At 45.5% G+C, this 70,414-nt stretch overlaps 3 protein-coding genes across 12 annotated transcripts in view; all 3 read right to left on the bottom strand.

The window, feature by feature from the left end:
- The window catches only part of KPNA6 (karyopherin subunit alpha 6), a 57,684-nt gene extending 56,505 nt beyond the window's left edge, over window positions 1-1,179 (bottom strand). The window contains exons 1-2 of one of the 2 annotated variants that reach the window (XM_027598252.2): window positions 667-1,179; window positions 377-449 (exon numbers count right to left, since the gene is read on the bottom strand). In XM_027598252.2, the coding sequence (XP_027454053.1) occupies window positions 377-380 (4 nt within the window). In that variant the 5' untranslated portion in view covers window positions 381-449; window positions 667-1,179. Of the gene's footprint in view, window positions 1-376; window positions 505-666 lie in introns of those variants that run through there. The other variant, XM_027598208.2, reaches the window with a different exon arrangement.
- Window positions 1,180-3,070: 1,891 nt separating this feature from the next.
- TMEM39B (transmembrane protein 39B) lies at window positions 3,071-22,171 on the bottom strand. Of its 7 annotated transcripts, XR_003520682.2 has the most exons (11): window positions 21,933-22,171; window positions 20,069-20,195; window positions 19,332-19,551; window positions 18,668-18,751; window positions 18,196-18,350; window positions 15,352-15,621; window positions 10,776-11,112; window positions 9,428-9,615; window positions 8,493-8,593; window positions 5,185-5,305; window positions 3,071-3,526 (listed from the first exon to the last, which is right to left on the bottom strand). XR_003520682.2 is itself a non-coding variant. In XM_027598273.2 (10 exons), the coding sequence occupies exons 1-10, from the start codon at window positions 21,934-21,936 to the stop codon at window positions 3,284-3,286; spliced, it is 1,749 nt and encodes a 582-aa protein (XP_027454074.1). In that variant the 5' UTR covers window positions 21,937-22,167; the 3' UTR covers window positions 3,071-3,283. The 7 variants fall into 7 exon arrangements, 6 of the variants coding, with proteins under 6 accessions (XP_027454074.1, XP_027454080.1, XP_035582902.1 ...); XM_027598273.2 differs by lacking the exon at window positions 8,493-8,593 and having other exon boundaries at window positions 21,933-22,167; XM_027598279.2 differs by lacking the exons at window positions 8,493-8,593; window positions 15,352-15,621 and having other exon boundaries at window positions 21,933-22,156.
- Window positions 22,172-30,491: 8,320 nt separating this feature from the next.
- On the bottom strand, window positions 30,492-69,690 carry KHDRBS1 (KH RNA binding domain containing, signal transduction associated 1). 3 transcript variants are annotated; one of them, XR_003522669.2, is made up of 12 exons: window positions 69,019-69,690; window positions 56,635-56,759; window positions 55,694-55,810; window positions 53,619-53,765; window positions 50,815-50,948; window positions 49,664-49,865; window positions 49,064-49,131; window positions 48,213-48,271; window positions 45,508-45,700; window positions 42,846-42,905; window positions 31,898-31,973; window positions 30,492-30,807 (listed from the first exon to the last, which is right to left on the bottom strand). XR_003522669.2 is itself a non-coding variant. In XM_027608811.2 (9 exons), the coding sequence occupies exons 1-9, from the start codon at window positions 69,398-69,400 to the stop codon at window positions 45,603-45,605; spliced, it is 1,332 nt and encodes a 443-aa protein (XP_027464612.1). In that variant the 5' UTR covers window positions 69,401-69,690; the 3' UTR covers window positions 44,358-45,602. The 3 variants fall into 3 exon arrangements, 1 of the variants encoding a protein (XP_027464612.1); XR_003522668.2 differs by lacking the exon at window positions 31,898-31,973; XM_027608811.2 differs by lacking the exons at window positions 30,492-30,807; window positions 31,898-31,973; window positions 42,846-42,905 and having other exon boundaries at window positions 44,358-45,700.
- Between the last annotated feature and the right edge of the window lie 724 nt (window positions 69,691-70,414).

Here is a 70,414-nt window from a genome sequence, read left to right as displayed (position 1 = left end):
ACACACGCCTGGAGAGGGCTCCCTCAACGCCGCCCTGGCCTGCCGCCGGGAGCCCGTCCCCCCAGCCCCGGTCTCGGCGCAGTCCGGAGGAGCGGCCCCTTTCCAGCCCCCGGGAACGCGTGGGCTCCAGCCCTGGGCCACCACGTGGGGGCTCCAGGCGTGGCAAGGTGCTCCCGGAACCAGCCCCCGAAGACTGCTCCCGCAAGGGCCCTAGCCCGGCCCCAAACTGGCCTGAGCGGCTCCCCCGGCCTGGCTTCTCCCCTCAGACCTATTTGGAGGGGCCTCAGACATCTTCTGCAGACCGAAGACAGGCTCCCACTAGACCCCAAGCCCCAGGACTGCCTCAGCTCGAGGCTTGCCTGGCGTCCTTACTCACCCATCGCGGCTCCGCTCGCTCCTACTTGGCGGCGGCAGCTTCAGCGGTAGCTTCAGCAGACAATATGGCGGATCTGCAGGACGGCAGGCCGAAACGGACAAACAACTTAACATTCAACCCGGGGAAGAAACGCGCTCTCCGCCCCGCAGCCTAGTTTACAGGGAGGAGCGCATTTAAAGAGACCGCAGCTACTAAAGGTGGGGAATAGGGGTGGACTAGAAGAGCAGTGAAGAGAGACTGGGGCGGGGGGGGGGGGGGGGGGGGGGGGGGGGCGGCGGGGAAATACTTACTAAAGAAAGTCGAGTGTGCTTAGGAATTCTCAGCTTTTTCTGCTCCTATTTCCTCTTTTATACTGAGGTCTCCTCCCCTAGCAAATTTTTCTCCTTTCGTAGTTAAAGCCAATCATAGACCCTGAGCTGGATATGAATAAGGAATCCTCTGGAGAGGGGGAAGAGAAGGATGTGGAGATAAGGAAATAAAGAAGCTAAGAGTCAACCCGATTACAACCTTATTGGGAGATAAGTGGAAAAATAATGAGACTGGTGCAGGGCTTTATAGTTGACCGACAGATTTCGTCCCCCACCTCCACCCCTAGCAAGCTGAGGGCAGGGGTAGGTTCTGTACGTTTATCACATCTCCAGCACCTTGCACAGGATTTGGCACATGGTGTGTGCTCCATAAATGTTTACTGAATAAGCAACAAATGAATAGGCCTGTGACTTCCACAAAGTGAGGGATGATCTCCCTTTTTTAGGATGAGGAAATTGAGGCTAAGCGTTCATGTGCCTTTTGTAATCATGGAATTTATGATTGGTACACATCAGACCTCCCTTTTTGCATAATGACAGGCCAGTCCTGGTCCCCCGCCTCAACAAACAGGAGAAGGGTATGTCTTCAAGTCACCAGTCAAACAGGGAATTGTCTTTTAGAAGCTGAATGAGGGACCTGGGTTTCCAGGTTCTGTTGCAACAAATTGCCTCCTCTAGTTGTGTGTCTGGCCTGTGCCTGGCCCATTAAGGGAAACAACTCAAAAAGCCACCTCTGGAACTCAGGGTCAGGAAAGGCAGCATTATCTTTCTCTCCCTACTGCCTCTGCTCAAGATCAGACTTATTTTCTCCTGGTCTATTTTGCCTGCTCCTCAGTGGTCTCCCGCCTCCAGGCTCCCCAATTGCACCGTCTCTGTAAAGCAGAGACCTTGTCAGGTTGTTCCTCTGCTTAGCAAATTCTGTCTGCCCTTAGGTAATGCCCAAACATTGCAATCTGACACACAGGCTGGTCCTTATTCACTTCTTGGGCTACCTCCCCACCAGGCAACCCAGGCTCCATCCATATTCGGGGAACCCCCTTTCCCCAAGTATGCTATCTTCTTTTCTGCCTTTGCATATGCCATTTACTCTGCTTGGAATTCAATGCCTTCCCTTCCCCCTTGACCATGGGGTGAACAAATTCACTTTCAAGACCCAATTCAACTTTCCCCTTCCTGAAAAACTCTTCTTTCCAGACTGGGTATCTGTCCTCTCTGCTCCCCAGGGCCCTGGACACACATTTTCCTCAGCTAAAACATAGCATCCTAATTTGCTCACAAGTTCTCTCTCCTGGTTGTCTAAGGGACAGCATCTTCCTCATCTTTGCATCTGTCCCATGCCCAGCATGATGCCTTCCTCACCAGAGACACCAAAAACTTTTGTTGCAGTGTCTCCCATACACCACCACAGACTCATCTGCATATCCTGTGGCCAACAAGGGCTCAGCGAACACAGGCAGAGCAGATGAGTGGCTAGGACTGTCCTTTTCTCCCAGCCTAAGCCCTCCAGCCTGTCTTATAGGAGCCAGGGGGCTCTCCAAGCAGCTTTGTTTCCACTCTAGCACTTGGCCTCGCTTACACTCTCTCCCTCGCCTAGAGCCATTGGTCCTTCCTGATCCATCACCTCCCTGCAGACCCACCCCATCCCCACCCTATGTTCCTTATCCTTCCTGCTCTAGGAACCATTCTGCTTACCCTCCCCAAATATACCAGGATGTTCCAAATCTCTGTGCTATTCTGTATGTCCTTTCCTCTGCTTGAAGTGCCTTTCCCTCATTTTGTCCACCTAGGTAGTGGCTGACAACTCAGACTATCCCCGCCTCCAAGAAGTCCAGAGAGCATTAAACATTCTCTCCTGTGCTACTCTGTATCTTGTAACTGTTATACCCATCCCAGTGTAGTATGACTTTTTTGTTTCTGTGTCTGGACATCCTATACCACAGCACCTGACACAGAGCAGGGTCTCAGTGACTGCATGCTGAGAGAATCAGGACATCACATTCTGCTAGGATAGTGGTGTTGTCTTTTGGGAGGGTTTCTTGACTACTGTGTTGTCTTTGGCAAGTCACTAGAGTTCTCTGAGTTTGTTCTTCATCTATAGAATTGGAATGACAGCACCTACCTCCTAGGGTTGTCATAAAAGTTGGATTGAGACAGGCCTATAATGCACGTAAGATTAATGTCCAGTACACAGCATTCAGCCATCAGTAGCTACCACTGTTACCATGACCTCTGGTGCCTCATCTCTTCTCTACTGGAGAAGGCAGGACCCATAGGGGCCCCAGAAGCCACACATGGGGCTTCCTGGCCCAGAATCCTAACCTCTAACATCTGCTCTCTACCTGATAGGCAAGAAGAAGGGAAAGAAACAAAGGACACACAGGCTTAATGGGAGTATAAAAATAGGACTTTTTTCCCCCCCCCCATAATCACATCAATTATCAAAGAAACAAACAGTATGTAACAAAAATACAAAGCTCTGGTGAATTTTTTTGTCTGTTTTTGTGGGGTTTTTTGCCCCTCACCCAACCCTCCCCAACTGCCCCTTCCCAGAGAGCCCCTGGCTGAAGCCTGGATGCTGTCCCTGGGGTCACCCTGGGGCTTAGGAGAACCGGTGGTCCAGGTCCCTCTGGGGGCTGGCCGAGTAGGAGTAGGCCTTGCCCAATACCAAGCGGTCCCGCAGCAGCTTGAAGAAGGCATAGTAGTTGCTGAAGAGGATGAGCGCCAGGGAGATCGTCTGGTGCCACTTTTCAGAAGACATTAAGGAGTATAGCTGGTAGACAATGACAGCACCCTCCAGCAGCAGAAGGATGTTGAGGATCCGCAGGGGTTTGCTGAAAAAGAACTGCCCAGGAAAGGGTAGGCAGGGACTAGAAAGTATGTTCCAGAAACCTGCCTCCTGGATGGGGGTTCTGGGGGGGCCAGTGAAGGGGACAGGCTCTTGGGGCCCCATGCAGACGTGGGTGGGGACTCTGCCACCCTCTCTGCTTTTGCTTATGGTCTTTCTTCTGTCAAGACTACTGTTTGGGCGCCTGGGTGGCTCAGTCGTTAAGCGACTGCCTTCGGCTCAGGTCATGATCCCAGAGTCCTGGGATTAAGCCCCTGCATCGGGCTCTCTGCTCAGTGGGGAGCCTGCTTCTCCCTCTCCCACTCCCCCTGCTTGTGTTCCCTCTCTCACTGTGTCTCTGTCAAATAAATAAATAAAATCTTAAAAAAAAAAAAAAAAAGACTACTGTTTCCCACAGAAGTTAAGATCTTGTTGAACTTCTACCTTCCTCTAGGAAGCTCTTCTTAAGAGACCTTGCTTGCTCACTCAAACTTTTTCTGGTCTACAATCAACACCTTTTTATATGTGATCCTCCTGGCTACAGCCTGGACCAAACAAATTAGAATCTTATGACATAGATATGGAAAGTTATTATAGACTTTACAGTCTGAGTCACCCACTTCTTCATGGGTAGCATCCCGACCTAGGCCAGAAGCTTTCAGGGCATGTGGTGACACCTCACTCTGACATGGTATTTACAAAGCAGGGTAGAGTGCAGGGACTCAAGAAGAATGTTTTGATCAGTTTCAAAGAGTGATCAAGGTCTAGGGAATCTCGATTCTTCAGGGGCCAAGGCAACTAAACCTCAAAAGCTGCTTACAGGATGGGAAGAGACATGGCAGGAAATAGGAGTCCAAGAAACCAGCACGCTCAGGCTCAGCTCTGCACCTGACAGCCTGCAGGACCCTTGGGCAAGTCCCTTTCCTGTCTGGGCCTCAGGTTTCTCTACTGTGAAGAGATCACCCAGATCAATTTCTCAAACTGTGTTCCTTGGAAGCCCAGGATCTGAGGAGGCCCTTTTGGGGCCTAAGGCAGTGGTGAGTGGGAAGTGAAGGGAGTCCCAACCCTTTCAAATAGAGCGGTGCCATGAGGTCCTATATACCAGACTTTAGTCTATGACTGTGTTGGAAAAAAGAATTTTGATAGCAAGATAAGTAAATAAAATGGAGACCACTAACCTCAGCGATTCTGAGCAGCTCTTTTCATAATGCTGAGTCCATGAGTCCTTACTATCAGACCCCAAGGTTCCCAGCAAGGCACCCTTGAACAAGTCAGACCCTAAGCCAATTTCAGTCTCAGAAAATGGCGACAGCCCTGGCACTTCTCTCACGCGCCGGGTGAAGGCTGAATGGAGGGTGTGTGGCAGGTGCTTACCACTGTGCCCGGCACACCATATGAATGAGGACAGTTATGGTTTTTGCTCCTAAGAACCCCTCCTTTTATGGTGTCATCTTTCCCGCCTCCCTCCGACGTTTTCAAAGATCTGCTATAGCAAGTAAACTGCAGTTATGGAATCACCGTTTGTATGGCTGTCCTGTGCTGCACATGTGGGGTTTCCTTTGGATTGGAGAAATACTGTAAATAGCTTTCTGTCGCTAGGACGTCACCCTCCTGCCTTGGAATCCTCCCTGCTTGAGATCAGGCCCTGCCCCTCCTTCCCAGGGGAGGAAACTCACGTGGAAGCGGAAGTGGGAGACGTCCGAGGGGATGGCCACGTTGTAGTGGCCCACGGCTTTGTAGACGTTCTTGCTGTGCTTCACCAGCACGCCCTGTGGCCACATGCATTCTTCTGTCCACCTGGAGGCACAGCCCAACAGTGCCCCTTACACCCAGCTCACCCACAAAAGGGGCTACCAGCAGACTGGGCCTGGTGTGACCACCAGGGCCCGATTCCCATTTCTATCATTTAGACACAGTGACTTTCCTTTCCTGGGTCTCAGGTGCCTCCTCTATAAAAATGGGGTAAGAATCATGAGAAATTCATGGGAGTCAGAAGGTCTAGGGTTGAGATTCAGGTCTGAGGGGCTGTTAAGAAAACGCTTTTCCCTTTTGGGTGCATTTTCTTTCTTATTTATTTATTTATTTATTTGAGAGAGAGAGAGAGAAAGCAGGAGCAGGGGAGGGGCAAAGGGAGAAGGAGAGGCAGACTTCCCGCTGAGCAGGGAGCCCGACTCGGGCCTCGATCCCAGGACCCTGAGATCATGACCCAAGCTGAAGGCAGACACTCAACCGACCGAGCCACCTGGGAGCCCTGCATTTTCCTCACCTACTCTCACCTCTAGCCTCCAATTGGTCCACTGCACAGCTGCCTGAGTGGTCTTTGTAAAACACCAAGCTGAGCCTATTTTCCACTCAAAACCCTCTGAAGCGTTTTCAGTGCCCTTGGAGTCAAGTCCCCAAGGATTCGTTGTGGCCTCTGAGGCCCTGCGTGGACTTTCAGGACTCTGGCCGCATAGCTTGTGCTCAAGCCATTCCTAGCGGTTTCTAGTTCTCCAGCACAGCCTACGGTTTCATGTCTCTGTGTAAGTCATTCCCTCCAACTGGACTGCCCTTCCTGATGCCGTATCCTTCTGGCAAGCTCTTTTAAAACTCAGGATCCTCCAGAAAGCCTTTCTCAAACTCCCCACAGAGTTCAGCCTCCTTCAACAGCAACCTGAATCTCCTGCTACTGGTCCACTTTCCCCAGTGTTTCGTCACTTATTTCCTTGTATCCCTCACTCCTTGAAGGAAGGGTGGTGTCCATTTTATCTCTATGTCCTCAGAGCACGGCACAAGGCCTGGCACAGAGAGGCCTCAGTGAGCATGTGAGTGGGATGGTGCGTTCTTCCAATTCTGCCACATCTCCCAGGGACTCCAAGGGTCCTGGGCCAGAGGACAGAGAATCACAAAAAACTCTAACTCATGTTCCTACCTTGTTGATTCATTCATTTAAAAACCAGTTATCAGGGTACCTGGGTGGTTCAGTCGGTTAAGCACCTGACTCTTAGTTTTGGCTCGGGTCCTGATCTCATGGCTCATGAGAGAAATGTCAGGTTCCAAGCTCAGTGGGAGTCTGCTTGGATATCCTCCCCCACTTCCCCTCCCCTGCTCATGTGCACTCTCTCTTCATCTCTCTCTCAAATACATATGTAAATCTTTTTTTAAAAAAATTAAAAAACTAGTTATCATGTTATATCTAACAACATGGATGAACTTCACAGGCAATAGGCTGAATGAAAAAGAAACTGAACCCAAGATTTCATTTATGTGAGGTTGTGGTTAGTTTTGAAAGAAAATAGAAAAATGGTTGTCTGGGTGGTGGTGGTAAGTGGGGGGCAGTCTTTGGGAAGAGCCACGAGGAAACTTTCTGAGAGGCTCTAAATGTTCTACATCTTGTTCTATCTATATGTGGGGGTACAGGTCTGCCTACATATGGGGGTACAGGCAGGCCTACCTCTACAAGGGGGTACAGGTCTACCTATACATGGGTGTACAGGACTATCAAAACTCAAAGAATTGTACACTTTAAGATTTATGCATTTCAGACTTTTAACTCTAGGAAACAAACCAAGGGTTGCTGGAGGGGACGTGGGTGGGGAGATGGGGTAACTGGGTGATGGGCATTAAGTAGGGCACTGAGTGTTATATGCTACTGATGAATCACCAAATTCTACCTCTGAAACTAATAATACACTATATGTTAATTAAACTGAATTTAAATTAAATTAAAAAAAAGATTTGTGCATTTCACCATATAAAAATTTTATCTTAAAAAAAGACTAGACACAAACCACAAAAATTTACTGTGGACCTATTTTAAGCCAGGCACTCTGCCAGGAGTGAGATGGCTGAGCGCTTGACAGGCAAGGACCCTGACCTCCAGGAGCTTTAGTCCTGGAATAACAGGCAAGTAAATGAGCAAACAGAGCAGAAAGAGTTGGGTGCAATGATCATGATATTATGGGATTGTGGGAGCACGGGGTAGGGGGCACTGAACCTATCCTGGGTGGAGAGGAAAGTGTTCCTGGAGAAAGCAAACTGCTAAAGGATGCATAGCAATTAATCAGGAAAAGAAAGGTGGAAAGGGTGTTCTAGGCAAAACAAGCATCATGTGCCAAAGCCTGGATACAAACATGCATATAGAATTTGAGGATCCGAAGTGGTCTGGTCTGGCCAGAGCAGAGTATGAACAGGGAAGGCATGGTCAGAGAGGAGGCAGACAAGGCTGGGAGGGCCCAGTTCAGCAGCTGGGAAGCCATGCGAAGGAGCCTGGGTCTTCTCTGTGGACCATCATGGTGAGCTACGGACAGGTTTCTCCTCATGTTCACCTATATTCTACCTTTCTACTCCTCCCTCCCTTCAGAGGCTAAGGCTAAGCCGAGTCCCCTTTAGGCCCATTTGGCAATGTCTATCCCCTTCCTTCGACCATTTGGACAGAGCCTGGGAGGGACCCTGACTAGCATGGAGGGCTATGTGACCCCAAAGGTTATGCTCCTGACCACAGTTCTCCAAGTTATCTTACTTAACCTTACCCCAGGGAAGATGGTAGCATCCCTGTTTTATAGACCAGAAAGCAAAAACCCAAAAGGGCCAACTGCTTACCCAAGGACGCTCATGTATCCCTTCTTGGAACATCAGAAAAAAGTTACTACTGGTAAGAAAATGTAGCATTCTCATTGGCCCTAACTCCTGGGGGCAGCCAAGGGACCTTTCTGGGGCTGTGTCTGAGGACCTGGGGAAATGGATAAGCCCCAAGCTAAAAGAAGGAATGTCTGTAAATAGCACCTACTACAATGTTCCATGGACTGTCCTAGGCATTTAGCTACTTTTCCTCTATCATCTATCTACCTACCTACCTACCTACCTATCTATGTAAAGTAATCTCTATGTCCAACGTGGGGCTCAAACTCACAACCCCCAGATCAAGAGTCACATGCTCTACTGACTGAGCCAGCCAGGCGTCTCTGTGGCCTCCCTTTGCATCTCTGCTTCTTGATGGACCTACCTCTACAAACCTGTCCTAGGGGCCTCTTCTCTGCCACACCTTGTGCTGGGCCCGAGGCTCAGATGTGATTCAGGAGGGCCCAGACTTGAAGAGCTTCCAGTCTAATGGGGGGATAAAGGCAGGAAAAAATGAGGGTAACCTGGGTGAAAAGTACTGTGAGGATGGCACCATGAAGGATGAGCCAGGCTGAGGGGACGCTGGGCTCCTGAGCAGGTGCTTCTGTCTCTGCAGTGCTGTCCTGCAGCCGGGCTTCCTTCTTCCCATCATCCTATAACCATTTGTGTTCGCGGCTGTCACCCGCACCAGACTGACCTCCTCTAGGACCTTGTCTTGGTCATTCTCTCTTTGTGACTCTGCTTCCCTGGCCAGGGTTCTCCATCGGCTAACGTGGCACCCTATCCTCTGCCCAGATTGATGGTTCTAAGGCACCTTGGAATGGGTTCCTCTACTGTTCCAAAGCCTCCCATAGCCCCCCTCTGCCTGTAGGTCAAAGTCCAAGCTCCTCTGTCCAAGGCATAGCACCAGGCCGGGTATGGCTTCAGAAGAAGTTAAACGTCTGCCGGAAAGGAGGTGACCTAATAACTGAACGGATAAGTGAGCAGGTAACAGAAGGAGAGAAGCAATGAATGAAGGCAAGAGCAAATCGGTCCGTGAGCTGCGTAAGTAACAGTCAGTGAATGAGAAAGTCAACGAGTCTATGAATTTACTGCCTGGCCTTCTCCCATCTCCAGCATACTGCAAGTTACCTAAGCACAGGGGACACGTCTGCCTGGGGCCCAGCCATACTCCACTCTGGCCGCAAGGCCTAGCTTACAAGATGTGCTCAATAACCATCTGCCAACTAAATGCATGAGCTGGTGAGGGAGAAGGCCTGTGGCTCTGCAGACATGGACCACGGGAACTGGGGTTGGGCAGGGACGTGGAGGGCAACTCACGGGTGCTGCAGCACGTTGGAGCACAGTGCTGGGTCCACCTTCTGCCAGCAGCCCAGGTGGGCAGCGGCCTTGTGCAGGAGGTCGCAGTAGCTGGCGGGCAGCAGGTGCTGCATGAGGATCACTGAGGTGCTGACGGACACCAGCAGGAAGAGCTCACAGGACCAGCGCTTGTCATAGTAATGTGTGTTCTGGGGGCAGCAGGAGATGGGTAAGGCCTGGGATGCCCAGAATGGCCTCACCCCCTCCCCTTTCCACGATTCGATCTGCTTTAGAAACCAGGGCAGCCTTCCAGGGGGCCTGAGACCAAGGATCAAACACCTAACAAAGAGGGCTTAATCATGGACCTAGACCCTGTGCCCACTACTCAGTTCTCTATAAGCTCCTCTTACAGCAAAACTGCTCCCACCGCCTACCACTCCGAGCCAGAGTACAGGCTCTGGGGTCCAAAAGACATGAGTTCAAATCTTGGCTCTGTTCCTTATTAACTACGTGACGCTGGGCAAGTCATCTCACTTCTCTGTGCTCTAGCTTTCTTTTCTGTTACGTTGTAAGAACAGCTACCAAGCACCTCTGAGAGGTGGTAGGAGGATTATTACACTCCTGAAAGCTCTAGCACATTGTAGGTGCTCAAGAAACATGAAGTCCTCTCAGCCTTGAATCATTCAGTGCAGTCCACCCCTGGAGAAATGTTTCAAGCCTACTGGCTGCCGGGGAGGTACCTTCCCAGAAGGCCATACAAGCTGGAGAGAAAGCACAGGCTTTTGGAGTCGCTCGGGTCTGGATGAGTCCTGGCTTTCCTACTTCATGATACAGCTGCACATCGTGACAGGCCTGGGCCAAAACAGCCCTAGTGAAATATACCACTGCTTTCTGTTATCAAGTATTATGAACAATGTCCTGTCCCCCTCACTGGCTAGGTGACCTCATGCAGGCCACGTCCTCTCAGTGAGCCTTGTTCTCTCCACTCTAAAATCGAGGCAGTCATGGGCGCCTGGGTGGCTCACTCGTTAAGCGTCTGCCTTCGGCTCAGGTCATGGTCCCAGGGTTCTGGGATCGAGCCCCACATTGGGCTCCCTGCTCGGTGGGAAGCCTGCTTCTCCCTCTCCCACTCCCCCCTGCTTGTGTTCCCTCTCTCACTGTGAATCTCTCTGTCAAATAAATAAATAAAATCTTAAAAATAAAATAAAATAAAATCGAGGTAGTCGTTACTTTAGCCCTCAAGAGAACAGATGGGAATCTTATCAACAACGGCCCAGTTATTCATGCAAGAAGGAGGGCTCCTGTGGGGCAGGCAGCAGGGCAAGGCCCCAGGCAGTCCCTTTCCCCCACCCTGGGTTGAGCTACGCACCTTCACGAACCAGACAGGCACAAAGGCCACATAATAGGCGCTCAGCATGGAGCTGACCAGCACTTCCTTCATGCGCCAGTTGAAGTCCATCTTGAGGAACTCCACCTCGCTGCGGATGAGACTAGGGGACAGGCAGCAAGCGTGTGTGGGCATGGCGTCTGGCCCATACAGCTGCCGTGTGTGCTGCTTCCACGTCTCCCTCAGTGTCAGCAGGTAGTCCCGGCTCCGCGCCAGGCCACTCACCGCCTCCCGGGGACCCATGGAGGCCATGTGGCTGAAGAGGTTCGTCTTGCGGAGGTCACAGTTCAGCTGCAGGAACGGAATGTACATCCCAAACCTGCTGGGGAAGACAATGGTGAGGGGGAGGCCTGCCCGTGGGCCACGATCCCCACCCTTACCCACGGAAGGATTCTTCTTTCCTCCCTGAGCTTTAGCTCTCCTGGCTACTCAGAGGGGAGAATGTACCCATCCTTCTATCCAGCCATCCTTTGATCAGTCAACATAGGTATCAGCATCGAGTGCAGGCCAAGCACTGTGCTGAGCATCAGGGACAAAGTAGGAAGCAGGAGCTGAGGGCCCTGCCTCATGGTCTACTGCTGACTAACAGTGATCCTAACAGCCCACGTTCACTGGGCACACACAATGCTCTAGACACCGTACTAAGCGCTTTACACGTGTTCTCTTCTTTTGCTTCTCCTAAGAACACTATGCATTCCGTACTATTATTTTGTACCCCCTTTGAAGAAGCTGTGGCTCAGAGAGGTGAAGCGGATTTCCCAAAGGTTACCCAACCAGTAAGAAAGCAAAAGAGCCTGGATTCAAACCCAGAACCATCTGGTACCAAAGACCAAGAGGCAGCTCTTCAGCTTGTGGAGAAAGGAGGTTCAGGAATAGTATTTATTGTGTGCCTATTATGTGCCTGGCACTGAAATGGGCACCTCCCCCTTTTTTAAAAGATTTTATTTATTTATTTGACAGAGAGAGAAAGGAAAGCACAAGTAGGGGGAGTGGCAGGCAGAAGGAGAAGCAGGCTTCCCGCCGAGCAGGGAGCCCGATGCGGGGCTCAATCCCAGGACCCTGGGATCATGACCTCAGCCGAAGGCAGACGCTTAACAGAGCCACCCAGGCGCCCCTGAAATGGGCCCTTGAATAATACAGGTCCCTTTCCCTGAGCAGTACCCCTAGGGCTGGAGCTAATTAGTCAAGGGGTGTTTTGAGTGCATGACTAGCATCTTTTGAGGAGAAAACTAGGTGGACCCAAAGCCCAGGAAAGTAGGTAATTATAAAAAAGTAGTTAAGAGCCAGGGTGCCTGGCTGGCTCAGTTGGTGGAGCACGGGACTCTCGATCTGGGGCTTGTGAGTTCGAGCCCCACATTGGGCACAGAGATGACTTTAAATAAAAACAAACACATAAATAAATAAATAAGTAAGTAAGGGGGGGAAGTAGCTAAATGCCTAGCACGGTCCATGGAACATTGTAGTAGGTGCTATTTATAGACATTCCTTCTTTTAGCTTGGGGCTTATCCATTTCCCCGGGTCCTCAGACACAGCCCCAAAAGGGTCCCTTGGCTGCCCCCAGGAGTTAGGGCCAATGAGAATGCTACATTTTCTTATCAGTAGTAACTTTTTTCTTCCTTTTTTTCTGATGTTCCAAGAAGGGATACATGAGCGTCCTTGGGTAAGCAGTTGGCCTTTTTGGGGTTTTGCTTTCTGGTCTATAAAACAGGGATGTTACCATCTTCCCTGGGGTAAGGTTAAGTAAGATAACTTGGAGAACTGTGGTCAGGAGCATAACCTTTGGTCAAATAGGCCAGGATTAAAATCCCAGCTCTGGGGGCGCCTGGGTGGCTCAGTTGGTTAAGCGACTGCCTTCGGCTCAGGTCATGATCCTGGAGTCCCGGGATCGAGTCCCACATCGGGCTCCCTGATCAGCAGGGAGTCTGCTTCTCCCTCTGACCCTCTTCCCTCTCATGCTCTCTATCTCTCGTTCTCTCTCTCTCAAATAGATAAATAAAATCTTTAAAAAAAAAAAAAAATCCCAGCTCTGCTACTTACTAGTACTGTAATTTAGGGTAACTTATTTAACCTCTATGAGCCTCAGTTTCCTTAATTTGCCCTAAGTTACATAGCTCGTATTGATTCTCTCCACTCAGACAGGCATTATACGTAGTGTTTTCATAAATACTTTCTTTAAACCTTGCAACAACACTCATCACGGTGCTTGATTCAAAGTACAAGACTCATAAAATTTCGTTTAGAAAAGAGAGACCAGTGATTCTGTGGGACAGAAAAGATGACTGAAATGGGATTCCCACAACACTCTTCAGGACACCTTCTGGGAATGAAGGAGTGGGGCACCTACAGGAACATACAAGGGATTCAGACCCAAACTTATGGCCAAGTACATAAGAATCTCCCTGGTTTTGCCTCTAAGAAGGACTGCAGATATAATTAAATTATTTGGTGACAGCAAGTAACTGCTCCACAAATCACAAGTTAGAAGCTATTTCACATGCAAGACAGCAGATTCCCTCTCATCTTCTCCACTCAAGACGTGACGGTATAAAAGTAGAAAATAAATTCTTATCAGCAAAAAGAATGGGAGTGGGGTTATCAGCTCACAAGTGATTTTGACAAATTTAGAAAGCAGATGGAAACATGTTAACAGATGAGGAAGGAAGCCATCATCTAGAGCAGTGCTGTCCAACAGAAATATAATGAGTATCACATATGTACTTTGAAATTTTCTGGTAGCCACATGGAAAAAAAATATGAAGTTAATTTTAATACTCTAGTTTACTCAACCCAATATATACAAAACATTATCACTTCAACACCTAATCATTATTTACAAATGAGATTTTTACTTTTTTTTTTTTTTTGAAGATTTTATTTATTTTAGAGAGAGAGAGAAAAACGAGCATGCACGGGAGTACATTTGAGGAGGGGGAGGGGCAGAGGGAAAGGCAGAGAATCTCAAGCAGACTCCACGCTGAACGCGGAGCCCCACGCAGGGCTCAATCTTACAACCCTGAGATCATGACCTGAACCAAAGCCAAGAGTCAGGTGTTTAACCGACTGAGCCACCCAGGCGCCCCTACTTTCTTTTTTTGTACTAAGTCTTCAGAATCTGATGTTTATTTCACACTTACAACACACTGAAGTGAAAGAGGCAAACTAGCCTCTTTCGAATGTTCAATAACAACAGGTGGCTAGAAGCTACTAAACTGGATGGTGTGGATCTAGAATATGCTATGAGAGGACTGCACTGGGGGTAGGAGCTTATTTGCCTAGTGACCCAAGAGAGACTCTGACTTGAAGTAGGCACAGCTGATAAAGGGTAGAAGCAAGCAGCAGCACTGAACAAATGGGATTAAACAAAGATCTGTATTTATTTGTAAAAGTCAGTCCCTTTATTCTCTTACCTCATACAACCTACCCTGAAGAATTCTTAGATAAAAAAATTGAATAAACTGTCTACAGAGAACTGTGGTCTCTAATGGGAGCACCTTAGAGTAACCCCCTCACTCTGGCTTCTGGCCTATGGAGGCCCACAACCTGACAACTAGCACTGCACTTCCTCATCCTAAAGCAAAGTCTGCCAGTCAGTGTGTCCTGCTCATGTACTTAGAATTCCTAGTCAAACCTCCCACTCACATATATATATAATGGCAGAGGGAGAGGAAGTGCACTGCAACTATTCAGTCCTTCATTTGTCAGTGTAAAGAGACAACCAAAGAAACAAACTATGCTTAGAAAACTAGCAGCATGAAACAAAAAACTGACCCCAGTGGAAATACAAAATTGAGGGAACAGAAGAGATTTTTAAAACAAGAACAGAATGCTATGAGAAAAGAACAATCAGGAAATAAGAGGCCTTGGAGATGAAAAATATGATTGCTGAAAAACTCAATAAAAAAGCTGAAAGATAAAGTTGAGGAAATCTTCCTAAAGGCAAAGTAAAAAGAGAGAGCAAAGAAAGACAGAGGGGGGAGAGAGAGAGAGAGACAGAAAGATGGGGGGAGGGTGAGGGAGAAAGGGAGAGAGAGATGAAAAATATGAGAGAAAATATAAGAGAAACAGATAATCAATCTATGAGGTCTACTACCTGATAAACAGAAGCCCCACAGAGAATAGAAAAAATAGAAAGGAAGATATTATCGAAGAAATAATAGGAGAACATTTTCCTGATCTGAAGATATACCCAAATCTCCAGGTTAAAAGAGTCCTAGAGTACTGATAAGATGAATGACAAAAGTCCCACACCAGACACCTCCTTGTGAAATTTCAATAATCAAAAGATAAACAGGATATCTCTAAAAATTTTCAGAAAGGAAAACGAGTCATCCACAAAGTAACTGGAATCAAACTGGCATCAGACTTCTCATTAGAAACATGGGATGCTAGAGACAATGGAGTAATATCTTCAAACTTCTGAGAGAATATGAATTTGAACTTAGAAATCTACATTAGCTGAACCATCAATCAAGTATGAGGGCAGAATAAGGGCATTTTTAGACATGCAAGGCCTCAGAATGTATATACCTCCCACATACCCATTGTTAAGGAAATTACCTGATAATGCACTCCAGCAAAATAAGAGGAAGAGGAAGAAAGAGGAAGACATGGGATCCAGGAAACAGTGGATCCAACCCAGGAGGGCAGCGAAGGGAAGTCCCAGGCTGAGAGCTGTACAGCAGGCCTAAAGAACAACCACTCCAGACTGGAGCAGGAGGATGGAGGGCTCCAGGAGGGATGTCTTTAGGGGGAAAAATGGACTCCAGGCAACAGGTAGCATGATTGAGAGGCTGGATAAACTGGAGGATATGTTGAAGGCCCATCATTCTTTTGTCAACAAGAAAAAAGAAAGGCAATTAGAACTCCAAGGAAAAAAAAAGGCTGTATAAGAAAGTTACAATCTAAATATGAAGCAAACTAAAATGTGACATGATATTAAGCAACTGATGGAATGTAAGAAAAGAGAAACCATTTGACCTTGACATGAGGAACTTTCTTTTTTTAAGAGGCCCAAGATTAAAACTCAGTAACTATAGAGAAGGAATATCATCTATGCACACTACTTGGCCCTGAGGTGAACAATATTTTCATTACTCATAATAACATCAAGACTACTTACTGCTTTTTAGTTTTTAGAATTAACCATAGACAAAGAATGGAAGACTTAAATGTGGTTATATAGGAGAATATGAATGTCAAGTTTAATATATAAGACTATAGCTGCCAGGAAGTGAGAGGAGGAAGAGGGGAGGAAAAGTGGATGTGTAGCGTTCCTAATATTACCGTCTACATAAAAGGGATTAAGATACTATTGTTGATGAAATAAAAAATACAGGCATACTGACATTACTGGAATAGAGAATAATAATAAGTTATAAAATACTGGGAACGGTATGGATGGAAGGGTGAACTAAGTAAATCTTCATCTGTCATCGAAAGGAATCAATGAATGTGTGCATGTATGTGTGCATGATAGGCTTGTATATGCATAAAACACTTATTTCCAGGATATATGAGAAACCAGAAATATCAGTAGTTGCCTCTTGGAAGGGAAACTGGGCAGCTAACAGACAGGAGCCGAGGAGAGACTTTTTCATTCTATGTTCTTTACACATTTTGAATGTATATATTCTACACATATTTATACATGTTGAATTTTAATTCTGTAAACCTATTATCCAACTATCAAATCAATCATATGTTTTTAAAAGGAATAAAGGCACAAGGATACTAGAATTATGGGGGTAACTCAAAAAACAGTGAAAGCCAGAAACACTGAAGGAGATCGCTTTGGAGGAGTGGGACTAAAAAGCTGAAAAGTGGGGTTGGAGGCTGCTTTTCATCATAAGCTTTCTAGCACTCCTGGATTGATTTGTTAGGATATGCCTGCCTTACGTTAATAAAAAGTTATAAATGAAATAAAAAAGTAAAGCAAAATATGACTACTGGGTGATACCTGTATCCGAGGAGAATGGATTCACTGGATAGTAACCACAAGGTGAAAAAATTAAGGCAACTGTTGACGGCTCTAACCAGTACAACCCCTGAAGGGTCACTTGTTAGTATCTATGGACTACACCTTTCGGTACAGTAATTCTACTTCTGGGAATCTGTTCTACAGAACTATTGGACAAGTGGTCAAAGGTGTATGCAAAAGAAGGTTCCCTACCTCATTGTCTCCAATAGGGAAAAGCCAGGAACACCTCGAAAGGTCACCAATAGAAGGCAAATACAACAACTGTGAAAAATCTATATAATGGAATACTATGAGGCCGTTAAAAAAATGAGGCAGACCTGTATGTATTGCCATAGAAAAATACCCAAGTTATAGGATTATGCGAAAAATGTAGTAAATTGTACAGCATCATGCATAGATTAATCCCTTTTTGTTAAAAAAAAAGTGTATGTGAGTATGCTTGAACAGAAAAAATTTGTGAGGATATGCTGCAAATAATGGTTTTCTGGAGGACTGATATTAAAGAGGACTTTCATTTTCTACGTTAGAAGCTTCTGTAAAGTTCAATGTTTTTATAAGACACATGTGTCACTCTTACAATTAAAAACTAGTAATAACTGAAACAAGTGTGATGGGTCTCCTCCCATGACAGAACCCTTTTGGTCATGCAGGGTAGAGAGGGATGAGTATCTGGCTCTGAAGCTTCCCAGGACAGAGAACTGGCCCAGCCTGAGGAAATTCATGAACCAGAAAGCTCCGGGGTTGGGAAATGACTGTAAATGCCCAGGGAGCCAGGAGCCTGCACCAGGAACAGCCAGAATGGACGTCTTGCCAAAGTTCTCCCCAGTTCTAGGCCAGAAGGGGGCAGTCCTGGGTTCCTCCCAGACAGGATCTTCCCATCCTCAACAACCTGAGCTCTGGTGAGATGGAGTGAGTGAGCAAACAGACATGAAGACTGACATACACACGTGGCACGTGCAGGTACACCCCCCCCGACATTCCATGCACAGACACCCACACAGAAACATTTCCACACGCAGGTGCTTGCATGCACACAGACCTGGGGGAGGCACCGAGAGATTACATAAACACTAAGATACAAAAAAAGAAAGAACCAGAGAGAAAAGGAAAGGAGAGGGAGACGAAGCCCATGCATCCCCATCAGGAACGTTCCTTTGGCATATACGTTCAGATCTGAGTCCCATTCTGACCTCCCCATTGGTGGCACCTAGGGTAAATTATGCCTGCTCTCTCAGTTTCTGCTCTTGCAAAAGAAAGCTAATCCTCTTGTTCTCAGGGGGATGCTGTCAGACAGTGTGGGAGGACATTGTTGCTGCCCTTCCCTGAGTCTGCCAGGTACGGGGGTCTGCTGACCCAGCCACACTCAGGGCAGAGGTCAGGAGCTGGGTGCTAGGCAGTGAGGGGGTGAAGTGAGGGGTACTCACGGATAGCAGAGGAACAGGAGGTTCAGGAAGGAGTAGGTCCTGAAGAGGTGGATGAGGGAGCGGCACAGACTCCAGCCTGTTGCCGTGAGAACGGTGAAGCGGGTGAGGAACAGCAGGACGGAGCGAAAGAGGGAGACCTTCCCCCTCTGAGAAGCCTGGGTCGGGACGAAACAGGACGGGATGGGGCCTTGGATGGAGGCCACTGGGGCTGTGCCCACATCCCACCCGGCATGGCCTGTGATCCCACCCAGGGGAACGTGGGGCAGCAGGCCGGGCTGGTGAACCTGGCAAGGCGAATCCTTTTCCTCGATGCCCCGTAAGCTCCGAGTGGTGGGATGTAATGTTCTCCAACCAAGTTCAAAGGGAGCCCCAAGGAATTGCCTGAGGCTTGAAGGGCTTGGAATGCTTTCTTGGTACCCCCAGGGGAAAGGGGAGTCCCAGCGTCCCCGGCCAGCCTCTGGGACCCAATCACCTCCTTCACGATGGACCCAATGAAGCGGCGGCCCAGAACGATGGTGGTCACCATCAGCAAGTTGAAGTCGATCAGGTGGAAATTCTGTCAGGGGTGGGCAGAGGCTGGGGGTCACGTGGGCCCCCTGCCCATGTACGGGCTTTTTTCATCCCTACCTCCCCCTGCCAAGTCCTTTCCACAGGGACTGTCCCCACTCTGACCTTCACAGGCCTCCAGCTGAATCAGGCCAGGAAATTACCTAGAGGAGCAGAACAGGACCGAGAGGAGGGAAGTGGGACAGTCCCTGGAGATGAGAGAGTGGTGTGTGAGCCCTCTTGCTCTGATCACCCGTGCCCCCGTCCCTGCACCTCTTTCTGGGCATGGAGATCTTTCCACTCCTGAAACTCATGTATGCCCGTGGCTCTTCTCCCCGACAGGACTTAAGATTCTGTGCTCTTTTAGGCAACATCTGCCAGATTTATCTCTGCTACCTTTCAAATGCCTAACACAGTACTGAGCAATCAGGGGTGAGCATCCAGGAATCATTCGCTTCCTGTTCCTTCCACACTCTCCATTTCCAGCGTGAGGCCAAGTGTACAGTGCACTTGGTAAGCTGGGTTAAACTGAAACCAAATGTCACACACACATACACACACACACAAGGTGGTCCTAGCTGGGAACCTACCAGGGAGGTGTGGGAGGGTGGGTGGGAGGGTGGATACCACCACACTGTCTTGTAGATGTTGATGTAGTGAACGAAGAGGGCTATGAGCTGGCAGAAGAAGAGCTGCAACTCAAACAGAATGCTGGCCTGGACTGGCAGTTCGGGGATCTTGCAGTGCTGGAGGGGCACAACCGTCTGGGCGGCCAGTGGCGGGCTGGAGAGGCCTGTCCCAGAACTGCTCCTGGGAGGTGGGCAGGGAAAAACAACAAGAGCTGACCTGAGAACCCCACCAAAGAAGGCCTTCCAGGACACAGGGTGGTGGGGTTGGATCAGCAAAGCAGCTCCTGGCAAGGATGGGAGTCCTCCTAATCCTGCCTGTCAGACAAAGGAGCCAACAGAGCCTTTTCCTAACCCTAATCTTATCCGGGCTTTCCAACATTCCCCAGGAAGGAAAGAATTATTAGATCCGTTTGACAGATGAGGAAAAGGAGGCCCAGAGAGGGGAAACAACTTGTTCAAGCCACCGGCAAACCAGGAGCAGGATTGTAACTGGAATCCAGGTCTTTGGGCTTATTACCCTATATCACACTGCATCTGCCCAAGTGACCACCACTTCTGAGTCTTCTTTTTTGCTGCTCGCTGTACTCAAACCCCCATCTGACATCTCCAATCCTAGAGCCCGAGCCCAGTGAAGGAGAGCTTTGTTCGTATTGCCCCCGGGAGCCCATAGTGAGGGGAAAGAGACAGAGGTGGTTTACCTGGTGCGCGAACGGACACTGGTGACCGATGCACTGGAAGTATGGCCCCCACCAGAGCCCCCTGAAGATCCTGGCTCACACAGAGGATTTCGACAGTAGGATGTCCTGTTGGGACCTCTTCGTCCTCCTGTGGGACTCAACATAAGGTAGAGCCTCAAGCCCGAGGGCAGAGATCAAGGATAATAGCAATACTGGCTACTGGGTACCTGGTGCCTCCTTCCATCATTAATCACGGAGACCTCTGACCTGGCCCCTGCCTACCTCGTCAGCCTCATCTCCTACCATTCTCTGACTGGCCTCCATGCTTCAGCCATCCTGTCTTTTCTCTCCTTAAGCAAACCAAACCTGTTGCTACCTGTTGTACTTGCTGTATCCTATCCACAAAGCCCTTCCCTGACTGCCATTTTTAAAGTACCTGCCCCCATAACTCTCTCATTTCTATTTTTTTTCCCACAACAATTCACTCTTGGAGTTATCTCATTCATTTGTTAACACATTTATTGTCTGTCTTTCTCACAAGACCAGAAGGTCAGTGAGGTCATTACCCTTTTCTGTCTTTTTTACTGCTGTACCCCCTCCTTCCATCACAGTGTCCAGCATAAAGTAAGTGCCCTGTAAGTGTATGCTGACGAGTGAATGAACCCAGCAAAGTAGGTCTTCCACAGATTAGGAAACTGAGTTTATACTGTGTCACAGGTAGTTTGGGGTCTGGGGCTTGAGCTCTTAGCTCTGGTGTACACTGCTTTGTTCAGATACTACAAGTCTCTCTAGGCTTAGGATCTGGGGCACCCTTGAAGCCTTTTCCTCCAGAGTCCAAGATCCAGCTCAATAGGTGTCTCATGGTTGGTCAGGACCAGAGGCTGAGAGCCTGGCGTCTCATGGTCAGGACCACAGCCTGAGCATAGGGTCAAGGATGTGGGCTCTGGGAGAATGCTGTGGTTGTGGACCCAAAACCTATTTCTCTAGGCTTAGCAGTCTAGTCCAAGCTCCCAGGCACCATCCTGCACAAAGGTCCTACACAAAGCTCCGAAGCACCACCCAAGGCCTAATCAAAGTTACAGCTTTGTTCAAACCTCCTCATAGCAACACAGCCTACACACATACACCCACCCCTTGCCCTAGCTTCCCAGCTCAGAAGCTTTTCCCACATGTCTCCAAAAAGTACTTGTCCAGGAGTTCTGCACCCAACCAGCCCCCAACCCAGAAGCCCTCTTCATATACTATTACACCCTATTATACCTGGTTTAAACATCTCACACATGCACCCTCAGTCCAAAAGCTCTGCCCACACCTACTCTCCTCTCTTTAGAAGCTCTACACCCACATAAAGCCCCTGGGCCCAGAAGCCCCGCCTACACACTGTTGTCAGCCTAGAAAACCCGCCCACAAGCCAATAAAAGCTCTCTCTGCCCAGAAGCTCCGCTCCAGAATGGACTCCCGTGGTCTGGAAGGTCTCCTTCCCGCCCAATCTCCCCCAGTGCCAAGCCGCTACAGCCCAGAAAGTTCGCCCCCGCACAAGCGCCAACTGCCCACGAGCCCACGAGCTCCGCCCTAGCACCAAGGCCCCGCCCACCGCTAAGCTCCGTCCCCACTTCTAGCCCAGGTGAGCGGGTCCCCCCTAAAGCCCATGCCCCCACAGGACCTCTCCATTTTAGAAGTCCCGCCCCCCGCGCCAATGCCCCGCCCCCACAAGCGAGGCCCCACCCCGCAAAGCGACAGGAGGGGGCGGGGTCCCTCTGTGCCCCGCATCCCCTCCCCCTTCCCTCGCCGGGATCCTGTCCGCGTGGGGGAGCAGTCAGCATCTTGGCCATCCCGACCCCCACGCCCGCCGGTTCCCCGGCCGAGCCGGAACCGCTCCGCTCACCCATCTCCTCCCCCCGGCGCTCTCCGCTCCGCCGCCGCAGCTCCTGCGGGCAATATGTCGGAGGCGACGGCGGCCGGGAGAGGACTAACCGCCGCAGCCCCGTCCCCGGGTATCAGCCGCGCGCTCCCGCTGGCCGCCAAATTTGCATACAAGGCGGGCTGGAAGCTGGGGGCGCGCTTCTTAAAGGGGCCGCGCGGACAAAGGCCGTGGCTGCGCGCTCTTTGTCTCACGGTCCCCTACGCCCTTCCTGCAGCTGCTGCTCCGAGACCCCAGAGGGAGGGAAGTCACCGCCTGCTCTTCCCGTGCGTGCCTTCTCCCAGCATTTCTTCAGGCCCGAGGGAAAGGGCCGGAACCGCCTCTCGGCTCCTGCCCGAGATGGACCGTAGCCAGGAGTGGCCCGCAGGCGCCTCAAACTCAACGCGTCCCAAACTGGGCTTTCGTCTTTGTCTTCGGCCTTATTTTTCTTTGGTCCACCCTGGTCAAAACCTGGGAGTCATTTCCTTCCTTCCCTCGATCCCCCCACAACCAATCTTTCACCTAGTTTGGTGGACCCTAGGTCCTAAATCTTTCTCCTGCCATCACCTTAGTTCAAATCCAGATTCTGCTCCTTCTGAGCCTTGAAATCTTGTTTCTTGCTCTTTACAATGAGGCTGGTAATATTCACCTTAAAGGTCTTGGTGAGGATTGAATGAGATACCGCATGTAGAACAGGGTCTGTTTTAATAAATGTTAGCCATCATTATTATTAGGATGCATGGCAAGTACTTAACACAGAGGAAGCACTCAATAAATGAGCTACTACCACCAACCATTAGGATTTCTTCCCTCACAAGACCTATAAACTGTCTTAATCACCTGGTAACTCCATGGCTTAGGACAGTGCTTGGCACATGATAGACATCAATATTCAATTAATTGAATGAATTAGCAGATATTTAATTAATAGATACAGAGCTTACAGTTAAGTGGGAGGAGATGGACATAAAATTAGTAAATTCTGTAGTATGTTAGAAGGGAATGATTGTTGTGGAGGTAAACAGGAAGGGGGGATGGGAGTTTGCAATTTTAAACAGGACAGTCAGAGTAGGCTTCACTGAGAAAGTGACTTTTGTCCAAACACTTGAAGGAAATGAGTGAGTCAGTCATACAGCTATCCAGAGAAAAGGGGTATTCCAGGCAGAGGGAAAAATCAGTGGAAGGGCCATCGGGTATGAACATGGCTAGTGTGTTTAAGAAACAGCAAGGAGGTCAGTGTAGCTTGGCTGGAATAGACATGAGAGTGGGATGTGAGAAGGGGTGGACCATATGGGGCTCGTCATTACTCTGAATGAGATGGGGAACTATTGGCGGGTTTGAACTTTTTTTTTTTTAAGATTTTATTTATTTATTTGAGAGAGAGTGAGAGAACAAGAAAGATTGAGAGAACCAGTGGAGGGAGGGGCAGTGGGAAAAGCAGACTCCCTGCGGAGCTGGGAGCCTGCCATGGGACTCGATCCCAGGACCCTGGGATCATGACCTAGCCGAAGACAGACACCTAACTGAGGCACCCAGGAGCCCTGAACTTTCATTTTTAAAGAATCACTCTGGCTGCTGTGTAAGAATAGACTGTAAAGGAACAAGGGTAGAAGCAAGGAGACCAGACAGAGGATATGGCAATGATTTTAGGAAAAGATGTTGATGGATTGTACCAGATTGAGTGAGGGAGATGTGTTGGATTCTGGATTTGAAGGTAAAGTCAATAGGATTTGTGGACAGATTGAATAGGTGTGTGGAAGAAAGACAAGATTGAGTATTACTGGGCGCCTGGGTGGCTGAGTTGGTTAAGCAACTGCCTTCGGCTCAGGTCGTGATCCTGGACTCGCAGGATCGAGTCCCGTATCAGCCTCTCTGCTCAGCAGGGAGTCTGCTTCTCCTTCTGACCCTCCCCCCTCTCATGTGCTCTCTCTCTCTCTCATTCTCTCTCAAATAAATAAATAAATAAATCTTAAAAAAAAAAGATTGAGTATTACTCCAAGGTTTATAGCCTAGGCAAATGGAAATGTGAAGTTTAATTCAACACGTATACATCTATTAAATTACAGATTTTACACCAAGTCAGGCCTTCCCTTCTGGAGGAATAGAGGCCCAGAGAGGGAGAATGACTAGTTCACAATGTAATGTAGAAACCAGGGCTGAGATTTCTTTTTCCAGCCAAAGAAATTCTGGTAGAAGAGCTGGCTCTGACCTCTTTAGACTGCCGAATTTGAAAGATATCTTGTTAATTTCTGAATTACCAAAGCCCAACACTATCTGGCATGTGATAGACATTCAAATGTGTATTAGTTCAGTTGAATTCAGGTAGTGGCAAACTAGCTCTTAAAAGGAAAGTCAATTGGGAAGGAAAGCTAAATAGTTTCGGGAATACTCCATAGAAGACTGAAGCTGGGCCATTCCTGGAAACTCATTTTAGCTCAGGTTAACAAACATTTTTGAGCATCTATTATATAGCGGGCACTGCGGATACCGAGGTGCCACTCATCATTGGGAGAGACAGAGAGGAGAACCAATAAATTATGACACAGTGTGGTAATAGTAGCAGTATGTACCAAGTCCAGAGGTGGACGGAGGGTGACTAACTCCGACAGGGGAGGTAGTCAAGAGAAGGCTTCATGGAAGATGACATCAGAGCTGGTTTCTGAGAGAGGAAGAAGAGTTGGCCTGTCACGCTCCTATGGGAGGAAGCGATAGCTCAGGGCTGGTAATTGCCTTATGGGGACTGGTGGCAGGGGCATGTCTTGCTCTCCATCTATTATGTGGAAGGGTGCTGGACCTTGTACGTGGCAGATACTCAGGAAATGTTTGCTTAATTGATTTAAGGGCATTCATACAACCCAGTGACCCAGTGTAAGAGGGTAAAGCCACCCAGATGGGCTGCTGTGCATGTAACCCATTATCTGGGGCCCCTGCCCACCTTGAACAGGTTGATTTTGCCTGCCCAACATCCATTCTTCCTTCTGGTTAGAACACTTTTGATTTTCCCTTGGGGAACTACCCTTCCTCCCACTCTCTCCGTCCATGTGGTCTGGTGGGGCTGCCTTACTCTGCAGTTCCAGTGTGGGCAGATAACCCTGGCCTGGCGAATCAAAGCATTCCATCCCTGCCTCTCCAGGCTGCAGTGACTGGTTTTAGGGAGGGGGAGGGATTAGTGACACTAGTCAGGCCAAATGAGATGCAGTGCAATCCTAGGACCTTTGCTGGAACAATTGGGAAATAATTTCCTCCCCTCTGGGGTGGCTAAGCAAGGGAGATATAAACTTGGAGCTTGTGGTGCCTGTGTTGCCACCTTTTAAGGAGGTAGAATTTAAACAATGAAGGAAATACAGAAAAGTAAAAAAATCAGTAGACACAGTCTTGATAGCATCATTTGAACCCCTGGATCCAGTGATACCTGAATCCTTATGGACTTGAAAAAAAATTTATTTACTTATTTTTGCAGGGGAGGGGAGGAGCAGAGGGAGAGGGAGAGAGAATCCTAAGCAGCCTCACAGCTGAGCATGGAGCCAACGCTGGGCTCAATCCCATGACCCCGAGACCGTGACCTGAACTGAAATCAAGAGTGGGACCTTTTACTGACTGAGCCACCCAGGTACTCCTGGACTTTTTCTATTACAAAAAACCAGTTCGTGTTTGCTGTCTGACAACTGCAACTGAAATAATCCAGAACGATGTACACTTCTATCCCAGTATCCAGCAGAGGTATCTAGGTTCTAGTCTTTTCACATCTGCCTTCTACAGGATCCCTGGGGAAGAGAATCAGAAGATGGCAGGATGTTGGTTAGGTTCTTGTTTTCCAGATCTGTGGCCACATGTTTTGCGACCCTGAAGCCCTCACTTCCTTTCTTTGCATCTTCATTTCCTGATTAACTTGCTCTCTATTGGTTCTTCCAGGAGTCTGGATTTTTGAGGAAATGCCACTGGCTCTGGGCCAGCCCTGTGTCATTGGGTGTCAAGAGTTGGGATCTCTTCCTTGGTCACGTTATTCTGGGGCCGTGGCTGGCACTTCTGTCCTCTAGATCAGTAGTTTTCTACCTGGATTCTGCGGACCTCTAGTGGCACCCAGTGGGGGTGCTGAAACCACAGGATAAAACACATACTGCTTTCTGGAATGTCAGTTTTATTCATGAAAACGTGAGGCAATATTTTCAATATTTACGTGTCGTTATTTAGAGCACCTTCTCTGCGCCAGTCTTAGAATCAAATCCTGGCTCCACCACTTATAAGCTTCATGACCTTAAGGGGTTCCTTAACTTCCCTGTGCCTGAGTTTTCTCAGTGTCAAGCCAGGGTAGTATTAGTACCTGTCTTAGGAAATTATGGTGAAGATTAGTCTGTGGAAAGTACTTAGAACAGTACCTGGTGAAGGGGCGCCTTGGTGGCTCAGTCGGTTGAGTGGCTGCCTTCGGCTCAGGTCATGCTCACGGAGTCCTGGGATCGAGCCCCGCATCGGGCTCCCTGCTCGGCGGAGAGCCTGCTTCTCCCTCTCCCTCTGCCTGCCTCTCTGCCTACTTGTGCTCTCTCTCTCTCTCTGTCAAATAAATAAATAAAATCTTTAAAAAAAAAAGAACAGTGCCTGGTGCACAGTAAGTGCTATTTAAGTTTTAGTTACTATCATTATGACACAGATCTCTCATGAAGTACAAAGAAAACTAATGTGAATTTAAGATTGAAGACTTTGAAGAAATGTCATCCGTAGCTCTGTTCCAGTTCTGCAGGGGTTGGCTCTTTCTTCTGACAGCAAGAATACTTACACCTGATTTTTATTACAAGTGCCAAAAGAGAATCCACGTGTCTTCATGTTTTTCTAATTTCCTGAGCCATTCTTACTTCCACGTATATGTTCGTCTCCCCGTCTCACTTTCTCCATCTCATGGCCACCCACCCACCTGTACTTACCCGGACATTTGTCTTCCCATGTCTTATAGTATTTGATGATTACAAAGATAATAAATGCAAGCTTTAGAAAATGCTGTATTTCTTGTTTAGGTGTTCAAAAATGAACAGGACTTGGGTAGGTAATGTACTTGGGTGAGGCTGGAGCGGGCAATGAAGATACAGAGGATAGTGTGAGCAAAGGCCCAGAAGCAAGCTATGTTTTAGAAGAGCAAGTCCATTTCAGCTTGAGAGTAATTGAAGATGGGGTTGAAAAAAGAGGTTAAGTTCTTGAATGCTACATACAGTGAAGAGTTTGGGCTTGATCATACTTTTCTAAGTCTGTTTCCTTGGTAAAATTAGGATTCCTGTCATTGAATTGTTGTGATTAATGACAAAAGCAGACAGGTGGGAGAGATAGCTTATGTAAGAAATAGAATGAGGGGCACCTGGGTGGCTCAGTTGGTTAAGCATCTGACTCTTGATTTTGGCTCAGGGTCTGACCTGACCCCAGGGTCATGAGATCAAGTACCGAGTTGGGCTCTGCTTTGGGCGTCGAGCCTGTTTGGGACTCTCTCTTTCCCTCTCCCTCTGCCCCCACCCCCGACTCTCTCTCTCTCTGAAAACAAAACAAAACAAAAAGAAATGGAATGATTGTCCTTAGGAGTTGGGGACAAGGATTTTTCTCTCCTTGGTATAAAGCAAACCATCCCACCTCTAAGTGGCCTGCAATTTAGTCTCACTTTTGAGATCTTATTTTCCTTCAATGCACATCTCAACCACCAGAGGGAGCTTGGTACAAAGGAATCAGAGCTCCCTGCTCAACAGGAAAATTGTGGTGGGCTCGGTTGGACCGGGGATATGGAATCCTGGACCCAATTCAGAGTCTTAATGGTATGAATGGGGCATGGACCCAGGTGCCCCCCTCTCTGGGTCTCTTTTATTAGACCCATCCCAAGGAGGGGTGAGGCATGCTGCCACAACCTAGCGTTTAGCTCTGAGATGTAAGATCTATGGGACAGGGGTAGATGAGGGCCAGATCTAATCTGGGGATGAGGAGTGGGGGGGTCTGAAGTTTCTGTATCTCAAGCAAAAAAGGCCTTCATCAACTCTGCTCATAAGTCACTGGGCCCAACTCCTTGCTAGAACACCCTGTGCCAGGCAGTCCAGCTAGACCTGGGAACTGTAGAAAAGTAGCCAGGGCTGCAGCCTGAGGAGGGGGACGGGAGAGGCAGGGCCCTATCTGACAATCCATCTTTGGAGTGGCATCCACATTGCCCTGGGACTCCAGCCGTTAGGTCTATCAGAAAGGGTTATGCGGCCTAGCTTCTCCAGTCACAACTAACCTAGTATTTCATAGGATTTTTGTAAAACCTCCTTTGTTTTGTCTTCTGGCGCTGGGTTAAACAGGGACTTTTCTGGTACGGATGTTCAAATGAAGGCCCAGAGACACTTAGCAATTTACCCAAGATCACGTAGCCCTCCAAGGCAGAGCTGGGCCTAGAAGCAGCAGGAGTCACTCTGAGGGGGCCAGGAAAGGGAAGGCAGGCAGACAGAGCAACAGCCTTCAGAACCTGCTGCAACAAGCACCGGCTCTTGGCCAGACTTCATAACCGCCCCTCCAGAGCCTGCTCTGTTGCTAGGCCCCAGGCGGCCAGCCCTGCCCCACACTCCCACCCCAGTCCCCTGAGAGCCCATCACCCTGGCAACAGCCAGAGGAAGGCCCAGCTCAAATATTTATGGCTCAAAACAGTTCAGAGGCTTCAGCTGGGGGGGAGGGCAGAGGGTTGATGTCATCCCTTCTCTGCTTGCAGGGGAGGTGACTGACAGGCAGGGCAACTGGGGGGGGGGCCCGAGGTCAGGGCTGCTGCAAGCAGTAACGGGAGGAGGGAGGAGGCTGTATGTGACAGACGTGACAGGTGGGCAGGACTTGGGGAAGAAACACAAGCCGGAAGAATGGAGGAAGGAAACCTAAGTGTTGAGCAGTATTATATGTAGACCTCGTGTTAGTTGTTTCATACCCATTTCATTTGTTTCTCAAATCCTGCTGAGTGGACAAGGATTATTACCCTACTTTTAGGAGTAAACAGGCCCAGAAAAATACACACCAAGTGATGAGCTAGGATTTGAATGTAGGATTTGGCTTTAGCTCCATGAGCTTTACTGTAATTCTGTGGCTCCCAAGTAGATACCCCTGCATCTGGGGGTGGAGGGTGTGGCTGCCCAGGAAAGGACTGCTGGCTTTTCAGATAGTGACCCAGGCTCTGTGGCTCCATTTATCATTCAGATGCCATCTGAATCCCGAACTCCCTGCGCCAAACTACGCCCCTGCCTGCTGACCTGCAGCAAGTCCTCAAATAAAGGATAAGATAAAGGAACTCTAGCCACAAGGTGAGGCCTAAGCGACCAAGAAGCCAAGGAAGATGCAGCCTCAGTGGTCAGCTCTGGACAGAGTATCAATGCAAATAATTTGACAAATGCATCTTGGTTTCCCTGGGACTCTCCTGGTTTGGGCACAGGAAACTTCTCTACCTTGAGTAAACCTGGATAAGGTTTGTCACCATACATAAATCTCTCACACAAACACAAATGCTTTCCTGTTTCAAAGTACTTGTGGTGGTGAGACGTATGGGTGAAAAGTGGGACTATGAAGTCTGATATCTTCTTCTTTTAGCTTTATACAAGTTATTTATCCTCCTTGAGCTTCCGTTTCCTCATCTGTAAAATGAGTATCATGGATTGGAAGATTAAGTGAAATTGTGCATATAAACGCTTGACATAGTGCCTGCTATATATTAAGCACTTAATACATTATTAGCTATTATTTATAATAATCAATAATGAAGATAAAAATGGGCTCAGATGTTTACTAACTTGCCCAGAGTAAATCAACTGATTTCAACATCCTTTTCCTGCTAAGAATGAATCCAAGCTCATTAGAATGCCCCAGGCACAGTTAAAATGCAGTCTCTCTTCCCAAACTCAGCTCTTCTCCTGGTTCCCTTGTTAGGATAAATGACCAGAAGTTATTTTATTAAAGGAAGAGTATAATATTAGACAACCCTAACCTCTCAGGAAGCTCAGTATGAAATCAGCCTAGACATAGGCCACAGGAAACTGGAAGTCTATCAAAGGCTGACTTTCCAATCCTTCGAGAGAACGTGTTAGGTAGGACAAACAGCTAGCTCAATATAGTTAGAAAAGTAGGAGCTAGGCAAGGGGCCTTTGGCTCTTTCCCAAAACTGACAGAAGCTACCAGAGTGGGATCATTCTTCACTTGACCAAATCTTTTATTGAGCTCCTCAGTGCCAGGTATTTGCTGGGGAAGGGATAGAGTACAGAGGTGAAATGGAAAAGCCCTACTCTTCAAGAGCCTTTTAGACAAGGTTAGTAATCAACAATGAAGAGCAAAACAGGCTCAGAGGTTAAATAACTTGTTCAAAGTAAATAAACCTTCTCACTTGGCTTTCCTCTGCCTGTAACAGAGGTGACAACCAGCCTTGTCCCGGGAACCCTCCGGAGGTGCCCAAGGGCTCCTGGGCTGGCACTTACAGGCAGACCAGGTGTGGTAAGGTGGGAAGGAAGAGATGGAGGTAGTGTGTTCCAGCCAGTTCTGCTGGAGGCTAAGGGGAAGCAGGCAAAATAGGAGTGACACAGTGGCAGATGCCAGTTTATTCAGATCTAGGAGGCTGTCCTTGGGATACCATTAGTCCCCTTCAACTCTTTAAAGTCCTGAGCAGGTTTAATTGTTAGCATCACAGCCCCCTGCAGCCCTGAGGACTCCATTCTGGGCCTAGAGACTCTTTTAGGGGATCCTGGCTGGCTTTCTGTATGCAAATCAGACAGATCAAGAGGTAGAGTGGGAAAAGACTGTTGATCTCTCCTGGGTTTCTCTGTGCTCAGCAAATGCCCTCAGGCCAGCCTTGACACAGCGGGCAGCTCTCCTGGTTTCCAGAGTCCTCTGATCACTGCAAAGACACAGGTAGAAAATTAGACACGAAGCTACCCTATCAAGGGGCTTCCTGGCCTCCCATTTGGCCAGGGTGCCCCCCCCTTACAATCTCCTCATCCCATGGCACAACTTTATTTTTTATTTTATTTATTTATGTTTTTAAAGATTTTATTTATTTATTTGACAGAGAGAGACACAGGGAGAGAAGGAATACAAGCAGGGGGAGTGGGAGAGGGAGAAGCAGGCTTCCCGCGGAGCAGGGAGCCTGATGCGGGGCTCGATCCCAGGACCCCGGGATCATGACCTGAGCCGAAGGCAGACGCTTAACGACTGAGCCACCCAGGCACCCCTTATTTTATTTTTTAAGATTTTTATTTATTTATCAGAGAGAGAGAGACAGAGGCAGGCAGAGGGAGAAGCAGGCTCCTTGCTCAGCAAGGAGCCCGATGTGGGACTCGATCCCAGGACCCCAGGATCATGACCTGAGCCGAAGGCAGAGGCTTAACTGACTGAGCCACCCAGGCGTCCCCCATGGCACAACTTTAGTTATTTCATTCTGTACAGGTTTCTAGGTGCACAGATGGGTAGGCAATAGAAGTCCACGGCCTAAGAGCTGCTTTTGTGCTGTTGGTCGGGCAATGAGAATGGATTCTCACTTCATATACATACCTCCCATCCTTAGCGGTGCCTAAGCTGAGTGATCCAGGGCAGAATCAACTAAGCCACTGGAGCCTTTAGCTATTCAAACTTTGGGGCCTCCAGCTGTACAAAAGGGAAAATGATTTCTGCTCTCCCAGAGATGTGAAAAAGATAAAGATTAACAAAGAGCTTTAAAGCCTTTGGAGGAGGGGCGCCTGGGTGGCTCAGTCAGTTAAGCATCTATCTTCGATTCAGGTCATGGTCCAGGGGTCCTGGGATCCAGCCCCATGTCGGGCTCCCTGCTCAGCAGGGAGTCTGCTTTTGCCTCTCCCTCTGCCTGCCCCACCCCCCACTTGTGCTCTCTCTAAAGTAAATAAATAAAATCTTAAAAAAAAAAAAACACCCATAAAGCCTTTAGAGGAAAGAGAATGAGGAAACAGTCATCTTCTTACAGCTATTATTAGTACCTCAGTCCTAGGCTCAGTGGGGCATCTCCTCTGGCCTTTTGAGGGGTTCATCCCAGCTCCAAATACTCAGGGTTATCTGCAGGAGACACACATCTGAAGCCTGGGGCACGTGCCAAAGCCTGTAGCAGTGCTCCCATTCTGTTAACATATGGTGCCCCCATTCTGCCAGCTGTTCCAGCCAGTAAGTGGAGGAGCCCCCTCTTGGTCAAGCCCTTCTCTCCCACATTAATCAGCCACCAAACGATGTTTAGGGTAGCTCTGAAAAGTCCTTGGATCCAGTCACTTCTCCACATTTTCACTGGTATCACCCTACTTACTAGAGGTCTTTCTCATTTCTCGTCTGGACTAACACAAAGTTTCTTAATAGGTCCTCATAAGGGCGCCTGGGTGGCTCAGTTGGTTAAGCGACTGCCTTCGGCTCAGGTCATGATCCTGGAGTCCCGGGATCGAGTCCCGCATCGGGCTCCCTGCTCAGCAGGGAGTCTGCTTCTCCCTCTGACCCTCTTCCCTCTCGTGCTCTCTATCTCTCATTCTCTCTCTCTCAAATAAATAAATAAAATCTTTAAAAAAAATAGGTCCTCATAATCCATAATCCATTTTCCACTCAGGAGCAAGTGAAGTTTAACTTTAATCATGTTGTTCCCCACACCTCACTCCCGGATTCAGTGGTCTTCAGGGTTGACCTTGGAGTAAGGGCCAGGTTCCTCCCTCACCTTGAACCTGCCTCAGTCCCACCCTCTGCCTAGAATGTGCTTTGTGTCCTTGCCCCAAACCATTTCATAAACCCTCTGTCTAGCTAACTCTTCCTTTAGATGTCAGCTTAAACAGCATTTCCTCAAAGAGAACCCCTGGGCTAGGCTGGTCTGCCTGGTGTCTGTCCTCATACAACTCTGTTCCTTTCTTTCATAGCTCTTATCACAACTGAAATGATGTATGCTATTTATGAGACTAACATCTCTTTAGCATCTGTCTCCTCAAATATAAGCTCATGAAGTCAGGAACCAATTTTACCTTATTTGCCACTGAATCTCCAGTGTCTAGCACACAGTAGGTGTTCCAATTTCTATTAGCCAATGTGTTTAATAAAATTGGGGCACCTGGATGGCTCAGTTGGTTGAGCAGCTGAATCTTGATTTTGTCTCAGGTCATGATCTCAGGGTTATGGGATCGAGCCCTGTGTCAGGCTCTGTGCTCAATGGGGAGTCTGCTTGAGGATTCTCTCTCTCTCCCTCTAGCCATCCCCCTGCTCACACTTTCTCGCAAATAAATAAAAAAATAAAATGAATGAATAAAAATGAAAAAATAAAATTTTAAAAAAATAAAATGAATGAAAGGGGGCATTTATATTGACCTCTGGAGAGAAGCTTATGATGAATCCTATCAGAACACAAGGTATTTCTTTCTCAAAGGCAAATGTAGAGCTTGTTTCTGAATTCCAACCTCAGAGAGCCTGAGAAATGGGGAGCACCCGTTCTATACCTAAAGCTGGGCCATGAATGGGAAGCATGAAGGCTGCAGGAGCCAAAAGCCCCTGGGAGGAATTAGCTCTATCTGAACCCAAACTCTTCTGTCTCAAGTTCTCACACCACAGTGTCTGGGAAGAAGAGACGGAGGTAGACTAAGTGGGCTCCAGAGGTTGACAAGGCAACAGTTAATTCAGGCATCTTAATGTAGTTTTAAGAACAGGAGTAGTTTCCCAATTTCTGGCATTGTGTTCTACTTAAGTGACTGATCCGGGCTGGCAGCCTGGCTGTGCGTCATACTCTGCCTGGAAACCTCTCAAATGAGTTGTCTTTTTTCAGGAGTCCCCATATCCTCCCCAAGTTTGCCCTGGAACTGACAAGGCCTCCTGGAAGAGACAAGCTCCCTAGGTCTAGGTGGGGAGAAGCACTGAGAGAGCTTGTGTTCCTACCCGAAAACTCCTACCTGCCCATCTGCTGCCTGAGACACCAGCCTAAGACACTCACCACAGCAGTCCACCTCCTGCCAAGAGGATGCTGCGTTTGTAGTCAAGGAATGTCGAAAAGCTAAACTCCAGCAGCATGGTTATGAAATTCAAGTCCCTTCCAGATACAGGTCTCCTTCCTCTTAGAATAGAGACCTACGGTTGGCAGAACACTGGCTGAGAACATGTCCTCGGCCCCAGTGCGAGAACAGGTTACAGAGTAGAATATTTTCAGCCCAGGGGTTAGAAAATTTACTTATTTTTTTTTTAAAGATTTTATTTATTTGGGTGGGGGGAGAAGGAGAGGAAGAGAATCTCAAGCAGACTCCCTGCCGAGTTTGGAGCCCAACATGGGGCTCAATCTCATGATCCCAAGATCATGACCCAAGCCGAAACCAACAGTTGGATGCCCAAACCAACTGAGCCACACAGGCACCCCAGAAAACTGACTTTAGAGGTCAGTGAACTTATCTGCTCCTTATTACCCCCTAAAAAGGTTTGGTCTGCTCCCTGAAGGCAGCCTCCTTGGAAGCCCAGGGAGCAATCAGGCCACGACGGAACTAGCGTGCAGTGGCCACCATAGGCCTTTGCTCCTAAGGGGCCTAGAAGGGCGAGCTCAGGGAACAAGAGAACAAGTAGTTAGGCTGGGCGGTGCACTTCCTCCCCTCCCCCCCCAACAGCTGCTGTCTCAGACAGCTGTATCCAGCCTGTCTGCTCAGGCTATTAGTCATCCAATGCTTGCTAGCTTTAAACATGTAAAGACTATTAATCCAGAGAGCAAGAGGTACATGAAGGTTCTGGAGAGAGAAAGGGAAGGCTCAGAAGGATATGTTTCTCTTAATTTCAGGAATCTGGAAACCAGAAAGGGGTACCCATCCTGTACACCACAGCTGGGAACTACTTTGAGTGTAAGCTGATCTTCTGGTGGCCACTGTAGGCATACAGAAGAGACCAGGAGGCAGTTAAGTCAGAGCAGGGACTTGGGTCTAAACTCCAGCTCTTAGGGCCTGCGGTCATCCTAATCCGGACTTGTCAGTTTCTCAGGATAATCCCTGCTTCACAGGGTTGTCTGTGAAATTAAGTAGGTCACTGTATCTGCATATGATAATTCCAGTAGAATTAGCACAGAATTAAGAGCTTAAAATGGAGGCAGAATCTTCATGCATTCAGGGGAAGCAAAGCCATGTTTAACAATTCCTTAAGAGCAAAGTTTCCACCAGAGGAGACTCCAGGTTCCGGTCTCCAATTCACAGGGTGGGTTAAAGGGACAGGAGGTGGGAGCTCGCCCTTAACACACGACAAAGGCCTAACGTCCCACCCTCAAATAGCCCAAATCTCTGAGAGGACAGAGGATTATTCTTTCTCAAAAAGATTAGAACCAAAAGGCCTTCAGGCAAGAGGAGAGCAGAAGGCAGGCAAGGTGAGGGGAGAATATCCCCTTCACTCTCCCACAAGGAGTGGTGCCACTTTACAGAAAGCTCTGCTCCTCTGCTCCTTCCCTCCTTCCCTACCTTGCCGGCATAATGGCAAACACAGGTGTGTCCAAGTCACTCTCATGCTCAGGGCCTTCGACAGCTCCCTAAACTTCAGAATCAAGTCCAAATACTTTGCCTAACATTTAGCTTTTCAAAATGGGCACTCACCTCTCTTCCAGCCTAACATTTATTGGGTGCTTACTATACAGGTCATGTTGAATGTTTTCCATGAATTCACTCAATCTTTACAACAATGTGGTGACATAAATGATAATCTCCCATTTTACAGATGATGAAACTGAGTCTTGGGGAGGATAGCTCGCCTAAGGCTCCAAAGCTAGTGGAATTAACCCTGGAGGCGGCAGAGTTGACATTAGTCTTTTTAAAGCCATATTAAGGTGCTGTGTTAATCTGTCTGCCTGGTGTTTTCTAAACCTTCTCAGACAGTTCCCCCAGGGTCCTTCGTATTGGGCTCAGCAACAGAGCACAACCACACACTACTGTAACTGTTGAAGACTTACTCTCTCCCATTAGACTGAGATTTTGGAAGGTAGACACTATGAACTGATGGAGACCCATGACCCAGAACAGCCAGAATAAAGACCTAAGTGGCCTCAGCAAATATTCACTGCCCTAGCAATAATATTCCTGCAGAAGCAGCCTCCTTCCAGGATAGAGAACAGCTGTACAGGCTCCCTGAGATGGTTCTGGCTGACAGGTAAAGCTCCTTCTACATTCCAGCATAATCCTAAAGTTGAGGTTGATCACAGACTCTGAAATCAGACTGTCTGAGCTTAAATCCCAGCTCCGCTAGTTAACAGCTGCATGACCTTGGATAAGTTATTTAATTTTCTGGGCTTCAGTTTCATCATTGTGTAAAAACGGGACAATAATAGCTACTTTACAGGTGGAGAAGACAGTGCATGGCACATAGTAAAGAATCAATGTGAGAACTGACAAAATGCAATAGTAGTTAAAATACGTATTTTTCAGATTTTAACATCCCCGAAATCAGGATGCATTTTATACTTGATACGAAAACAAACTATCGTGTCAGTTTAATTGGCAATATTTTTTCTTTCTTTGCAGTACTTGCTACATCTTATAATAAATGGCCTCAGTGTCAATGAAATATGGCGTTATCTTACAGAAGGAGCACACTTTCAGCATAGAGAATGGACTTCAGTATACAAAAATGTTGACAGGCACACCCCACAACTTGCTATGAGACTGTGGTAAATTACTCCACCCCTCCTAGTATCAGCTGCCTCCTTTCCAAAAATAGGGACAGATAGTAGGCCTGCAAATTCAGTTCTCTCCTCCCTTAGCCAGGCAGAGCTGCCTATTTTCCCTACGTCACTTCCTCCTCCTTTTACAAAGTGGGGTCAAGATCAATGAATGGGAGTAGATGGAGGAACAATTTAAATGACTACTTAACAGTAACACTACCAGCAAACAGCAGCTTGCATAGGTCCACACGAAGCACAAGAACATATCAAGAAAGAGGGAGTCCATGTTCTGCCTTGTACATTCCAATTCCGATATGATCTTTTTTTTTTTTTTAAAGATTTTATTTATTTATTTGAGAGAGAGAATGAGAGAGATAGAAAGCACGAGAGGGAAGAGGGTCAGAGGGAGAAGCAGACTCCCTATTGAGCAGGAAGCCTGATGTGGGACTCGATCCCGGGACTCCAGGATCATGACCTGAGCCGAAGGCAGTCGCCTAACCAACTGAGCCACCCAGGCGCCCCCCGATATGATCTTTGGGCAAAGCCTTGAGGGACACAGAACTTCGGGGTTTGAGACCAGGCAGGGAGTATGTAAGTTTCAAAAACCTGAGGAAAACATCCACTACTGTAACACCTCTATACCGCTATGCACATGGTACAGGGGAACTCTGCATATGCGTGAGCAAGAAGGTTTTTCGGTCCCAACTCTCAGGCTACTGTTCCTGAAACAAAACACAGTCTGAATCTGTTTCATCCTTAGTGGCCAGAAAGCTCTAGCAGCTGCTGATGCATCTTTAGCTTCATTCTTAGCTTGCGGCAGGGGGTGGGAAGTGGTAGGGAGAAAACAAGAGGGGACAAACCCTGAGCCTTCTTGAATAACTACCATATCCCTAGGTAAGAGAGGGTGAGGCTGTTCCCTTAGCAGCCACAGTCATTGCCAGGAGCACCCCGGAGATTCCACAGAAATCGTGGAGGGAGATGGAGAGAGGAGCAAAGGACGTTGATGGTGGGGAAATGGCATGTGGAGCTCAGCCTCGAAGCTCCTGAAGAACTACATATGGCCAGGCGTGGCAGCTAGAACAGCAAGCCTCATTCCCACTTTAGCAGCCTGCACTATAAGCACAGGGTAAAGATGTGGTTTGGAGATACCCATACATGGGATCAAATCCTAGCCCCATCACTTACCAGTAGCCTTTAGTGGTGCCAAAATAATCCAGTTAGCTACTCCTTATCATTGAGTAGCTATTACATGCCAGAAATTGTATGAATCACTTTTAAGTAATACCTACTTCAAAAGGTAGTATACCTCTGTGGTCAATTAGTGTGTCAATATGGACAAAGGCACCAAGATCATTCAATGGGGAAAAAACAGTCTTTTTAAAGATTTTTTTTTAGGGCGCCTGGGTGGCTCAGTTGGTTAAGCGACTGCCTTCGGCTCAGGTCATGATCCTGGAGTCCCTGGATCGAGTCCCGCATCGGGCTCCCTGCTCAGCAGGGAGTCTGCTTCTCCCTCTGACCCTCCCCCCATCTCATGTGCTTTCTCTCTCATTCTCTCTGTCTCTCAAATAAATAAATAAAATCTTTAAAAAAAAAAAAAAGATTTTTTTTTTAAAGATTTATTTATTTGACAGAGAGAGAGGGAGAGAGAGAAAGACAGAGCGTACACACGCGCATGTGTGCATGCATGAGAGCAGGGGGAGGGGCAGAGGGAGAGAAACTCAAGCAGACTCCCTGCCGAGCATGGAGCCTGATGTGGGGCTCGATCCCATGATCCCCAGGATCGTGACCCAAGCTGAAATCCACAGTCAGATGTCCAACTGGCTGAGCCACCCAGGCACCCCCAAAACAGTCTTTTTAATAAATGATGCTGGGACAACTGGATATCCATATGCAAAAGAATGAGTATGAAACTCCGATCGCACACCATATGCAAGAGTTAATGCAAAATGGGCCACAGACCTAAATGTAAGAATTTAAACAATAAAAGTCTTAGATGGAGATAGGTATAAATTTTCAGGACGCTGATGAGACAATGGCTTCTTATCTAAGACAACAAAAGCACAAGCAACGAAAGAAAATAAACTGGACTTCAACAAAATGGAACTTTTGTGTTTCAAAAAATAAAAAGATAACCCATGGAATGGGAGCAAAATACTTGCAAATCATCCATCTGACAAGGGTCTCACACCAGACCATATAAAGAACTTACAATTTAATAATAAAAAGACAAATAATTCAATTAAAAAATTGACAGGAGATTTAAATAAACATTTCTCCACAGAAGATACACAAACAGTGGATCAGCGCACGAAAAGCAGCTCAACATTAGTCATTAGGGAAGTGCAAATCAAAACCACCATGAGACACCACTTCACACCCAGTAGGATGACTACAGTAAACAAAGCAGAACATAGTTAAGTGTTGGTGGGGATATGGAGAAATTAGAAACTTCATACATTGCTGGTGGGAATGGTGCAGCCTCTACATAAGAGTCTGACAGTCCCTCCAACAGGTAAGCATTGAGCTGTTGTCTGACACAGCAATTCCTCTCCTAGGTGCATGTTCAAGAAATTGAAAACATATGTCTACACAAAAACTTGTACATGAATGCTCATAACAGTATTTTTCATCATAGCCAAAAAGCAGAAACAACCCAGACGTCCACCAGTGGGTGAGTGGACAAATAATGCTGAAAAACATATATGATCAAACAGTATTTGACAATAAAAGGAATGAGGTACTGACACAAGTTACAACATGGATGGAACTTGGAGACACGATGCTAAGTGACAGAAGCCAGTCAAAAAATATTCCATATATTGTATGATTCCATTTATATGAAATGTCCAGAATAGGCAAGTCAACAGAGGTAGGAAGTAGATGAGTGGCTGATCAGGGCTGGAGAAGTTCAGTAGACTGGGGGAGATGACTAAAAAGCATGGGAATTCTTTTCTGAGGTTGATAAACATATTCTCAAATTGACGGTGGTGATGACTACACAATTTCGTTATCTATTAAAAACCACTGAATTGGGGCGCCTGGGTGGCTCAGTTGGTTAAGCGACTGCCTTCGGCTCGGGTCATGATCCCGGGGTCCTGGGATTGAGTCCCGCATCGGGCTCCCTGCTCGGCGAGGAGCCTGCTTCTCCCTCTGACCTTCTCCCCTCTCATGTACCCTCTCTCTCTCATTCTCGCTCTCTCAAATAAATAAATCTTAAAAAAACAAAAAACAAAAAACACTGAATTGTATATATTTTTTTATTTTTATTTATTTATTTATTTATTTATTTTTTAAAAGATTTTATTTATTTATTTGAGAGAGAGAGAATGAGAGATAGAGAGCACGAGAGGGAAGAGGGTCAGAGGGAGAAGCAGACTCCCCGCCGAGCAGGGAGCCCGATGCGGGACTCGATCCCGGGACTCCAGGATCATGACCCGAGCCGAAGGCAGTCGCTTAACCAACTGAGCCACCCAGGCACCCTGTATATATTTTTTTAAAGATTTTATTTATTTGAGAGAGAGCAAGCAAGCACAAGCTAGGGTGAGGGAGGAGGGCAGAGGGAGAGGGAAAAACAGGCTCCCTGCTCAGCAGCGTCCCCAAGAACATGGGGCTCGATCCCAGGACCCCAGGATCATGACCTGAGCAGAAGGCAGACACTTAAGCGACTGAGCCACCCAGGCGCCCCTGAATTGTACACTATAAATGGGTGAATCCTATGGATATGATTGTATCCCAATAATCCTAACGTGTCTTTTAATTTGTATATAATAGAAGTTAACCAGAAGGTGCAAGCTGGTAGGCTGCCTAATGGCAGCATTGGCTTGCCACAGAGGTTTTACAGGGACTAATACTAATCTGAGCGGACATTAAACAATTGCTGTATGTAAAATCCAAATTTCTAGTTTTTCTGGAAAATCAGATCCAGCAAGTCTAACAAAAAAATTTCTGGAGCTGGAAAAGAAACATGAATGAAAATGAACTTCAAATGTTTGATAGGATATTCCTTCAGGGGTCCAAGGTAGAACCCATGACTCATTCAAAATGATGGATAACTTCTAATACTTGGGGTTGTCTTAAATGAAATGGGTTGCTTTTGGAAGTAATATGCTTCCTATCACTAGTACAAAGTACTGATACATGTTACAACAGGGATGATCCTTGAAAACTTTATGCAAAGTGAAAGAAGCCTATCACAAAAGGCACATATTATACAATTTCACAGAAACAGAAAGTAGGTGAGTGGTTGCCAGGGGCTGGGGAAAGAGGGGAATTGGGAGTGATTGCTAACAGGTATGGGATTTCTTTTGGGGGTAATGGGAATTTTCTGGAATTAAATAGTGATGATGGTTGCACAGCACTGTGAATATTCTAAAAGCCACCAAACTGTACACTTTAAAATGGTTAAATGGTAAATTTTAAGTTACACGAATTTTGTATTAATTAAGAGAGAAAGGTAGAGAAGACCAAATGAGATCGTCCTTATTAACTGCTTAGGATATTATCACAGTAATGTTAGCTACTATTATCAACTTCATTTGATGATAAAGAAATGAAGCCCAGAGAGGGATTAAAGGTTTGGTTTTGTCAAAACAGAGACCAAGGCTATGATGAGGCAGAGTCAGGACAGGTCCCCAATCTTGCTTGGCTCTAAAGATTACAGGACTGTAATAAACATTCACAGGTAGTGACAGAAAGCTATGGAAAACATTGGGACCAACTGACTAAGCTCCACATCCAGAAAAGGCAGACCACCGACAGACCTGGGTCTGCAAACAATAAAACCTGTTTTTCCAGGTGCAAGTTACAGGCCGAATGAGGAAAGAAGCATCCCCAAAATTCTGCTCTTAAGACTACCCCAGGAAGAGTTGGAACTAATTCTCTGCATTCAGGGACTTTCCTCTAAAATTGTTTTGCCATGCATGTAATCAATATCAAACTTAGGACTTCCTTGGTGCCCAGAACCATGCTCAATATACACAGTCCTCTTTAAAGTCTCTAGATCTCAGAGGCTCCTGGGAGAGGCAGGTTGGGAAGACATGAACTCCAAGAAGGCAAATTTCACTGACAAAGGCTCTATGTGCCTTTGGCCTCTCCCGAGTTTGTTCTTTTCCCTTCGGTGCCCTCCTAACCCTAACAACCCACTCAGGGGCAGAGGGAAAAATCATCCAGCTAGTTCCTGGATGGCTTCCATCAGCAGGTAGGCTTGCTCAGTTGTCAGAGCCCCCCACCCCCCAATCAGGGGGCTAACCTTTCTTAGAGAACGAACACTAATATTTACTATGTATAGGACACTGGATTGATTGGCCTTATATATAATAAAAGTCATTCAGTTTGCTGACCACTATAAGGTGTCTATTATCACTACCTTCCTTCCTAGATGTGGAAATAAGTGGTTACAAAAATAGTTTGTCGATTCAACTGTTAGGTCTCATGCCCTCTCTACTATGCCACACTATCCTCTTCCGAGGGTCTCCTCATGGTGAGAAATACTCCTTCCTTAGATTAAAAGCAATATAATATGGAAAGTAAAGATGTTAGGTTCTGGCAACAAACTTGGGCTTGATTACTAACCAACATACTAATTATATGACCGCGGGAAGTCACTTAACCTTATTAAGTCTCAGTCACTTCTGTAATACACAAATAATACTGGACAACTGTTGTTTGCCTGCCCAGTATCCATTCCCTTTTCCTAATAACACCCGACTTCCTTTTGAGGAATTACTTTTTTCTTACCACAACCTTGTAAAGTATGAACATGTGACTTAAGCTAATACAGTCTTGACATTCCCTCCCTAGAATTTGCATCTCCAGGGAAAAAGAAAGCAAACAGGGCTAGAACTCACTCATTCTAGCAACAGCACCTAAACAGCTAGTCCTGGCTTCAAGAACATTCCTGTGGTCTATCACTGCTGTCCCAGTTCTCTGCAGCCAATCTGGTTCCCATGCCAGATTTTCTAGCCTTCATACTAAATCTGTGAGCCCCTAACATCCTTCTAATAAATTCCCTTTTATTTACATTAGCTGGTCACTTTGTTGCTTACAACCAGTGAACTCCAAATGAAACATTGTCCCATTAGGTTACTAACAGGATAGGGTGGGATTCAACAGATGTAAGCTGACACTACAATCATCACAAGTAAATTTAATATGGACTGACGGTCGTGTTGTAAATATGGTACAAATGACATGCGAGAAAGATTTGCCCATGGACCATGTCCCAGGCCACTTCCTGGCAAAACTATTTTATAATTAGGATAAAAGTCCCACATCCTTAATAGAAAGCTACCTTAACATACCTGACATGGGTCTTCACTACCCATTCTACTCCAAGAAATGCCTCAGGAGTTTTCAATCACCTGAAAATGGAGAAGTAAGAGATCAGCCTTTTGAAGAGGAAGTTTTAAAGACATACAAAATAAAAGATAGAGATCCTGCATGCAGTTTACACATTACAGGAGAGAAACATGCAACTTTAAAGAAATTTTAAATAACATTTCATTGTGAATATCAATACGGGGACCTATGGGGCTCACATCCTTATACATTTTTAAATAGCTGAGCAGAAAGCTTGACTTTGGGGAGCAGCAGGTCTAATCTACAGTCATTGAAATTTTACAATGTGTCATTTAAGATGTCAGACTTTGTGCCCAGGTTACATTACAGTTCACTTGTGATGGGCAGGATTATTAAGAGTTATGGCTAATTTATGCGGCAGCATATGGTTTTTCTTTTTACAGCTATTTTTTATTAAACAAGTTTTGCAAAGTTTTAACATTAAAATTAACAGCTAAAGAATTGTTTATGCAAGTTGCTGTCACAGTTTATGTAAAAGAGAAATATGTGCTATTAAAATCAGACATTTAGGTTACCTTTGGTTTTTTGCGATGCATGTTAGCTTTACACATCCTGATTCTCTTGCGATAATTTTCCTTTAAAAAGGGGGGTATAGAGTGATCTCTTTTCATCAAAACAAGACATAATGCCCTGAAAGCTGACTTCAAACCATGGTTGAAAATTCAGTTATTTACACTTTATCACAATCTACAAATACATTTTTTTGTTGGTGTGTTTTAAAAAGAAAAAAAATGTCCATCATGCACTGCTGCAGGAAGCTTGGCACTTCATACAAGAGGATTTTTCACCCCCGAGCAGTTTAGGTGGCTCCCTTAGGGAAGGCATGAGAACCCTGAGAATGAACAGAGGAGTGGAAACAGGGCCAACCAATTCCATCATTTCCTCTCTTGGTGTCTCAGGAGGGAGTTCAGAGCCAGCCTATCATGCCAGATCCTGCCCCAGCCCAGCTGATTTGTTAACAGCGTTTCTGGGATTGGAAGGGAAACCCTTAAGGGCGCCCAGGGTTTGCTGAATTGTCATATCTGAAGGCAGGTGCTATCCCTTTCCAAGCTCACGGAGATTATTTGGTGTCACACTTAGGGCCACCTAGGGGCTCTAGAGAGGTGCAGACGAGGGTGGCTGGCACTTTAAACACTGAGGCCTATGTACGGAAACCAATCCAAGTTTCGGCTCAGTTGGGTTTTTCTCTCCAGAAATTAGAGCTTGTGATAGGATGGGATAAAAATGCTGTCAACAACTTCCAGGGGGTGAAAAAGCTTTGGTTATTTTTAAACTAAAACTTAACAACTCGATAAACTTTTTTTTGGTAAACTTAAAATAAAATCCCCCCCACCACTTTTAAGAATGTCTCCAACTTTTAACAAGCCCATTAACTTTAGAGTTAATTTAAGTTTATTTGAAAGAGAAAACTATTTTATTGTCCACCCAAAAAAATGACAATTCATCACATTTACTTTGATTAAAAAAGGACTAAACTTTATTGACAAACTGCTGCAGACATTTTGACATAAGTTTAAGCTACCTATTTAGGCAGACTTACACATGTAGCATTTAATCTTCCAAGAACAAAATGGGAGGACGGTACAAATCCAATTAGGACTTTAACTTATGTACAAAGTGGATTTTGATTCCTTTTTTCATTCAGCTGCAGTGTCCCTTTTTATATCATGCTAGTGTTGAGACATACTTGACTAACTACCTTGGGAACAGTTCAATATTGACAACTGTCAACTTAAAAAAATCATCAGCTTTTGGTTCCAGTGTCCAAGTGAGCTTTTCATGGAATGCAGAACCTCAGAGGGACAAAACACTTTGTCTTTTTAAATACTGAAATTTTAATTATTAGTACAATTACTGAAGGATTTTTCATGGCTGAAAAGCTCTGCATCGAATTCAATCCAGGTGGCCAGCCCCTTTCCCCGAATCCACCTCTTCAAAACCTACTCCCCACTAAGTATCTCTCAACACTGTATGTCTGGGGCTAGATTTCAAAACCCACATAATGAAAAAGTCAGTTTTACAAACCTAATTTTGTTGTTGTTTTAAATCAATTAACGTTAAAAATTGCATCAACTATTTAATTCATGAGGATCTTTCATATTAAAATTTAACCTTAAGATTCAACCGCCATGTGCTTTTAAAGGAAACATTTTTAGAGACGTCTGAGCTCACTTTTACATGGTGGCACCTACTGCCGTTAACGTTTGTGATTTTAAATCTTAAACAGCCCTGAATTTTGAAATGTAGCCTAGTTTGGGATTCTGCAACTACAACTTTACGGGATGCCTCAAATCAAAACTAAGAGAAAGTTAACAAGCCTTAAACTTCAGAACCTTTAAGCAAGCAATGTCACTTTTGAAACTAACAGGTTTGTGGTTTTTTTTTTTTACTCAACTTCTTCTTTTTATTATAAAAGGTACATTTCTGTTTATATTTAAACAACAAAGAAAAAAGCATCTACACACTTAAAAAATTAATTCGATATTCCTAAATCTATTTTAACTCATTTTAAAATACTACATACAGAAGCCAGAATGCAGAGTTAAGAATGGAGTAAGGTGGGGAGAAGAAGGGGACCACGAAGAAAAACACTTAGACAATTACTTGTCTGTTGTGGGTAAAGCAACAGGAATCCTGGGAGATACAAGAAATCAGTAACAACTTTGCTCATAACTGATATTTTCCCCTCATGTTTGTTTTTAATAACGTCCATATGGGTGCTCTCTGTATGCTCCCTTCACTGGCCTAGCTGGAGGGGCCTTCAGCGACGGCCTGGTCCCATTCCAGTCGTCTTGGCCTGTGAGGAAAGCAAGAACAGTTTATAAACCATGTGCTATTGGCATTTTGGGATGAGCAGGAATAGGTCAAAGGGTAAAGATCACCAAAAACACTGCTTTGCTTCCAGGGTCTTGCATGTCCCAGTGGTCCCTGCTTTTCGCTCTGCTTGGCCCTCCTGAACAGCTTAATTTCCCAGCCGTAGGGCAATTTTGAGTGGACAGACAGAAGGAAACAGCTCAAAGGCCTGGAGTCATCTTTAGCAAAGAGGTTCTCCACAGGCAACATGATCTCTACTCCAGCCCCCAAACCTGACGAACCCAACACTTTGCTTGAGACAGTGGAAATGAATCTTAGTAGGTCTGCAATGCCCTTTTTCCTGTTCCCAAAGGAACTGGGGAGAAAGCCTCAGGTAATGTGGCAACTTTGGGAAGTCTTTCAGACTGGAAGCAGGTAGCTCCTTTCCAACAGCAAGTCAGGTTTCCCTGTTGAAAAGTATCCTCTGGCTCTCTGGGAGAAGCAAGCAAGGGCCACATTTCATGAGGCTTCCCGACCAGAAGAGCTGGTCCACTGCTCTGGCAGAGGGAAGTACAGTTCAATGTGCTTATAGCAATGATACGGAGAATTCACGGTTTCCTTTCTCATGCAATAGTCCAGAGAAGCCAGACAACATGGCTGAAATCCTCAAATGGCTTTCCTTTGTTACAGGGAAAAGCCTGAGGGAAATGATCACTTACTTCTATAGCTGACCTCTCATGAAAAGGAGTTGCATTTATGAGCTTAATCTTCCCACTCACCCCCATACTTTACCCATGCCAGTTCATCCCCGATGTATTTCTCCAGCTGCCTGCATTCACTAAAGGTTTAAAGCCTCTATATGGACCTGAAGTTCCACAGAGCCCTACCTAAGTTTGTTTATACTCTTAGTATAATAGGTACATCCATCACTTTCCAAGTGGCTTCTGGTCCTAACAAGACAGTTTATTTTTGTAATCCTGTTTATAAAGGCAGAAATCATAACTGATTAACTGTGGCAACAGCACACCAGGAGCAAGAGAGGCAGTCGGCCTCTTTCAGTTCAGTCTCTTCTCTGGCAAAACAGAAATGTAATTCAGTCAAACACATACAGAAGCCCCATTGTGCTGCCTCACGGATGGGAGGGAAATACCCTGGGGCAATCCCACTGCCCTTCTAAATAGTGGCCTACCAGCAGAGCAGTGCAGTGTTACTGATGGCAACTGTCCAGTACCCTTTAGCTAGAACTGGTAAAAAGTGTTTCCCTAGCCAAGCAGCTGACTGGCTACTACAAACTGTGCTGAAGAGTTAAGCTCAGCTTGTCTGTCTTTGGGAGCTCCAAGAGGCTCCCTATTCCCTCTTTTCAGCTAGGCTAAGGTTGGGGGCGGGGGGACCACAGGACACTGTTAACTAGTGTCTTAAGATGAACTGTCAATTGCTGAGCTCCTGGCCAAGGACTCTGGAATTCCCTCAGGTATGTTGAAAATACCTTGCATTTAAAAGGCTGCTCTCCCTGCACCCCACTGCCACATGGCACTCCCTCTGGGGCCCATTAACATGGGGTCATAATTGGCTCTTGAGGACACTCTTGAGCAATGTGTTTTCAACTAAACCTCAGGGAAGACAACTTGGTCCTGCTGTCATTTCAGCCTCTATAACTCTCCTGGGATCAAGAACTGAGTTGAGATTTCTCCAAGCCAGTAAGGAACTTGGTGCCAGTACTGCCCTGAATTGGCCCCAGCCCCTACCACCTCAGATCTGAGACTGACAGGCACGATTCTTGCACCCAACCTGCTTTTGGCTAGCTACTTGCCATCTAGTTCCCTTTCAGCTAACACTTCCTCTACACTGAGATTGTTTTCAATGAGATCCAAAATTGTTCTTAAAAATGAAGTGGGGCCAGGTGCCTGGGTGGCTCAGTCAGTTAAGCGTCTGTCTTCAGCTCAGGTCATGATCCCAGGGTCCTGGGATTGAGCCCTGCGTTGGGCTCCCTGCTCAGTGAGGAGTCTGGTTCTCCCTCTCCTTCTGCCCCTCCCACCTGCTTAAGCACACTCGCTCTCTCTCTCAAAATAAATAAAATCTTAAGAAAAAAATGTGGTGGGGCTGGAGAATAAAATTGGATATGATGAAGTTTTTAGTATGCACCAATGTGGCCTAGGTACCAAGCGCAAAGGCCCTGCAACATGACCTAGGCCTGGCAAACTCTCCTGGTCTAAAGTAGAAAAAGATCAACATCAGCTTAAAAGTTTGCAGCTCCAACCAGGCCAAACAGACATCTAGTTTAAGACATGTGCTTAACTTTCCAAGAGTAACTCCATCTCACCTTAAGAGCCCCTCCTTCTATGGCACACCACACAAATTCAATAAGAACGGGACGGCTACTGTCACATCTACCAACATCTCAGCTTTCTAAAGGCTCCTTTTTGGGTGTGTGCCTGGTAGCCCCCAATAAACCAGCCACTAGCACTCCTGCAGGCACTTACTTGCACACTCTGCCCACCATGGAAATAAAGACATACCATAAGCTTCATAAGAATCTTGAACCTCCCCATGTCCATAGTCATAATATTCTGAGTCCCTGAAAGCCAAAGACGGAGTGTTAGAGAGCTACAGAGTGACTCTATTTCCATTTCCCCTTCCTCCCACATTTCAGGCATTTTACTACATGTGTAAGACAGGAAAATGCTCATTTTGCCCCATCTCCAAACGAGAAAATATTTCCAAAACACGTATGTGCTATGTATTTAAACAAACAAAAAAACTTACAACCATAGCAAAGAAAAATGGATACCACATAATTTAAAGTGAAAAAGCACAATCCAAAACTGACCATCTTAATCATAGTGCATACACACACACACACACACACACACACACACACACATACACATTCATAGGGCTCACTGGAAGAGAATAAACAAACATGCTGTTCTGTCCCCACTGTACAATTCTGAAACACTTTTTCAATCAATCACAGATAAAACACATATACACAAAAACGTTATTTAAGACGAGTGCAGAAAATAAGGTAAGTTATGGTAGTAGGATTCTAGCTTCCTTTTAAACTTTTATGTACCTTTAATGTGGCAATAATACAACAAAACAATTTAAAGGCATTTTCCCTTCATTTCCATGTGGTCACAGCTCAGGAATTTTTCATCTGCTATTCCCAGATTCTATACTATAAATTAAGACTCAGTTATCTAAGCTTACAGATCTGTGTGACTTGCAGACGTGGAAAGCAAAGGAGATACCCTCTAGAGGGGAACCACACTGCTCCTTAGATGTGTGCTACCTAAAACTCTCGGTTGCTCCAACTCCTTCCATCCACCCCTAGGACACGCAATAGCACTTCTATTGCCTGACTTACCCTTGGCTCTGGCTGTAATAGCCTTCGTAGCCTTCGTAACTTTGTTCTGCATATGTGTCATCATATCCCTAGAAAAAATAAAATAAAATAGAAAGTCAGACTCACACAGAGTAGGGAAGGTAATTACATCCCATGGGAGGAAGGTAGGCTTCTAGATTAACAGAATGCAGAATTTTCCTCCAAAATTGACACCCACTGGGGAATAGTTGACAGAGAAAGGGTTTAAAAAAAAAAAAAAGAAACAAACAAACAAAACTGAACCACCAACCAAACCAAACCACCCTTCAAATTGTGGGCAGGAAGCAAGGTAAAATGTTGAACTTGAGCATTATCAGCAGTACTAGTGAAAAGATCCCTTACTAAAACACTGTGTATTTATCAAGGCACAGCCTGTTTGCTGTTTAATCTATTCACACATAGTAAACTATGCTTAAAATGGAAAAATCTTCTGAGTTTAACATTCACTGCAAAAGAAGAGACCAGACTCCAGATCTGATAGGTGGTCCCTGCCACCTACATCAAGGGCCAATGCCCTATCACTCAACTTCCTCTGGCCACCTTCTAGGTCTTGGGAAATGGCGCACTGTTCGAACTTCTTACATAGTCCTCGTATGTTTCTGGTGCGGGGGGTGGAGGCAAGGGTATCCTCTGGATGCCTGCTGTCCGTGCTCTCGGTGCTGGGGCACCCCTCACTGTAGGCGGGGGTGGCACTCCTCGAGTTACGGTGGCACCTCTGGTGATGGCTCCTCTCACTGGCGTACCACGCACCAAAGCCCCCCGAGGTGGTCCAACACCACGGCCCCTGCAAGAAGAAAATTTAATTTTATTTTTTTTAAAGATTTTATTTATTTATTTGAGAGAGAGAATGAGAGCGAGAGCACATGAGAAGGGGGAGGGTCAGAGGGAGCAGCAGACTCCCTGCCAATGTGGGGACTCGATCCAGGGACTCCAGGATCATGACCTGAGCCGAAGGCAGTCGCTTAACCAACTGAGCCACCCAGGCGCCCGAAGAAAATTTATTTTAAATGGAGCTTTTAATACACAGATGGTACTTTCATGTTCAGACCTGTTTGCAAATCCTGGAGCTAGACAGATTTCACAATGCCTTAAGTAAACTACTATTAAAATACAGGGGAAAAAACAAACAAAATCCCCCAAAAAACCCCCAGTGGACTACATGGGTGGGTAAAGGACCCATCCTGGAGACTCCCCAGGTTCCACAACAGACCTATGAATGTTTCATCAGTGGACTATGGAAAATCTGAACACTCCATAAAGGTCAGTCACAAAAGGCAAAATTCTAAAGCCAGAGACCATTTTAAAATGCTAGGACTGTCCAAAATTAAAAGACCAAAAGTTTCAACAGGACTGCTGCACTTGACTATGGCCAAAGTACCTAAGACCTACTTATTCCACTCTTTTTTTTTTTAAAGATTTTTTTTATTATTTGAGACAGAGAGAATGAGAGAGAGAGAGAGAGAGCACATGAGACGGGGGAGGGTCAGAGGGAGAAGCAGACTCCCTGCCCAGCAGGGAGCCCAATGCGGGATTCGATCCCGGGACTCCAGGATCATGACCTGAGCCGAAGGCAGTCGCTCAACCGACTGAGCCACCCAGGCGCCCTACTTATTCCACTCTTGATGGTATAAATCCTGAGGCCCCCTTCTAAGCTGCAGGTAAGAGCACCACTAAGAGAGAAATGGTACTGGCCAAATTTACAGCCCGTTTCTAGTTGTCTCCATTATTTTTACCTGGGAACAGGTGGAGGAGGAGGTGCAGCGCCTCGGCCTCTCACTGGCACCCCACGTCCGCGAGAGGGCTCCGGTACTCCATTCAAATAGGAGAGCTCTAGAAACTGCTCCTGGCAGATATCATCCATCATATCCTGCAAATGAAAGAGAATAAGGATTACTGGGCCACATCTCCACCTTCTGCTGAGAAGCTGTCCAGCCCACATAAGCCTTGGATACTAAGACCAGCTCTGAATGCCTGGATGAAGTCTCAGGTCATGCATTCTCTGAAGTCAAATGGCACCCTACCTGTCACCTCTTCGAGGAAAGTCCTGATGGCAGACCCCTCATTATTCAGCTGAAGATCTTCATAATCAGTCCCTACCTAGCTCTCCAGATCACTTCCAGTCACTCTCCATGGATAACCTCCTTTCAAGCCATGTGGAACAACTTGTAGTTCAGAACCTGGCATACGTATACACCCATTCTTGCAAATAGCTTCCTCTTCCTAGGATAGTAAAAGCCACTACCGTTAATTAAGCTCTACATACTGGACACTTTACAATAACCTCTCTATAGATTTTGCAGTTTAATCTTCAAGATAACCCTGAAGTAAGTAGGCAGGTCTTCCCATTTTACAGTTGGGAAAAAAGAATCAGGGCATATAAAGCCACCAGCCTAGGGACATACAGCTAGTAAGTAGCAGACTTGATATGAATTCAGAATTATCTGTGTCCAAAATTTAGGCTTTGAATCACTGGACTACACTGCCTTTTTTGTCTACCTGAGAGACTAACTCATTCTTACAAGACTTAATCTAAAATATTACCTCTTTTGAAAAAACTTTCCTTGATGCCACCCCCACTCCCTCCTCTTTTTCCACAGCACCGTGTAATTTTCTCTACCCAAGCACTTACCACGTCATTCTAGAATTGTCTTTCTCACTAGATTGTGAGAAAGGAGCCATTTTTGTTACTTCAGACCCAAGCAGAGTATTAGGCACCTACCAGATACTTAACAAATGTTTGGGATGAACAAGGAACCTGAGGCTCAGAAAAGTGAAATAATAACTTGTCCAAGATGACGCGGATAAAGGTCCCAGTCCAGTGCTCTTCCTACTGTACCAGGAAGCCTCTCTGGTACAGTTAATGGTTCTAAGGGGAAAACGGAGGCTCTGGTCATGGATGCAAAAATAGGCTCACTTTTTTTTTTCTTCACAAGAGGGAAGAATTGAGTCAAATGCCATTTGCAAATCTTTTCACATATTTCCTGATGAGAGCCATTCAGTTTTAATACTCCATGCTTTTTTATATATCCCAGGTGGATAGAGCTTCAAGAATAGAAGATTCTAGTCACCAGAGAGATGCCCCCCTACCCCAACTCTTCACTTCCTCCTACCTTACACATTACTGCTGCTTGAGACCCACCCTGGAGAATCAAGTGACCAATGACAGCCCATTTGCCTAGATTCTTCCAAATGCTACACCAACACTGAGGAAACCCAGATATGCCTGGCAGGCATCTTTTTAGAAGACCACTTACATGAAAGCCTTGTAAAGCTATCCCTTTTGAGAAATATGCTGAGAGTTAAGGATAAAGAAGAGATGGGCATTCCCCTACAGTCCTTCAGAAACTGGGTGGCTCAGGATGCTTCAATAGAACACCTCAAAAAGAGTAAAAAGAACTCTCTCAAGGGAAAATTTACCAGCTCTGAGGTCTTCTCTAAGATATTTTAAATCGGCTGTTTCATGTTTGAACATTCTAAAGAAGACGAGGTACTTGGAAGCAAAACAGCTGCTGAGACATCTGAGACAGTGTTGGAATTTTTAGAGCTCAGCATTATAGGTACACACTGCCTATATATTTTTGCTCTATCAATTCTCACATCCTCTGACACCACATTTAGTTCCAACTCCTCATTTTGCGTACACAAGAAAGCCAAGAACTGCATCTCACTCTCTTAGTTTTAGTGATGAAAACAGGATGCTTACTCAATTCTAGTTAAGAGTATTTCTCATGCTTCCTAACGTTCCAGATTCATCCTTGGTTATTAAATATTCAACTGTAGTATGTTAATTCTGACAACTAGTAGGTCTTGCTGAGCAAAAATCACACCATTTTCTACTTATTCAAAGAATGGATCCTCTGACCAGGTGGTAATAAGCAAGAAGGGTAACCTGGGCTGTCCCAACTCTTCAAGGGCCTCAGTTACACTCTGCACACCTATTTGTTTAGTATCATCAACAGTCAAGCCTATAACAATTATGCCTCTTTCAAATCAAACTCTATGTAAGAAATTCCTCCAGGAGAGAAAGCCCTGAATGCACCCTGGTCAAAATTTAGTCTATTAACATTGGATGCTAGAAGGCTCTTGCCTCTAGCACTCTCTAGAGTTTTACACTCTCTAGAGTCTACAACATAAACCCTTGAGTACAGGGGGTTTATGACCATCTTAGCCATTGTCTTATCATAACCTCCTGGTTCCACACTAATACCAACACACTTAGCTCAGTGAAGACTCTGTTAAATCTTTGTTAACCAAATGTTAACATGCCAGACACACTGTGGACCTAAGATACTAACAACAGATCCTGGTATATAACTAAAACCACATTAGACAAGGACGGGTAGAGTGGCTTTGGGGCACAGTGTTTTGAGAACTAGGTACAAGTAACACACTACCTCAAAAAATGAACATAAATACAGAATTTGGTATGCAATTTCAGGTTATGCAGAGGTCGTGATTAAGAACCCCTGCCTTATTAGCAACAGCACAAGATCCCAGTTCTCTCTTGCTCAAAGATATAGAATGTGGATTTCCTTACTGGTACTAGGAACTTCTTGACTTCCTCCATAGCATGGGCCATAAGAGCATAAGCCTCACATGGGGGTCCAAACACTTCAATGAAGACATGCAGATCCATATTCAAGTGGGCATATTTCGGGTCTCCACCTTTGCGCAGTTCTTCCTCCTATGGAAAAATGCAAAAAAAACATCACATCACATGGAATGGGAGAAAATGACACTGTTACTTCCAGCCCAAAGAGATAGCAAGAAATAACCTAAAAATCTAAGAAAAACAGCAAAGTGTAAGAAGAAAGCAAAACAAGGTCCGGAGAATAGTAATTCACACAACTTGCTAAACCTGTAATCAGTCTGCTACTAAAAGTTAACCACTGTCTTGAATTCCTGGTGTATTCACTGCAGCTCTTATTAGAAGGTGTAGAAGAAACTTTTTTTTTTTAAAGATTTTATTTATTTGACAAAGAAAGACACAGTGACAGAAGGAACACAAGCAGGGGGAGAGGGAGAGGGAGAAGCAGGCTTTCCGCTGAGCAGGGAGCCCGACATGGGGCTCGATCCCAGGACTCTGGGATCATGACCAGAGCCGAAGGCAGACGCTTAACATCTGAGCCACCCAGGCACCCCGAAGAGAGAAACTTAATTCCAGTCTTCATTCAGATATCAGCTGTTTGCCAAGCATGCATGCACTCATTCACTGCGAAGCATTTGCTTTTAAGTCCCAGGTAGTGCTGTTAAGTACCAGCTTTTTTATTTATTTATTTTAAATAAATAAATAAGTAAGTTTATTTACTTATGGGGGGAGCCAAGGGAGGGGAAGAGAGAATCTTAAACAAGCTCCATGCCTAGCGCGGAGCCCAAAGCAGGGCTTGACCTCACAAACCCTGAGATCATGACCTGAGCCTAAACCAAGAGTCTGAAGCTTAACTGACTGAGCCACCCAGGTGCCCCTAAACTTTTTAAATTTATTAAGTAATCTCTACCCCCACTGTGGGGCTCAAACTCATGACCCCGAGATCAAGAGTCGCATGCTCTACTAAGCCAGCCAGGTGTCCCAGCACCAGCTCTTCCTATTTGCTTATATGGTCTGGGGAGTTCTAGGGGAGGAAAAAAGTCAGGATAGAGTGAAGAAAATCTCAAGTAAATCTCATTAGGTAGAATAACATACTTCAGCCCTAAGTGTATTCATCTAATGAGAAATGTGAGTGGACAAAAGAAGAGGCTCTGAGAAAACAATGTTTGTCAACTTAGGTTGCAAAAAAGAGCCCTGAATGACAAATTTTTAGGCTGTACCTGGTATGTCTCATCTAAAAAGCTGACTCTAGAAGGCTAAGACTATTCTGTTTTGATAGGAATTTTTTTGAAACTTATAAAGAATACAAAGCCCATGCGGCTATGACATGAAAAAAAAATCAGCATTAGGTTCTGTTGTCAGGATTACTCATGGTTCCTTTTGAAATACTTTCTTTTAGGGGTGTCTGGGTGACTCAGTCATTAAGCGTCTGCCTTCGGCTCAGGTCATGATCCCGGGGTCCTGGGATCAAGCCCCGCATCGGGCTCCCTGCTCAGCGGGAAGCCTGCTTCTCCCTCTCCCACTCCCCCTGCTTGTGTTCTCTCTCTCTCTGGCTGTGTCTCTGTCAAATAACTAAATAAAATCTTAAAAAAAAAATACTTTCTTTTAGTGTTCTTTACATTCCAGCAGGCTATTAAAAAACCCAGACAACTAATTCTCAGACTCACCTGCACTCAAAACATTATTGCTCTCACTTTTATGTGTTACTGGAGAGGGAATATGCTGTTCACATTTTAGTGTCTTTCGTCTGGACCAGTTTTAGTATATCCAGCTCCCCTTCCAAGTTTTCACAGACGAGTTTACAAATGCGAAAGTTTGCTACTGCTGCTTCCATTACTATGCGGTCAAAAGTCACAAAAGAAACAATCACCAGGGCACACCTAGGCTCTTCCAGGGTTGCCGAACAAGTAAGTTAACCTGGTCTATAATCTCTTACAGCCAACACAAATTTAAGGGATTCACATTCTGTACAAGTGCTGGCTTCTTGAAGGCATTGTCTTCTTGCCTCACTGACAGGAGCTTACCTTGGCTTTGTCTCTCATTGAGCCCTTGCCCAGCACAGAGATCTTTGCACCTGTCTCTTCTTGCAGTCTTTTGATTGTATTCCCTTGTGGCCCGAGGATCTTCCCCACAAAATTGAACTGACAGAAAATAAAAATAGATTTCTCAATACACGTGTTCCTATAAAACATTTCCATATGTATTATCTCATTTGATCTTCAACAACCCTGTAAAATAGGGGCCGTATTACCATTCCCATTTTACTGTAGGATATGCTGAGGATAGACTGAAAAAAGTGAATAGTCTAACATTACACTAGAAAGCAGCAGCTCCTAGACTTGAACTTGGGTTTCCTGATGTAATCAGGTGCTCTTTCCAGACTATCACACTGCAACCCTTAGTACTTCAACACACATAAGTATTTTTAAGGCAGTGACCTCAGAACAGAATAGACATATGGCATTCTTTTGTAGTACTTGTTTCGTCAACTAAATAGAACTAATTTCTTTGCTTTAAAAAACAGAAAAGAGGAGGAGGAGGAGAAAAACAAGAAAGCATTTATTTAAAAGTAAAACACTGAGTAAGAAATAAAATTAACTTCATCTAGTCAAGGATTTGTGTTACATTTCCTGTATTTAGATTGTGCGGCAATCTTTCTCCCCCCACGTCAATCTTTCAACAGAGGGCAACTCTTCAACTTTTTTCTTTGAACTTGGAGCCTGAACAAACACTTGAGAAAGAAACTTTTTGGTAATAAAAAGTTGGTTATATTTCCTTCCTAGCTATAGGTATGCTGTTACAGACTTAGATGTTTCAACTGCCAGAAACAAGTACTGCAAGTACGGTAGAGAAGCTTCACAGGCTCAAGGTCCTGATGCATCACAACTTCCAGAAGTCTTTATTTCAGCCCATGGCTCTCACACCTACAAAAACGACGAAGTGAGTGAGGCACTTTATGCCTTACCTTGGGATACTGCTTGACAGGTATCAGTACCCGCTCCTTCAGCTTCATGTTCTTATGAGAAAATAAATCCAAGTAATTCTCCTCATCGTCTTTTTTTGAATCTCCTTTCTGAATCTTCTCAATTTCTGGATAAGACAAACACAGTTTAGTTTGTTCTGGTATCTAGACGCAAAGTTCCAAGTCTGCATAAAGCAATAACATAGTAGAAGACCAAAGAGTTCAGACGTACGGAGTTGACTAGGAAACCCAAAGGCTGCTTCTCATGAAAGCAGTTTGCTCTTCCATCCCCACCTGAAGCCTCTACACCAGAGCCATTCAAATGTTTCTCAAGAATAAGTGAATTTAACAAAACCAATGCAGAGAGATGGGGAAAAGGGGATAAATGAACTAAAAATAAAGTCTACATCAAACAAAAAAAAAAGCACAAAGTCGTATCTTTATGAAGAAACAAAGGTCAGTAATTTAAATATACAATGAACAGGGGTGCCTGGGTGGCTCAGTTGTTAAGCATCTGCCTTTGGCTCAGGTCATGATCCCAGGGTCCTGGGATTGAGCCCCACATCGGGCTCCCTGCTCGGCAGGAGGCCTGCTACTCCCTCTCACTGCCCCCGCTTGTGTTCTCTCTTTCGCTGTGTCTCTGTCAAATAAATAAATAAAATCCTAAATAAATAAATAAATATACAATGAACAGTCCTACTAAAATTCCATTGTGACGTAGTGCTTTGGATGACAGTCCTTAAGAGTTTTGAAAAGTTATTTAATTGCTCTAATTTTTGGTTTCCTCATCTGTAAAATGGAAGCAACATCTACCTCATGAGGTTGCTATAAAGACTGAATAAAATAACATGTACACATACTAATTACAGCCCATTTCCTAGGAAGTGCTTAAGCATCAACATTATCTAGCCCAAATTCAGTCAATGTCCTAAAGGAAAACATGCACTGAGGTACTTTCAATTCACAGGTTAAGATAGTTTCATCAGATATAACCTTAGTATCCAAAAAGATTTCCTTCATTGGAAGCATTTGAGTGCTTTCTATGGAGAGGCAGATGAAGGGAGAGATACAGGTATGATCATTAACCACTAGGCGAGACTTACTAAGGTCAGGCATCCATCCTATAAAGTACAGGAGATATGGCAGAACAAGTCCGATATAATCCCCATCTTCACTATGTTTATACACTGACACTCCCAGTCTACGAAGATGGCAATGAAGTACACTTCCAAGTGCTACGACAGGAGTACTAACAGAGATGGGGCAGAGTGTGTGCAGGCAATGAACAGCAACTAAAATGTTACATGGTCCACTGAAAACAGTCAAAAAAAGAAATGTATACTCCCTTAAGTCAGTGGAACATTCTAATGAATGCAGAATGTTCTTATATATTATCCCCATACTATGTTTCTATCTTCTACAATTTTTTCTTCTATAATTTTTTAATAGATTTTATTTGAGAGAGAGAGAGAGAGTGTGTGCCCTAGCATGGGAAGGAAGGGTGCAGAGGGAAAAGGAAAGAATCTCAAGCAGACTCCCGGCTAATCAGGGAACACAAGGCAGGGCTCGATCTCACAACCACGAGATCATGACCTGAACTGTAAGCAAGAGTTGGACGCCCAACCGACTGAGCCAACCAGGCACCCCTCTATCTTCTATAATTTTAAGGTAAGGGTTCTCAAACTTCAGTATGCATCAGAATCACCTGAAGGGCTTGTTCAACTAGATTGCTGGGCCCCAACCCCAGTCTGGGATTTGTGTTAGGAATCTGCATTTCTAGCAAGTTACCAGGCGATGCTGATATTGCTGATCTAGGAACCACACTTTGAAAGCCACTGGTTTAAGGTATAAAGATGTATTACTCCAGGGGCACCTGGCTGGCTCAGTGGAGCATGAGACTCTTGATTTCGGGGATGTGAGGTCAAGCCCCACGTTCGGTGTGGAGATTACTTAAAAATAAAATATTTAAAAAAAAAAGATATACTACTTCAAACACATTGTGCAAACCCATGCCTTTAACAGTTTTTAAAAATAACTGGTTAGATTAAGTCCAGCTGTGAAGTATACAGATGAAGGAAGGTCACTCTGATTCTGACAGACTTCATAAGAGTTCAGAATTTCAAACTGAAGGCTTCTGCTTATTAAAAAGCCTAATTTCAGATGTTATAGAATATGGTGAGCTAACTGACCTGTTTATGCCCAAAAGCACATACTCCCTTGCTTTCTGACAATTAGAACTGTTGACAGAGAGACAGAGAGCAGCAGAGGGAGGGAGAAGCAGACTCCCTGCTGAGTAGGGAGCGGGGCTCGATCCCAGGACCCCAGGATCATGACCTGAGCCAAAGGCAGACAGCTAACGACTGAGCCACCCAGTATCCCACCCCATATTGTAAATATTCTTTTTTTTTTAAATATTTTTTATTTATTTGAGAGAGAGAGAGAGGCAGAGAGAGAACAGGAGTGGGGGCAGGGAGAGAAGGACAAGCAGACCCCTCTGGGGGAGCCTGCCGTGGGGCCCGATCCCAGGACCCCAAGACCATGACCCAAGCCGAAGGCAGACTTCCAACTGACCAAGCCACCCAGGCGCCCCCCCATATTGTAAATATTAACTAAACCTTTACTCCTATGAGAAGAACTGTAGATGACAGTGCTCTTACACTCCTATGTTTCATTGCTTGAAAGAGAGAACAAATTTGACCTTAAAATTAACAGACTAAATGCTTCATTCAACACCCTATTTGTTTGCTTGTTTTACTGGTGGTATATCCTGACCTCTATTCTGCCCTCCCACTTAACTGCTTATATTAGCTTTTTCTAGTCACTAGTTTTGAGCCTCCCATCTCTGAATACATCTCTTCTTCTTTTTTTAAAGATTTTATTTATTTATTTGACAGAGAGAGAGAGAGAAACAGCAAGAGAGGGAACACAAGCAGGGGGAGTGGCAGAGGGAGAAGCAGGCCTCCCGCCGAGCAGGGAGCCCGATGTGGGGCTCAATCCCAGGACCCTGGGATCATGACCTGAGCTGAAGGCAGACACTTAACGACTGAGCCACCCAGGTGCCCATGAAAACATCTCGAGTTTCCAGGCTGAAAAAATGGGTACTCAATCCTCACAAATCCTAGGAACAAAGATGCCACATTTGTGATCTGAAAACATCACCAAACAGCTTCTAAAAATGTGGAACAAATTACATGCTTCATTTTAAATGTCTCTCTGTGTGTCCTAATTGCTACCATCTAGTTAGGCCCTTCAGCTATATTTTATAGCACTTTCCAGAAACTTTACTTGGCCAGCGCAAGAAGGTAAGACTCAAAGCCTGTTAATCTGTTGTCCTCCTACAGAAGGAGAGCTGCAAAAACCGAAGCCAGGAGAAAGGTGTTTTATGCAGTGTAATGCACCCTGTACATTTAAGGCCTTTCTATAACATGGATCTTTCTGTTATATTTTGCACTAATCATATCTTAATTAGAATCCCTTTGTCCAGTTTATCTCACAATTTTTAAAAGAATATTAAAGCATTTTTAGAGAAGTTCCAGAAGGATGATTTAAATAAAACTGAGCTTTAAAAAGATAAAAGAATCAGGGGAGTTTAGCCTAGAAAGCAAAACACAAAGAGGCAACTTGAAGTCTTCAAGAGGGCTCATCTTCTGTGTTTGAAAGGGAAAGGACTGAATATTCACTCAGTGTCTACTATGTATCAAACACCGTACAAATATTACCTCATTTATCCTACAAAATAACTCAGCGAAGTAGCTGGACCATCCCCATTTTACAAATGAGGAAACAAACTCAGAAAAAAGTTTCTATATCACAAAGCTGTTATAAAGTACCAGAATAAGGATCAAACCCCAGGCTTTCTCTTAACTTAAAACCTCATGCTTTTATTACTGCCTCTCGATGAAGAGTTTCTAAAGTGGGGGAGGGGAGACTTTACTTAAGCAAGGAAGAATTGATTTTGTAAAATTTGGGGTACAGTTTATACCCTCCGACACTGTCATGTGGTTAAAGTCCATGGAAGGACTCTGCGGGTGCTTCAGATGTTCAGTAGCCTGATCTTGTTTTTCTTTTCTTTTCCAATTCTCTATTTCTCTCCTTGGCCTTACTTTTCTTGGAGAGCCTGGAGTAGGTTGTATTGGGAAGAAAAAAAAAATCAAGGAGAAGCTTCCTAAAAATGGTTTAACCCTCAGGCAACAGTACTTTCTAGACAACTTTTTTGAGACTAATTCCTTTAATAGATCTTTGCTTGGGCCTCTAGAGACCTTAGATGTCCCAAGAGCCAAAGAAAGGAAAGCTAAAGTGTAAACAACACAGAGAGGTGACCCATTTGTTTTCTAGCAAGGCGCTTACAAAAATTGTATTTCATCCCGTGTCTCTGTGTGTCAGGAATTTTGTATTTGTTTCATTTTGTCTTTATAACCAGGACTATCCTTATTTAACAAGTGCAAAAACCTGGGCTCAGAAAAGTATATAACTTATCACAAAACTTGTTAGTGACACAGCAGGTACTTAAACCCAGGTTACTCTTTCCATCAGTCAGAGCAAATTCATGTAATATTGTGGCATTTCTTTTACTCTATCTTTCACTATGATTTGACCGTTCCTTTTTTGGTAGGTCTTACCACAATCAGATTGTAAGCTCTAAAGGATGAGGTTTCTTTTTTTGGTGCAAAAGGTGGTTTTGTTAAAGCATGGGGACAGGACCCGTGGGTAGAAAGAGCTGCTAAGGAATGTTTCTTAAATGCATATCTCAGAGGAAAGAGCATGAGTTTTGAAGCTGGACAGAACTGGGTTTGATTCCCAGTTCTGCTACATGCTTGGTATGTGACCTTGAGCAAGTCATTAAACCTCTCAGTCTTCCCTTCTTACTTTTAAAAAGGATAATTAAAAAAAAAAAAGAAAAAAAAAGATTTAATAAACACAAAAATGTTAATACTAGGGAAAATTATATACAAACTTTATCAACTGGATTGGCTTAACTAAAAACAGGCTACCATGTACATTTCATTAACTGAACATTTGATAAGGGCTGCATAAGCAGCAAGACAATGGTCAGGATTTTCTAAGACACCCGGAGACAGTGTTTTTAGGAGGGCAAGATTCAAAGGATCTCTGCTCCAAAAGGTCAAGGGTCATGCCCTCCTCTTGACTCTCAATGCACTTGGTTCCTACTTTTAACCACCTTACTCCTTCCCCTGTTAATGATTTCTGGACCCCTTCCATCACTAAACTGAGTACCTGCCATCTTTAGCATAATGTCTCATACACAATAGGCAACTATAAATGTTTACTGAATGAAAGAAACATACCATTAACACCCTCAATGATTCATTACTTTTATCATTCCCAAGTTTATAATTCTCTGCCCTATACCTTCATATGACTTTATCATCCCCAAATTTGTAATTCTCTGCCCTGTATCTTTTCTGTTGGTCCCCACCTTGTGGAATCACAAGTCCAGTAAGTTTACTATCTGCGTATAAAAAAACTCCATTCTTTTTATCAAATTATTTAACTGTTTTAAGCAAGAGCACAGACCAATCGGTCCTTAATCTTTTTTGGGGTCATGGGCCCCTTTGAGAATCTGATGAAAGCCGTAGATTAGTGCCCTAGGAAAAGATACCAACACAGTATTTCAAAGACAATGTTGACAGAGGATAGGCATTGGTTCAGAAAAATCCCCCAAAGTCTGAGTAAAGAGCCCTCTGAAGGGCTCAATTCTCACATTCCAGATAGTGGCAAACCCTCTTATGACATATTGACCAGGGTCTCCTGAATCTCTTTCTTACGATATAATTTAGAGTTTAGAGCTTTTCTTTGCTTTTTTAAGGATCTTATTTATTTTAGAGAAAGAGTACATACAAGTGGGGCAGAGGGGCAGAGGGAGAGGAATAAGCAGACTCCCCACTGAGCAGGGAATCTGCAGTGGGGGCTCAATCCCAGGACGGAGATCATGACCTGATCCAAGGGCAGATGCTTAACCAAGCCACCCAGGCACCCCCACTCCCTTTTTCTGAGATAATTGTAGATTTATATGCAGTTGTAAGAAATAAAAAATCTCATATACCCTTCACCCAGTTTTCTCCATAATACTTTGCACATATATATTATAGTATCATAACCAGAAAATTAACATTAATACAATCTACTGGCTTTATTTAGATTTTTTCAGTTTTACACCCACTTATATGTGTTTAGTTCTATGCAGTTTAATCAGTCATGTGCGCACGACCACAGGCAAGGTGCAGAACAATTCTATCACCAGGATTCCTCATGCTACCTTTTTGCGACCAGAGGCCCCTCCCTCCAGCTGTTCTTCACACTGGCAACCACTTATCTGTTCTCCATCTTTATTATTTTGTATTTTCAAGAATCTTAAATTAATGGAATCATACAATATGTTTCCTTTAGAGACTGGCTCTTTTTACTCAGCATAATTCTCTTGAGATTCATCCAAGTTGTTGCATTTATCATTTCTTTTTATTGCTAAGTAGTATTCCATGGTATGAATGTACCAGTTTATTCACCTATTGGAGGCATATGGTTTGTATTCAGTTTTGGGCTATTATGAATAAAGCTGCTGTGAACATTCATGCACAGGTTTGTGTGAAACTAAGTTTTAATTTTTCTGGGATAAATGCCTAAGAGTGCAATTGCTGAGTCGTATGGTAAACATATGTTTAGTTTTGTAAAAAGCTGCTTTATCAGAAAAAAATGTATGTTAACAATATTTTGCTTAATCTCACTAGTATTATGTTCTATAAAAATAGTATTGTACCGTATGTATCTAGCCTTATGGGACTTGCTTTTCTAACATTAGATTTCCAAGATTTCTCTATGTTGTTGCATGTAGCTGTAAGTTTTCATTTTCACAGCTATATAAATATTTCATTTTGAAAAGCTCACAGTCTCCAGTCAATAGTGAAACAAGTTGCACCATTTTGTGAACAACGTGCACCATTTTATGAATGAGACATGCGCGTACAAAAGTTTCTTTGGGCATATTCCTAGGAATGGTGTTGCTGAATTTTAAGGAATTTGAAAGTTAACTTTCAGATGAAATATTAAACTGTTATCCAGAGTGGTTGTATCAATACACACTTCCACCAGTAATGTTTAAGAGTTCCTTCTAATTCTCAGGCTCTCAAACCCTAAGTTTTGTTTGACTGATTTTCTGTCAATACTGTAGATTTTCATTATTTTCCTGTCTCCAAATTTTTGTTCTCATTTATTGTCATTTCTTCTTCCAGCTACTTTATATTCAACATGTCAGGTTGAAAAAATAAATCCAGTTGGGGTGCCTGGGTGGCGCAGCAGGTTGAATGTTTGGCTCTTGGTTTCGGCTCAGGTCACATCGGGGTCATGTGATCAATCCCCGAGACCAGCTCCGAGCTCAGCGTGGAGTCTGCTTGAGATTCTCTCTCTCTCTCCTTCTGCCCCTCCCACTTGTGCTCTAACATAAATAAATAAATCTCTTAAATAAAATAAAAATAAATCCAGTTGGAATTAGTTTGGGAAATGCAAAAAATCAACATGTTAAAAGTCCTATCATCTTTACAATGCTAGTCCCCCCACTTCCACACCCCCACCCCACAACTTCCCCAGGACATGGCATATTTCTCTTTTCATTCAGATCTCCCTTTATCACCTTTAGTAAAATTTTGAGGGGCGCCTGGGTGGCTCAGTCGTTAAGCGTCTGCCTTCGGCTCAGGTCATGATCCCAGGGTCCAGGGATCAAGCCCCGCATCGGGCTCCCTGCTCGGCAGGAAGCCTGCTTCTCCCTCTCCCACTCCCCCTGCTTGTGTTCCCTCTCTCGCTGTGTCTCTGTCAAATAAATAAATAAAATCTAAAAAAAAATTTTGTTTTAAGTTGATAATATGTGATCACAATATTACTCATCTGTAATACTGAGATAAAAATTCTTCCTCATAGAATGGCCAGGAAGACTGAATAAGTAGCATACCTCATGGCACATGTTACATGCTCTACACAAAGGTTAAATATTATTTAATGTTATTATTTATGATTATTCACAGACATTTTGAACTGATTTTTATTCCTTATCCCAAGGCAATTGATACTATTCTTTTTTTTAATTTTTAATTTTTTGGATACTATTCTAAAAATGAGATTTTGTCAATTCTTTTCTAATTGTCTACCTCTCATGTATTAGAAACCTACTGATTTGTACATCTCTATCTTGTAATCAGCTGCATCACTGACCATTTTCCTATGTAAACAACAATATTGTTGCAAATAGTGAGAACCTCTGCCTGTTTATCCTACTATTTACACTTATATTTGGTCTAGAATTCTTTGCAACTAATTCCACTTTCTGATTTTAACAGGTTTTGCTAGCCCTATAGATGAAATAGGTATTTCTCTAACATATTGTGCACAAAATAAATTAAGTATTTTGAAGTTTCACTAGACTATCTTTAAAATGTCCAATGAGTGCTCTTGAAAGATAGATTTCTAAGTATATTTTCAAGAACCTGTGGGGATTAATCTATTCAAAATGTTTCCTTACTCCTGAGTCATTTACACAAACATATTTTCCTAATTGTACAAAGTAGAAAAAGAACACTGATATGTGTACAGGCATTGTATGTTTATTACATAAATATGTAACACAAGATAAATTATTTTCGTTTCAGAAAACAAGCATGGGTACACGGAGTCCTTGCATGTCTGCAAATGCATTTAATTGTCATCATAGCTGAGTATCAATTTGGCTAACACAGAAATCTATATTCAAAATGTAAATCTCTCAGAACTGTGTTGATGTTTTTCCATCATGCAATGAAGATGAATATCTGTTCATCAAATATTTAGTAAGAGTCCATTCTGTGCGGCACTCTTCAAGGAACAGGAGATACAGCAGTGAACAAAGCAGACAAAAGATCCCTGCCCTGGTAGAGCTGACATTCTAGCTGTGAAGGAGGAGTGGTTAACAAATACACACATTAACTACAATATATAGTACATCAGATGCTGATTAGGTGCAAAATAAAGTAAAGCTGGGGGACATCTGGGGGGGCTCAGTCAGTAGAGCATACGACTCCTGATCTCAAGGTTTCTAAGTTTGAGCCCCACGCTGGGTGGAGAGATTACTCAAAAATAAAATCTTTAAAAAAAATAAAGCTGGGAAAGGGACAGGAAGGGGTATGTGGCTGCTGAAGGAAGAGTGTTCTGGGTCTTGAGGATTCTCTTTGGAAATGAGCAGAGGTGCCTGAGGAGAGTCAGTTCCAAGAGCTAGGCTCTGCTGTTTGGGTTTCCTTCTTCTTCTTCTGGCCTTATCTTTACTGACCTGTTAGCTAGCACTCCAATGCATTCAAATAAATTGTAATATTTTGTCCAAGTAGTACAAAATATTTTTGAAGTACAATTTGTTCACAATTTTTTGCAGGTATTACATATAGTAGGGGGTGGGGTGGGTGGGGAAGGTTAGGTGTATGGATCCAGACTCAGACTGACTTCAAATCCTAGTTATGCTGCTTACTAATTTTGTTACTGTAGGCAAATTATTTAATCTCTGGGTGCCTTGATTTCCTTGTTTGTAAAAATGAGGATAAGAGTAACTTCTCATAGGGGCACCTGGGTGGCTCAGTCGGTTAAGCACCTGCCTTCAGCTCAGGTCATGATCCCAGAGTCCTGGGATCGAGCCCCATGTCAGGCTCCCTGCTCTGCGGGGAGCCTGCTTCTCCCTCTCCCTGCCGCTCCCCGTTTGTGCGCTCGCGCACTCTCTCTGTCAAATAAAATCTTAAAAAAAAAAAGTAACTTCCTCATAATATTGTCACAAAGACTAAATATTTGACATAAAGTGCTCAGACCAGTGCCTGGCGCAGTAAGTGTTAACTATATTTTTCTTACATGTATCCTTATCAGAGTTTTGTTTTTTTAGATTTTACTTATTTGAGAGAGAGAGCAGAGCTAGAGATAGAGCACGAGCTGAGGGGCGGGGCAGAGGGAGAGGGAGAAGCCGACTACCTGCTGAGCAGGGAGCCCAACTCTGGGCTCAAGCCCCAGAATACTGGGATCATGACCTGAGCTGAAGGCAGACGCTTAACCGAATAAGCCACCCAGGCACCCTTTTATCAGAGTTTAAATACTACTCTTCTGTCTTCTCAGAGTCTCACTTCCTCACAGGGGGTTGACTTAACTACAATCCCTTTTCCAGATCATTAAAAAATACATTAAGAGCCAGGTCGAATATATATCAAAACTTAACCACGCTAAGAAGCATCCATATTCCCCAAGTCTGTTTTCTCAACGAGCTAGCATTACCTCACCCCCAATTCTCCAATTAAAATTTCAGTTTATTAAAAAACAAACACCAAAAAAGCCCAAGTTAAAAAGTATTAAAGAGCACTCTCTTGTAACAGAATTTAAGCCGTAAGAGTGAAAATTTTAAATAACTTTTTAAAAAAAGATTTTTCAGTAATCTCTATACCCAACATGGGCTCCAACTTACAACATCGAGATCAAGAGTCACATGTTCTACCGACTGAGCCAGCCAGGTGCCCCTGTAAGTAAGTTTTAAGGATCAACAGTTTTTGATGATTATTCTCAGAAACCACCTTTTACTTGAAAGACAAACACTGTACTAGGCATTTGGTGGGGTCAGAAAGGCAAAAAATACCTTGTTTTCATACCTTATTCAGTACCATGGATTTACAATTAGAAGAAAACTGTGGTGATAAGTTATTATCTGATTTTGGCCAAAGGGAATGCTGCTAGTACTTTTACATGACATTTAATTCTCTCAATTCACCATCCCACTTTCCAGATAAGGTTACTGAGGTTCAGAAAACTTCCCAAGAGTAGGTAACTAATTAAGGGTCAGAATTTCAAACCCAAGCCAACACCTTTAAGTTCTAAAGTTTGTTATTCTTACTCACTTAACCTGGACTGCTTAAAGATTAGAGGAAATAAAAATTAGACTACCAGTCAACCTTTAGCATTTAGCCTGCCATTCCTAAGTCTGCATGTACTTGCTTTCAGATTCAAACACCTGGTGTTTGCTATATGCAAGACAATATGAAAAATCTAAAGATAAAAAAAGGCATCCTGGTCTTCAAAACGATTGCCAGAAGAACACAATGAACAGTAATGTTTCAAACAATCCGACTGTGTTACAGAACAGCAAAGCACCCAATTGAAAAATGTAAGCAGTTTATCCAAATGTTCTTATTCTTGACCACAGCGAGCTTTGTTTATTGCGTTACAAAGTGAAGACCCCTTACCAATGTAGGGAGATAGAGAACAAAGGGGAGGGCAATGGTATTTTCGTAACGATCTGTCCATTGTATCAACCTTGCCAATGAGCCCAACTACTCATTTAGTGTTGAAGGCTGCAACTTTTTACTTGCTTATAAAATTCAGGTCTCATAAGAAATACTTATTAAAACAACGTTTTAACTAGAAGAGAGGGCAAAACAGACGGCTTTAGGGAGAAATCAGAGCGACTAGGTGAATGGCCAGTGCAGAGCAGGAAAGGAGCGTTAGTCTACAGAGAACAAAGACTACTTTTCCTCATCTATTTCACTACTGAAGCAAAAAGAAATAAAAGAAGACCAAGCCTTTCAGGTACAAGCATCTTGCAACTTCTCTCAGTTTTTGTCCATCTTGGGGAATGTCCTGCAAACCACCCTCTACCTCCTCCTACCCCCGTTTCACTGTCTCTAGGGTTATTTTTATCCTTCTGATGAACAACACCTTATAAAATAAAGGGGTCCAACCTTCTGGCTCTATAGCAATTATCATTTTATCTGCCGAAATCGGAAATCTGATTCGGAAAACCTCAAGCTCGGATTCCCACAGGTTGCTCCTGCCTCCGAGCAACTTAAGCTCCTGTTACCGCTAAGTCCGACCCGGCCCCCAGCGACCGCGGCGCGCTGGACAGGGCACTCCAGCCTCACCCCATTTCACCTCGGCCCTCCCTCCCACGGTCCCTCCCCGGTTCGGGCTGTCTTCACCCCCTACACCCTCAGTAGAGGCGTCTACCGCCATCCGCAATGAAGAAAGCTTTCCCTTTGCGGGGGGAGGTAGGGGGAGATAAAGGTTCATTTCTGGAAGAATCTGAACACTCGGAGCGCAGGGCAGCTGCAAGAAGTGGGAGGGGGAAGGGTCGGCAAAGGGGCGGGGAGCGCAGCGCATCCATCAAGATCTTTGCGCTAAGAGATCGCCAAGTCCCCTTCGGGCCTTCACTGCAGCTTAGAAATTCTCCCTCGCACCGAGGGCCGGGATGGGAGTGTGGACTCCAGGCTCCCCAGGATGAGAACGAGAGAAAGGGACTTCACGACTGCTTGGCCCCGAGGGGGCGGGAAGCGGGCGGAACAAAGCCACTGCTGGCCAGTCGACCCAGAGGGATCCGGGAGGCCCGCTTACCTGCCGTCAGTAGCTGCATGGCGTGAGTGAAGGACGGGTCGAGCGAGTCCTTCTCGGCCATGAGTTCGGGCAGGTACTTGTTCTCCGGCTCCATCTTGACGGAGGCAGTGGCTGAGGGGGGCAGCAGCGGGGTCGGTGCTGGACCGCCCACTGTCGCGTCGGGACCCGTGGCCGAGGGCGGCAGCAGCGGTGGTGGCTGCGTGGCGGGCGAGGCCCGAGCGCCCCCCCGGGATCCCCCTCCGCCTCCCCGGGACCTGTGAGGCAGCGGTGGCTGCCGAGACGGCGCCTGACGCACTGAGGGGTGGGCACCGGAGGGGTCCATGGAGCCGCTGCGGCCCGAGGACCGGCTCATGCGCGCGGCGGGGTCGTCCCGGCGCTGCATTGGGGCGGATGTGCGATCGAGGGATCGAGGAAGCGACGCGGCAGCGGCAGAGGCCCGAGCGGCGGTTGGCGGGGGTGGGAGAGCGGGAGCGACAGCGACCGAAGCCGACCCGAGCGACCCAGCGAAAGAGAGCACCGGAAATGAGGCGGCGCGCGTGCGCAACCAGCCACCGGCACCGCCCTTGGGTCTCTCCGCGGAGAACAAAGTCTCCAGTCGGGCCACGGCGCCTGCGCACCGCCGCGGAGCCCGAAGAAGTCGCCTCCCCGCTCCCCTTTTCCCTCCGAGCCCGCCAGGCCAGAGTCTTGTGCGCGTGCGCGAGTGGCCGCGGGCTTCGTTCGTTTTCTTTTCCACGTGACTCGGCGCTAGCGGGACACGTGTCTCCTCCCCCTCTGGCCTAGTGCGCGGAGGGGCGGGGGCTGTGGAATGTCTTTGTCTGCGCGCGAGCCCGCGGAGTGTGGGGCGGGAGACCTGTTACTCGCGGGGCCACGCCCCCACCAACGGCTAAGACGCGGAGGGGGGCTGTGCTCTGTGGGGTTCGGGGTGAGAATGAAGTGGGGTGGAGGGGCGTCACTGAAGTGTGGAAATGAACGGAAACCAGAGTGGGGGTCACGGGAGGGCGGTCTGGGCAGGAAGAGAGGAGAGAGACTGCCTGAACAGGGAAGGGGAAGAGACAGAGCACCGGGGAAACTAGGGGTGAAGGAGGGACGACTAAGGGAGATCTGACTCAGGGATGAGGGGTGGAGATGGGGAAGGGAAGCTTGGAGGGAGAAATTGAGGAAGGACGGGTCAGTGGGAAGACTGAAGGCTATTGGAGGACTTGAACTAAGAGGGAAGGTTTAGATTGGAGACCGGCAATCTAGCGAGGAAAAGGGCGCCCGACCGAAGAAGGGAACCCCAGAAGTCCTATCCCATGGTTTCCAATATAGTAGGTTCTAAAAGTTTAGCCATTGTTGGTCTGAGAAGTCGTCTTAAAAGATGAAGCCTTTTAGCTCTTCACACATAGCGCTGCTTTCT

This window comes from Zalophus californianus, chromosome 4 (assembly GCF_009762305.2).
Source record: "Zalophus californianus isolate mZalCal1 chromosome 4, mZalCal1.pri.v2, whole genome shotgun sequence".
Classification (NCBI taxonomy): domain Eukaryota; kingdom Metazoa; phylum Chordata; class Mammalia; order Carnivora; family Otariidae; genus Zalophus; species Zalophus californianus.
Note: the sequence above shows the minus strand (reverse complement) of the source record. Positions and strands in the feature narration are given on the sequence as shown.

Bases quoted from the DNA above. Each gene is read 5' to 3' on its own strand.
- TMEM39B (XM_027598273.2), bottom strand. The intron at 18,351-18,667 runs GTGATTGGGTCC...GTCCCGACCCAG, and splicing joins TTGGGTCCATCGTGAAGGAG to GCTTCTCAGAGGGGGAAGGT. The intron at 9,616-10,775 runs GTGCGTAGCTCA...TGCTGCCCCCAG, and splicing joins TGCCTGTCTGGTTCGTGAAG to AACACACATTACTATGACAA.
- KHDRBS1 (XM_027608811.2), bottom strand. From the start codon at position 69,400: ATGCAGCGCCGGGACGACCCCGCCGCGCGCATGAGCCGGTCCTCGGGC. The intron at 56,760-69,018 runs GTAAGCGGGCCT...TGTCTTATCCAG, and splicing joins CATGCAGCTACTGACGGCAG to AAATTGAGAAGATTCAGAAA. The intron at 48,272-49,063 runs GTAAGTCAGGCA...TTTGGCTTTCAG, and splicing joins TATTACAGCCAGAGCCAAGG to GGACTCAGAATATTATGACT.